A 72089-nucleotide genomic window follows, 5' to 3' on the forward strand; every position below is an offset into this window, starting at 1 on the left:
ATTTAGAGGAATAGTGCATCATTACCACAAGTCTCGATGATAGTCAGGGCACACAAACACGAATAGATGAGTTCAGAGGCGTATACCAGTAGACAAGCAGGATATGCATAGCTTACCCTATGCTTTAAGGTCATGCAACAAAGAGTAGTGCTCATGTTTAGTTGTGTTATGTCTATGAGCTGTTCTATTCTTGTCAGATGTATTCTAAAGTTACATTGTGTCTCACTGTAGTTCTATGGTAATAACATGTTTTTTCTTAATTGTTTTAGTGTGTATATGCGTTTTCGAAGGAGGGAAAGGAGGACAAAAGTTCTTTTCTTTAAGTGGCAAGTCATCAGGAACATCCAGATGGGTTGCAGTAATCCTGATGTTGCTGCATGTCATCAGCATAGGAGCAGTGTATGCATTTCGCATTCAACCATTGGAGTCAGGTGTGTTATTTTCTCGACAACCAGATGTGGTGCACATTCATGGAATTATATAAGGAAAAGATCAGGGTATGGTCAAATTCGAGTTATGTGATAGTGTTACTTTTGTAAACAGCACACGACTTGTGAGATAGCCAGAACGAACTTGCACCTCCCAGCTACGATCACAGGTATGACTGCACACCATTTCATTCTCTCTTCAAACAACTGAAAGTACTTTCAATGCAAAATCTAACTTTCCTTAACCACACTCTGAATCCTGATCTCTTACATTCTTCAGACACACTGATAGCATCTCAGCAGGGCAAAAATTTTATGGGGCAAATGTTGCAACATACTCAACAATACCAAAAGAACTGATGCCGAAACGTGGTAACCATAAACATTATGACCACTCGTATTGCTGGCCGCTGTGGCCAAGTGGTTCTAGGCGCTTCAGTCTGGAACCGCGCGACCGCTACAGTCGCAGGTTCGAATCCTGCCTCGGGCATGGATGTGTGTGATGTCCTTAGGTTAGTTAGGTTTAAGTAGTTCTAAGTTCTAGGGGACTGATGACCTTAGATGTTAAGTCCCACAGTGCTCAGAGCCATTTGATCCATTTTTGAACCGCTAGTATTGCCACATTACTGATAGCAATTATCATACTTTACTTTTCTCTCAGAAGAAGAAGCGTCCATCCTCTAGACTTATCAACACATCAAATAGCTGTCACGTGGTTAACTAGCATAAGCCAAGAAACATAGAATTAGGAAACTGTAAATTGGTATAGTTCATAAAAAATGGATATTAGGCTAATGGAACGTAATTGTAAAAAAGGCTCAGCAAGCTACAACTTCAAGATGCTAATATAGGATTGCAAAACAACTTATGTAAGTCAGCTCCCATGAGTAACAAAATTTTGCATCTTTTACAGTTATGTAGCTAGATTTATGAGATGAATGTAACGATTAAGCAGTGGTAAAATTCTGGACGATTTTTTTGAAATGTGTGGTGGGGGGGGGGGGGGGGGGCAGGGGGGGCAGGGGTGTGCTTAATGCCGCATAGCAGTATAACTTTATTGTGCAGGCATAAAATGCTACAGTTCTACCAGGTGAGCTCAGCACATTAGGTTAGGGCTGGGCTGGTGTACCAATCGATATGTGAACAAGGCATATCAGAAATGCAACAGGCCATAGAATGGAGCAAGCATTGCTGTGTTACTTAACAAGACACTGTGAGGTAATGCTATGAAACTTCACTGCCTAAGCGACACCACAAATTCAAATGTAGGCAGAAAAGAACTGAGCTCAGTGACCCAGAACTATTACTGAATTACCAAAGCGAGACAAGGAGTGTGAATTGGTCTAATGATGACAAATGCACTTATACACTTAGAGCCACTTCATAATAGGCACAGGCTTGATCCTTCAAATAGAGAGGCTTTTGCAGCTCAAGAACACATTCTTTTCTGCTGTCATTCTGCCCCTGTCGCTAGAACCAGAGAGAATAACAGTTTAGTAAGTTTCAGTGAAACCATGACAAGCTGATTGACGTGGCCAACGTGCTACTTGCTTTCTGACTTCAACCGCAAGAGACAGGCAATCTGATGCACACCACAGTTGTGGTGTGCTAATGTTGCCAACTGAGTCATCTAGCATTAGAAGACTGGTGAGCGACGAGACCTCTTCCACTACTGGGTCGTCATGGATGACCTACATCTTCACACTGACAAGATGAGGTGCATTCACATAGCCACCTAGTCAAATGATAAGCATTTACTGCAGTCTTGTTCGATTCATGGTTATTGTCCAGGGCCTAGTCTTCATGACGACATCTGGGGCCACAGTCGACAGTCTCCATCTTAGTGTTCAATAGGCTGCCTTTGAGAGTACTGAAGTGGGAACTGTACTAGGTTACCACAAAACATCTAGTTAGGCGGCCCATTCCTCGCTCCACTATTTCACAAGCACAGCACATGGCAATAGCACTGACTGGCAGCAGCAATGTTACAACTCACTGATGAGGCATCAGCACTCCTTCGGCGCATGGGCACTTGGATCCAGCCCCTGACTGCAGCTCTGAAAATACTTATACCTTTGTAGACACTGCAAAAAAAAATTATCACAAATAGTGCTGTATCACTGATGCCTCTGGGAGTGAACTGAACCTCTCACCCTTACACTATGCTTCACCACCTGATCACAATGCAATCCCAGAAAGTGGGTCCCAAAATTTGTAATGGTCTCCAGTGAACCCTACATTTTAGGAGCTGATGTTAATACTTAATTGCACATCAAGGAGGAGAGTGATTATTCTGTTAATAATTGTGAGTCATACTGCAAGATCTTGAAGATGTTATGACCTTAACTGTGTGCATGTGTGCATGTGCATGTGAAAAATTAGGGTAGTGAGGGGAGTTGAAATGAAATGGGTTTTAAGGAAACATTTGATAAATTATTTGATGGAAATGATGACACTGATTTAGCATAAGTGCATATGTGCATTAAATACAGAAGAAAAAGGAAGGGATGCTGAGAACAACTGGTTAAGAGCAGAATATTTGGGGACAGGAGAAATTAAAAACTTACAGCTAATCATAGATACTGATGTTCATGACAAGAAATTATTGGCGCTTCTCGACCGTGGGAGTAATGTATTAGCCAACTCAGAAAATTTTGTAAATAGACATAAGAACAAGAAATTATTAATTTTTCCAGTCACTGAAGTAAAAATTAAAGCTATAACAGGTGGGTTAACTAAGCCTATAATGGAAGAAATGTTGATAGGATTTGAGTTTACAATGAGCTGCTTTATTGTGAAACGTTTGGAGAAAGATATTGTGTTGTGCACAGATTTTTTGGGTGAAGTACAAAATGGTAATGAATTCTAAAAGGGGATGGTTACAATTCGAATAAGAGGGCAGAAAAGAAAGAATACAATTCAAAAGGGTATTCTGTGGCGAACACCAAATGCCCAATTTACAGGCTACAATTACCCAAGAGCAATAAATGAGCCGTTTCAATATCTATAAACATAATATGCATAAGATTGCACATAAAATTATAAACTGTTTCATGTGTTAGATCATAATTGTTTTAGTGGATGGTAATGATCGTAGCTGGATGAAAAACTGGCAGAATGATAAGAAATGAAGAGGAATAACGAGGCATGCAAATGTATATGTGGAAATAGGGTGTAAAGTGGCATAATTGTTTATGGAGATTGACAGATTGTCATTTCTGTTGGTTTGATACATAAGTTCGAATTTCTGTGCAGAGTATACACAATTTTAAGGGAAAATTTATTAGTTTATCATCTACATTTGGAAGAGATTGTATATATACAAATGTTTGTAAGTTAATACTAGGTTAACAGTAAACGTTATGTTCAAAAGTGAAAATTATTTGGGGGTAATAAGATCTGCGTACAGCAGCCTATAATTTGTTGAAACAATGACCAATGGGGAGAAATCTGCACAAAATCTTCATTTAAAAGTTATAAAAATATGTTATTTATGGTAATTGTTAACCATTATTGCTTGTTTGGTGATCGATTTGTCTAAGAGGAAAACTGTGCTTTTTAGTGTGTATTATGATCTATAAATCAAGGATATGTTGACAGTATCTTCCATCAGTTTAGATTGCTATTTAGCCTGTTTATGTATCTCTTCCACTGTAGAGCGCGTTCAGAGCCAGATCTACAAAAATTCATTCTAGCATACCATTATGGGAAACCATACCAGAGTGTTATTAGTTTAAAGGTGATTTAAATTGTAAAAACATTAAGATTATTGGTGATGTGAATGATAAAGACTAATAAAACTACACACTGATTTTGCCAAAAGCAGATAAATGATTTGCTTTGTTTTGTAGCACCTCTGGATCCCTGCCTGGGTTCTCTGGGTACCATGGTACTCAGCACGGTATTCTGATGACATAGTGTAGCTGTTGACAAAAGTATTAATGTGGTTTTGTTGAGGGTGGTGTGGGTGGAAAATTCGTGTTGTACATTCAGTGAGCATTGGACTTGGAGGATTTTACAGTATGTTACATAATGTTTGTAAACAGCGCGCCCTTGAGCTCTCTTTACAGTTTAAATCACCTTTAAACCAAACAGAAACACCCTCAGACACATTTATCTTATGAAAATTCCTAGTTTTCAAAACCAAAGGCATACTATATATGATCTATATCTTTATTAAACATCTCTCTAGTCAGAAATCTCCGATACACAATTACATCATGACTGTTGAAACTCTCAAGACTGGGAACCTTTTTAACATCAGGACAATGCACTACAACAGCAGTTATCCAAACATTGCCGTGCTGCTCATCACCACTTTTAGTCGCTGTAAAGTTAAAATCACAACCGACAAACTACGACGATCCCTGCAAAATAATTTGCGATCCAACTTAAGACGATGTAGTTTTGACACAATATCAATAACTTTGTAAACAGTACGCCGACGCATATAACGTCTATAGTAACGACTAAGCATCACGAACATAGCTGCACTGTTCCAGAACACTCCGTCAAATGATAACTTAGTCAGCACTGTGTGGCACTTATCATGGACTTAGAAAATTTTAGCTCACTGTCTGCGCGGCGTTATCCCGTACGTGCGCACTAGCTGCTGTAGAGTGAGCGCGGCATACGCGACCAGATAAGCGAGTGCAAGGACGAAGTAAGAGAGCGTAAGTGTGGAACTTAAAATACAACATAAAATCAACTTATGGAAGAAGCTGACATCGTCAAATTCCTGGGACTAATTGTGAACAAGGACTTAAGCTGGAATACACATATTGACTTCCTATCAAATAAACTCTGCAGTTTCGCATTTTCAATACAAAAATTGCTTATCATAGTTATTTTTAACCTGTTATTTGATATGGTGTGATTTTCTGGCGAACTTCAAGTAGTGTATCTCGAGTACTAAAAATTCGAAAATAAAATTGTCAGATACATGCGTACTGCACAGAAAACAGAGTCTTGCAATCCATTATTTCGGAAACTACAAATTCTAATTGTTCCCTCCATATACATTCATGAAATTTACATTCATGAAATATACATTCATGAAATTATAATATTCTTACATAGCAGACAAAAATTATTTGAGGATAATCATTCTAACCACGCATATAACACGAGAATTAGAAATAATTTTATGATACCCACGCACTAGTTGAAATTATATGCACGGACTCCACAGTGTATGATGATGATAATGTATAACAAGTTAAGGAGCAAAAACGTATTTAATATGAAGCCAGAAATTTTAAAACGAGGCTATATTAGATTCTGTGAAAGTGATGCTACTATTCAATAGAAGAATTCCTAGAGGATGAAATGGTAATTTGAGCAACAAGTAATTAAGTGTTAGATTTTGTTGTATGTGTATATAACAAAATTGTATTAATATTGTTAGGGTGCTGTTCGTTAACATCAGCTCTTCTGTATTTATGGTGAAACTTTACTGCAATTTTGACGTGCCTCCTGTACCTGAATCAAATGATTTGTATTATGCACGTTATGAGATTAATTCACAATTTCCCGTTCAGTCATCTTTCACCAACCAGAGATTTTCTTCGTGTACGAAGCGGAATGTTTTGTAGATATCTTTGGTTGAGTTATTGTTATGACAGAGAGCAGCTTGTCAACGGCGGGTGTGGCAGAAAATGAAATCGTATAGACATTGGTTTATTGTTTTCCAATGTGTTACATCTTTGTTTGTGCGGGGAACCTGTAAGTAGAATTTCACGTCATAAGATAAGTTTACTTTAGGTGTAAGTTCTCATTTTGCAATCCATTTAAAGGCTTGTTTAGTGTTATAGGTTTTCAAGTTAGGTGTCAGAAATTAAGTACCAACAACTAACATCTGAACTTAACTATTTTTCTTTCCTCTTGCGTAGATACAGAACTTTTAACTACAGCGGGAAGTGTGTTTACATCTCCAGAAATTCTCCGCGTGGTTTTATATTTGGCTGCTATTAATATTCTATGCTTAAAAATATATAACCGGTGGGTTACACAACGAAGTAATCGATTTTTAATACATTTACTCACCGCAAACCTGTTTGCAAAGACGCGTCACTGATAAGTGAATAAATTGTTTCATGTGATTTGGGCAGTTTCCGAGTTAGTCCCTAATTATCGTCGGGATTTAGTACTATATCAATCGTGGAATACTGTTAAACATTATTACTACAAAGAGTCTTCGTTGTTTCATGAGTAAACCGTGGGACCTAGTGTTACAGCATCAGTACAACTATTCAAAGGCGGTGTTTTCCATTATTTTGGCAACCTTGTAAATTCCCTTCGTACAGTTACTTTGATGATTGCTGAGGTATCTGATGTCTGGGTAAGCACTGGTTAAGGGCGCTAAGTTAAAGTAAGGTGATGTCAGGCAGGGAAATAAAGTGGTTATATTGGTGCTGCTGAATTATTTAGAGATCCAGCACGAAATTGTTTTATGACGTACCATTCGATAATCATAAACTAAATCATCAGTCAGGTAACATAATCAATAGGATTGTCTTGTGTGCCCTTAATGATCAGAGTAACTCGTTAGGAACATTTTTTCGTAGTTTGCGAACTATTTCTTTTCACTAGATATGTAGTTTTATTGGGGTGATTGAGTGAGAGTATGTAACTCCAACCTGGATAAAAATCGATTTTGTTGAATACAATATAGACTTTCTACAGTGGATAATATTATATAAAGTAATGTCACTGTAATCCTCACCTGTGTGTAGTCTTGTAGTGCTGATAGGGCACAAAAATGCTGTGAAACAGTTGTTAATGATCGTTTTAATTAGCACCGATGGTTCAGCTCAAACGTGGTTCTAACTACTTTTACTGAGGAGATGAATTGCACTAAAACCATAAGCGAATTAAAATGTGCAAAATATATTTAATTAATTGTGTGTTCCCAAAGATGGCAGTTACATTTATTGCTGAAACTATTTGCTATGCAGTTTAATTTCATCAATGATATCAGTGTGTAATTTGAAAAACATTTGTTTGCTTTATTGGTTTGTGCTTAAGACATCAACTCAAAGGTTTGTTTTGAAACCACAGACTTCACTCTGCTTATTCCCATTTGATGGAAAATGCCTCTGTTTTACCTCTTTTGTGATCTCTGGAGGCTTTTTACTGTGTGAATCGTCAAATCTTTCTCGATAAGCATAAGTTTAGCCCATGTTTAAGTGGAAGAATGTAGAGGATTGAAATTAACAGTACAGATAGTCTGCAAAAATCAGCAGAGTTCTCTAACTGGGAAGTTATCAAGAGTTGAACAGGAAGAGAAGATGCTAGTTGTGGTAGGAGGTACCCTCTGCCATACACCGTATGGTGGATTGCGGAGTATGTGGGTAGATGTAGTTGTATCCCACAGGGTTTATTCATGGGCCCTTTTTTGTTCTTAATGTATATTACTGACTTGCTGCTCTGTATTCATGAAGATGCAAAGTTAGTTCTTTTTGCCGGTGATACAAGTATAGTAATCACACCAAACAACCAAGAATTAGCTGAGGAAGTTCTGATAACATCTTTCAGAAAATTAATTGGTTGTGTGCAAATGGACTCACTAAATTTTGAGAAAAAACATTATGTACAGTCCTGCACATTAAACGGCATAACACCGTTGATAAATATAGGTGTAGCAGAGAAGTTTGATGCTAAGGCAGAATATTCGAAATTTCAGAGTGTCTACATTCATAAGAAATTGAATTGGAGAAAACACATTGATGATCTGTTGAAGCATTTGGGTTCAGCTACTTATGCTATTATTGTTAATGCAAATTTTGGTGATAGACATATCAGTAAATTAGCCTACTGTGCCTATTCACTGCTTTCATGTGGTGTCATATTTTGGGGTAATTCGTCATTAAGAGGAAAGCCATTTTTTGCACAAAAGCATGTAATCAGGAAATAACCTTCCCCAATTTAAAAATAATAGCAAATTGCTTAGATACAGCATTAGAAGAAAGAATGATCTCCATTATTCTGGGTTCACCAAAAGGGGTGAATTATGCTGCCACAAAAATCTTTGTTTGTATATTTATTTATTTATTTATTTATTTATATCCCATTAATCCAATACTGCAATACATTCGCATGGATGTAGGACGTGTCAGAATTATTACAAATAATACAATAGGAATACAGAAAAGTACCTCTTGCAAGAGGATATCTGGTATAAGACAAAATGCACATTAATAGGCATAGAAAAAATTACATTAAAAAAATGGTAGATCTTAATAGCTAAATGAAAGACACAGTAATGTTAACAGTGATTGTGAGTATTGTAATGCACAATAGCACATCAAGTTAGTAAATGAAAAAATCAACTACAGTTAACTTTACTGAAATATTCTTCTACCGAATAGTATTAGAAGTCTGATAGCCAACCAGTATTTAAAAACAAATTAAAAGAATTTCTGAATAACAACTGCTTCTACTTAATAAACGATTTACACACACACACACACACACACAGAAAGAAAACGTACTTTGAGCTGATATTTGCATTGCACACATCACTTCAAAATCTTGAACCATGTCTTGGTTGCTATCACTTCTAACTTCTCACATCATTCATGAAAGTGGTGAGATTGGACTGAGCAACAGTTGGGAATTTGTACAAGTGCTGATAACTGTTCAGTTGAGTGCCCACAAACCAAACATCATCATCTAACTTCTCACATTTTTAAATCTCGTCTTTTGCTAGCATGTAATGCAGATTTCCTATAAATCTCCCATCGGTTGGGTATTTGGTGACTTACCAGGGAATCCCTGTTTAATCTAGTGTGCCTCAAACCATCTGTCCACTTTGCCACACAAGGGGAACTCTGCTTCCAACACTACTCTTTCTGCCCATTTGCATGCTTTACCCCTGCAGTTTAATAAATCCTTCAAACAAATTTGATTGAAGTTCAAGTTTGAAACTGTTGTTATTTTACTTAACCAATATTTTCCAACCTAATTTTTTATTAATACTCCCAAACATTGAACTTTCTGTTTTACTGTTTTGTACCCTGTTACCTTAAAAAGCAGCCTATGCATAAGATATTGGACAAGTAATTTTAGATGTATAGAAATGAAAGTTATTCTGGGATTACGGAAGTGTCAGATTCCACCCGTCTGCTTTGACCCATGACGTCAATATGACGGAGATGGCTATTCTTAGCGCCTGCAATATAGCGCCTATGATGTAGCTGTGGCAACAAACACGAGAATACATATAAATAAGACAGTAATATCTCCCTCCAAAAATACAATCAAACTAACAGGGCAGCTGCAGAAAATTTGGGGTTTACGTACCACCAACAAATGTCGAGGAGTGCCTTCAAACATAACTCAACAACATCTACAAAAACAATAAACTCAAACTCCGTACTGTAATCACGTCACACACCACTACACCCTTACTTTGTGGGTCAAAGCAGATGGGTGGAATCGGATTCTTCCATTGTCCCATGTTTCCAATGCATACATATTTAAAATTACAAGTAATTCACTTCATACATTTAAATAGAAAAAGGTCAAACAAGTGAGAAATGCATAATGTTTATTTTATTATTAGCAGCTGCCAAAACAATTTGTTCAGTATGAACACCAGCGACATCAACAAGATGCTACATCCATAAAATCACGTGATCAACACTTGCTCATGGCTGTTCTTGTGGAATCTGAGCAACGTGTTCCTGTTTAGTGGTCCTCAGATGAAATAGTCCAACCAAGTTCCTAGGAAATATGTTCTTCTAGACATCCCCAGAGGCAAAGATCACATAGATTCAGATCAGGAGATGGAAGGTTTCATTAAGGAGATCTTCCCGTAGGCTTGTGACATTAGGTGTTGTCCCATCTTGCATGAAAACATTGGTTTTCACACAGTTGCGCTCTTCCAAAACATGAATCACATGCTGTTAAGAGGTTTCAATAACATGCAGTAGTCACGGTACACCTGACAGACCCTCTGGGTGTATTCTCTTCAAAGAAGAATGAACTGAGAAAAAGATGCTTGTGAGAGCTATTGCACCTATTGTATGAGAGACTTCATACAGTCACACACAGCGAGTACAATAGCTCTTTGTGCACAACATGGGATTTAACAGTACCTCTAAGTGTGACAGGCCTGTGTGTTCATTGCACTCTGTAGTGTAAAATGTACCTCCTCACTCCATGAAATATCACTTGGTCACATGTTACCAACTTCAGCCCCTACCAGGAACCAGAGCAAATTCAGAACGTTGCTGTGAGTCATGAGGTTTCAGTTGCTGCAGGGTCTGGATCTTGTATAGGTACCATTTGCAGAGAGCCAATCAGTGATACGTTTAAGAACTTTATTTTCCATTTCTTCTTTTTCTGTATGTGACATTACAATGCTAGTGACATCTGCAAAAAGAACAAAGTCTACTTGTTGAATATTAGAAGATCATTTCACTATATGATGAGCAATAGTGGTCCTAAGTCTGAGCATTGGGGAACTTGATACATGGTTTCTCCCCAGGTAGAATTATGTCCCCAAACTTTATTCACTGAATTACTAAGTACAAGTTTGTGCATTCTTTTCTTTAGATATAACATCTGTTGGCTGAGTATACCACCAGTCCCATAAAGCTTCAAATTATCTAGGAGAATACTGTGATTCACACTTTCAAGTGCCTTAGATAGGTCACAGAGAATATCAGTTGGCACTGTTTTATTATTTAATGCTGTAAAATTGGTGAGTGAACATGTCAGTTTCATTCTCAGTAGAGCAGCCCTTCTGAAACCGAAATGGTGATTGCTGAAGATATCATTCTTCCCAATTTGAGATATTATTCCAGAATACATCACCTCTTTAAAAAGTTTGAGAAATGAGGACAACAGTGAAACAGGTTGCTAGTTGTTGACATCTCTCTCGTCACATGTCTTAAAGATAGGTTTAACAATGGCATATTTCAGTTTGTCTGGAAGATTAGTGATGCATTCCATATTTTGGATAAAACCAGGCTTAATATGGGAACAAATCTTTAATATTCTATTGGAAACACCATCAAATCGAGATGAGCTTTTATTTTTGAGAGAATGTGTAAGTTTCTTGATTTCAGGAAGAGACATCAGTGATATGTTCATATGGTTGCATTTTATGAGAATTACTTTTTCAGCGCACTGCAGTGATTTTTCTCATGAACTTTTTGTCCCTGTGCTTTCTACCATATTTGAGAAATGATCATTAAATTCATTTCCTACCTCTGACTCGTCATCTATAGCCCTTCCATTCAGTTCATAGTAATGTTACCTTGTTCTGTGGCTGGTTGTCCTGGCCCTCGTTTCACTGCATTTCATATGGCCTTAATACTGTTGTCAGAATTACTGATTTCTGACATTATGTATGTGTTCTATGATTTTCCAGTAATCTTTCTTACCAATTTTGAGTAGTTTTTGTAGTGTGCAACTACTGCAGACCCCTACTTTTTTCAACGGCTACATTTCCCTTTTCTTTACACAAGATATTTTTAATCCCTCTAGTGATCCATGTTTTTTTTATATGGCTGTTTAGTGTCCTTTCTGGCTAGCTCATGTGGGAAGCTATTTTCAAATAATATGAATTTATCATGGAATGGATTAAGTCATATGTTAGCATTTGGTTCATTCGTCCTATGTCATCTGTTGTAAACTATTCTTAAAAACATTTGTTGTGGAATTATTCTGATTTCCACTGAGGAGTATCCAAATTGTAAGGCACTGTTATTTATCCTAACTGTCCATCTTGATCAGAGAAAGCATTTGTTACTGGGTAAACATCTATTTTCTTGCTTTGAGCTTTACCAAAGAAAACATTGTCAATGTTGACAGTTCATCAGCATTCATTGCAGTCAATCAGAATCACAGAATCCAATGATTTCTTTTTAAGTTTAAGTGTGGTTAGTGGTTTTTCTATTTGCTGAACGCGGCTATTGTAGAAGCTCAACCACATATTCAGTTCAAAAATTTGGAACGTTGTACCATGTTTGTTGACTTCGATTTTACCATGAAGTTACTGTTCGATTTGTTGTACAGAACTGTATTTTCCTTAATTAAGGAGAGAGTTCATTTGCAGATACGCTACTTACTTATTAGTTCTTTGGAAAACATGAACAATAATGTATTTTGTTGGCTAACAATTTCTCTTATGAATTCTAACATGTGTGCCCTGTGCAGTAAACATGAGCTCTTTTTGACTTGTGATAAGTGGAAGGTCATTCACACATACTAAATGCTTGCATGATACCTTTTTGGTATTCAGTGCCCAATATTTGTGATTTTATGAATGTATGGGTGGGAGCAAAATATTCCAGTGTCATAGATTGTCAAAAGGCATACTGTCAGATACCACTGCAGACATTGACATACTGAAGACTGCTGTCATTACACCTTTTGGCCTCTTCGAATTTTTACGTGTACCATGTGGCCTTAAAAATGTGGCTCAAACCTGGCATCGTTTCATTCATGAGGTGTTACGAGGGTTACACTACACCTTCGCCTATCTTCCCAATATACTAGTATTTTCAGTGACACAAAGTCTCCATGAGGTGCACCTTATCAGTTTTTGATAGACTATGTAGGTACTGGATAATAATTAATAAAAGTAAGTGCAACTTGCGAAGGAACCACATGACTTACATGAGTCTCACAGTTTCAGCAGACGGCATCTGCCCATTGGAAGAGAAAGTGGAACTTACACAACAAATATCTCGGCCATTGAATCTGCAACAATTACTTAAGTTCTTCGGTGTTGTAAAATTTTATTATCAGTGTCTGCCAAGAGCAGCTTACAGAGGTGCTGACAGGTCCTAATACCTAATAAACATCAGAATCTAGACTGGACACCCTGCATGCAGCAAGCCTTTGAACAGATATAGACAAGTCAGAAGCAAGCTGTTTTACTGGCTCATCCTGAGAGACATGCGAGACTAACTGTAATAGTCAATGCAAGCCAGGTAGCCATTGGAGCAGTGTTGGAAGGGTCTGCTGGACACTGACAGCAGTTAGTTTTTCTCACAGAAACTCGAGGATTTAAAATTAGTGGAGAATATCATAGTAGATTATTCTGTAGTTCACACAAGATTGGTGAGAGAGCAAAGAGAAGACTTACAACTTCAGGTTTTTCGGCAGAGCGCATCCAAAGGGTTGAGACTTCAGGAAAAAAGTCCGAAAGGTGAGGCCATTAAAATGTGGTGTGATACATCACAAGGAACATCTAGACCATTTGTGCCCGACTGTTTGCAGTCTGAGATATTTGAAAGTATACATAATTTGGCTCATCCAGGTACATGAGCAAGTATCATGTTGCTGATATAACACTTCGTTTGGCCTGGAGTGAGTCTAGATTGTCAAAGGTAGACACAGGCATGCCCTGCATGTCATCATTGTAACATGGGACATCATATGAAGAAACCAGTGGGACACTATGATGAACCATCTGGTTGTTTTGAACAAGTGCACTTCGACATCATTGGCCCACTGCTGATGTCTGAAGGTTACTGTCATATGCTAACAGCAATTGACAGATTTAACAGCTGGGCAGAAGCTGTACTGATTCAAGACATCTCAGCATAGACAGTCATTCGAAGTTTCTTGGTGACATGGGTAGCAAGATTCCGACACCAGTGCATGTCACAACTGATCAGGTTCATCAGTTTGAATCCTAATTATTTCTTGAACCGGTGAACATTTGTGGATTCCAACATCATTGTACAACAAGTTATCATCTACATCCACATCCATACTCCGCAAGCCACCTGACGGTGTGTGGCGGAGGGTACCCTGAGTACCTCTATCGGTTCTCCCTTCTATTCCAGTCTGGTATTGTACGTGGAAAGAAGGATTGTCGGTATGCTTCTGTGTGGGCTCTAATCTCTCTGATTTTATCCTCATGGTCTCTCTGCGAGATATACGTAGGAGGGAGCAATATGCTGCTTGACTCTTTGGTGAAGGTATGTTCTCGAAACTTTAACAAAAGCCCGTACCGAGCTACTGAGCGTCTCTCCTGCAGAGTCTTCCACTGGAGTTTATCTATTATCTCCGTAACGCTTCTGCAATTACTAAATGATCCTATAATGAAACGCGCTGCTCTCCGTTGGATCTTCTCTATCTCTTCTATCAACCCTATCTGGTGCGGATCCCACACTGCTGAGCAGTATTCAAGCAGTGGGCGAACAAGCGTACTGTAACCTACTTCCTTTGTTGTCGGATTGCATTTCCTTAGGATTCTTCCAATGAATCTTTGTCTGGCTTATGCTTTATCGATGATCAACTTTATATGATCATTCCATTTTAAATCACTCCGAATGCGTACTCCCAGATAATTTATGGAATTAACTGCTTCCAGTTGCTGACCTGCTATTTTGTAGCTAAATGATAAAGGACCTATCTTTCTATGTATTCGCATCACATTACACTTGTCTACATTGAGATTAAATTGCCATTCCGTGCACCATGCGTCAATTCGCTGCAGAACCTCCTGCATTTCAGTACAATTTTCCATTGTTGCAACCTCACGATACACCACAGCATCATCTGCAAAAAGCCTCAGTGAACTTCCGATGTCATCCACCAGGTCATTTATGTATATTGTGAATAGCAACGGTCCTATGACACTCCCTTGCACCACACCTGAAATCACTCTTACTTTGGAAGACTTCTCTCCATTGAGAATGACCTGCTGCGTTGTGTCATCCAGAAAGTTACAGAATCTTAGAGCAAGGGCACAACACTTACAGTGGCATTGATGTTCCATGGTGACAGTTGGTCTACATCATTGCCACTGGTGTTATTGGGTCTCTGCACTGTTTTTAAACCAGACCTAGGGGCATTCATGACAGAGCTTGTGTACGGAGGAACCTTGAGCTTTCCGGCGAATACTTCTAAGAGCGTAATAGTGAGACTGACCTACTGTATTTACTGAAGAGGGTTAAAGTGCAGCTGTCTAGCCTCCAGTCACAACCGTCAAAATGGCATTGTGACAGTCTGTCATTTGTATGCGGAAACTTAAGCAAGTGTTTGCGTGTGATTTTGCAAACTGATTCAGTAAGAGCCCTGTTGCAGCTGGACCTTATAAAGTACTGCAACATAATGCACACACAGTGGAGCTCCAGATTCATGATAAACTATACTGTTACTGTGTCAGTCAGTCGAGTGAAGTCTGCTCACTTACGGCCGAAAGACTTAAAGCAGGAAAACATACAAGACTTGCAGTGGAATACGGTGCTACAACAGATGCAAGCATCTTCCAGGAAACCAATTAAACTGAATCTGGTGGAAGATACAGCATCGGAGGAACAAGACACACAACCAGTGATTTGTCCAAGGGTGGCTCGGAAAGTCCGATAAAAGTTTCTACACACACCTGGAGCTCTACTGTACTGGAAGATGGCTATGTGGGAGAGGATGATAGACAAAATAAATAAACAGTTATGCACAGTACAGCAGTTGGCAGCAAAGACATTAATTATTTGAATGCTACTTATTCTTTGCTTTTTGTCTATGGAGCTAGAATGTTCCATTGCTGATTATTCACTTTCATGTTTTACGAGAGAGAGGTACAAGTCACAAGCACATTATAGATGATGAGAACTAGTTGTAACATTACAAAGGTCTTCTTTGTTGCTTACTGTCCACAAATATGGTAATCCATATTCCACAAGAAGAGCTGGAGCCCTTAAAACTGTGCATTCTTAAAATGGGCAAACTGAGACGTTGTTCTGTTTTAGCTCTTATGTGTGGTTTGTTCTAGATTATGATATACAAATCGTTGAATCCTCAACATCTTCTATGTACCTTCAGCCAATTAGTGAGTAGTGGTTTACTCATCTCATAACATGTGCTTATTATTCATCAGATTAATTTACAAGACACTTGTCAAAAATTAGTAACACAAGTCACTTACGTAGCTAGTGAGCTGGAGTAGCATTCTAAAGTGAATGTTTCTCTCCAGAATAAAGTTGTATTTATGAAATAATCCTAATAATCAGTGACATACTGCTCAGTTTATCTGCTCATCCTTCATGAACTCTTTCGCCTACTAACAACATTTCTGTATCTGAGTGTCATGTAGATTTTTCTTCATTAGACCTAGCTTCATATTTAAAATGTTCTTCTCTTATAGCAAGTTGAAGATTTTCACTGCATACATTGGAGAATCTGAGCTTATAATATTAATCGTTGAATGCAATCATACAATTATCTTTATTCCATATGGTATATGAATGATGAATCTGATTTTCTATGAATAATTGTGGTTTGCTGTACAAAAAGATTATCATCTCAATGAAATATACATGGTGATTCAAAACTCATTCCAGTAGACAAATAGGGTGGACCAGAACTCCACCTAAAAACTTTCAGGGATGGTAGTGTGGACCAAAACAACAACAAAAAGTCTAACAGGGACTCTAAAATGCATACCTCACAAGTTATGAGCACTAGTTTATCTTCGCTACTGTGAAAACATCTCATCTATTGAAGTGCTCATAAGTCTTAAGGCATGCACTTCAGAGCCCTTTTTTACTTGTTTTGAGGCCATACTATTACCTCTGAAAGTTTGTTGGTGGAGTTCTATTTCACCCTATTTGTCCTGGGGCACGTGACTTGAAAAAAATGGCTCTGAGCACTATGGGACTTAACATCTTAGGTCATTAGTCCCCTAGAACTTAGAACTACTTAAACCTAACTAACCTAAGGACATCACACACATCCATGCCCGAGGCAGGATTCGAACCTGCGACCGTAGCAGCCGCGCGGTTCCTGACTGAGCGCCTAGAACCGCTAGACCACCGCGGCCGGCACGTGACTTGAGTTACTGTGTATAGGGAGGGGATTGTTAAATTTCCAAGTAGTGGATGACATGGTTCATTGACATGTGCAGTACATGTTTATGATAACTTGGTTCTCTAACATCAGTATATGTGATTCATTACCAGAACTTCCCCAAAAAACAATGTCATTCAGGATTGCTGATTTAAAACAACTACAGCATGCAGTTTTGTGTGTGTACATGTCAGTGGTACCAGACAATATTTGCATAGCAATGTAAAGCTACATAAATTACTTGGTAGGTACTCAATATGTATATTCCAGTTTAAATATGTATATACATGCAGTCCTAGAAATTTGACAGATTCCACATCCTCTGTGTCCTTATTTTTGTGGCTTATTTTTATTTCCTGGCATTTTGATTGTTGGCTCCTGAATCCCACCATATGTGGTTTTAGGATGTTCAGAGTTTGTGTAGGGCTGCTTAGCTGAAACCATGTTTCTGAACCATAAAGTGTATTAATGAAGCTGTCAGGATTTTTTTTTTTTTTTTTTGTGTGTGTGTGTGTGTGTGTGTGTGTGTGTGTGTGTGTGTGTGTGTGTGTCAAGATTATTATAAGTCTGTTACGTTTGCCAACCATCGCTGGATAGACTGTGTCAAAAGTTACAAAACACACATATTTTACAGTACAAATGAAATGTAACAATACAAAAAAATTTAAAACATTAAGCATTTTAGTATAGATACATTTAATCTACTATTGACATTTGAGTTCTAACATAGTCACTAGTTTTAGAGAAAGTTCAGTAAATTCATTCATTTTCTTCACAGTGAAAAAAAATTTTTTTGAAGTAGAGCAGACATAGTTTTAAGTTTCTTCAAATTTTATCCTTGAACCTCTCCAGTGACAGAACCTGCACTTCCATGGGTAGTTTCTTGGGGAAATATTTTGGGAAACCGTATCTTGTTTTGTACAGTCAGCAGGATAGTATGTTTATGCTCTCTTTGTTGTGGGAATTGTGGTTGTGTAACTCACGCCTCTGGCTGAAGTTTAGATTTTTCTTAACTTGAAGGTAGCTCAAAAATACATAATGATTAACAAAATTGGGAATAATGGCCATTTATAATGGCCTGCAGTGTTCTTTTCTCCTATCTCCTCCTGGATGTTGTGATCGTTGTCTTCTTTCCTTTTTTTCTGTCTATATGTAGAGTGGCCCCATTGTAACAGGCCATAGCCAATGCGGCTGTGAAACAATTAATAACAAAGTATTAGGAAATACTGATCAGTTATCACGTTTCAATTTTCTCAGGATGTAAATGACTGGTGACAGTTTGTCACTCCCATGTGCATTGTGTTCTTACCAAGAGTTTGCTACCCACCATGAACCCCAGAAGTTTCACGACCCCTACACAGTTTAGGTATTTTTTGTCAGTGAGGCTGCATATCAATTCTTGCATTTTTTTCCTTCATTGGTTTTCATTTTGTTTATTGGAAACCATGATTTTGTCACATTAAACAAGGCCACTGCCTCTTCATGAGCCTTGCTGGCTTTGATGCTTTTTGAGTACAGAGTTGTCATTTGCGAATCATTTACAAAAACTAGGAACAAGAGGGCGACCCATTACTGCTCCCTGTGTCACACTGTATTCCAACTTCTATTCACATGATAGTGCTCCTTGGACTTGTATGATATTCTGTATTCCATATAAGTTTTGAGGGTTGCCAGAACATTGCCTCCAACTGCATACTCCTTAAGTTTATTTAGGAGGACATTATGAGGACTGCAGTCAAACACCTTACTAAGGCCACAAGGGTCAGTTCTAAAGATCCTTTTTCTTCAAAACTGTTCTTTATCCCAGTAACCAGATGTACTGTTGTAGATTTACAGTTCCAGAAACCATGCTGTGCAACTGAGAACAGTTAATTAATTTCTAAGTAATTTGAGATTTGATCTTTCATTGCAGTCTCAATGACTTCAGTAGAGGTTGAAATTATTAAGATTGTTTGAAGCTTACTACCACTCCTGGGTCACCCTTTTTATAAATTGTACTGCCCATGCAAGTTTCAGAAAGTCTGGAAATGCACCAGCCAGAGATGCACTTAATAATTACCATAATTAAAGATTCAGTAATATCATAAATACTTTAAGGATATTAGTGGACATCAAAATGTCAGAAGGCTTATAAGATTTTACAATAATGTCACGTAGGAGGAGGTGTAATTAGATGAATGACGAACACTAACTTCACTTAATGAAGGCTTATTCAGTACTTGCACATACAAGAGCACAGAGTGAACTGCCTCCGGCCAGAACACATACAGTGTATATACAGTTGCAGAACATTCCAGTACAATGATTCTTGACGTTTGTGGATACTTCTAGAATGTACCCGAACCGAATATAGAAATTAAAATTTTACAGTCCAGTTCAGTTTTGAACTCGCGACCCTCCATGCAACAGACCAGCATCACAATCACCACACCACGGCGACTGCGCTACTCAGCCTCTTCTGCGACAATATTTATTATTTAATTTTTTCTAATTTCCTCTAGCTCATCATGGTGCACCTTTTGTCATTTCGTACAGCAAGTCTAGGGATTGTACTTAGTGTTTCTCACAGTGTCAGTAAAATAATTGTTGAAATCATCTGGACTACACAAGCTTGAGTGAGTGGTGGATGTTTATTTTCATATTTTCATTGATCCAGGTCCCAGGCTGCCTTGCATGAGTTGTGAGCTCCTACACTGAACCTATCATTTCTTTTCTATTTGGCATCTTCTGCATCCTTTCTATATATTTTTACTTTTAAATATTTTATGTAAAATATGTCCCTTGCACTGGGATCTGTTGCTGTTTTGGAGGGATCATGTACACTGAGGTGAAAAGTCGTGGGATACCTCCTTTTGCCCATCATAGTGCAGAAACTCGATGTGGCTTGGACTCAACGAGTCATTGGAAGTCTCCTGCAGAGATGTTGAGCCATGATGCCTCTAGAACAGACCACAATTGTGAAAGTGCTGCCAGTGCAGGAATTTGTGCACAAACTGGCCTCAGTTATGTCTCAGAAATGTTCAGTGGGTTGCATGTCGGGCATTCTTGGTGCCCAAATAATTCACTTGAATCATCCATAATGGTCTTCAAACCAATTGCAAACAGTTGTGGCCCAGTGACATGTTTGGGAACATGAAGTCCACGAATGGCTGCAAATGGTTTCATGTAATTGAACATAACCATTTCCAGTCAGTTATCAGTTCAATTGGTCCAGAATACCCAGTCCATTCCATGTAAACGCATCCCACACCATTATGGTGCCACAACCAGCTTGCACTGTGCCTCATTGACAACTTGGGTCCATGGCTTTGTAGGATCTGCACCACATTTGAACTCTACCATCTTACCAATTGAAATTGGGACTCATCTGATGAGGCCATGGTTTTCCTGTTGTGTAGGCTCCAACCAATAGTCATGAGCCCAGGAGAGGCACTACAGGCAATGTCATGCTGATAGGAGTGACACTCCCATTAATCATATGGTGCCATAGCCCATAAACAACAAATTTTGTTGCACTATCCTTCTGGATACATCTGTTATATGTTCCAAATTGATTTCTGTGGTATTTTACACAGTTTATCTGTTTATCACTGGCAATTTTATGAAAAAGCCACAGTTCCCAGTCATCAAGTGAAGGCCGTTGGCCACTGCATTGTCTGTGGTGAGAGTTAATGCCTGAAATTGTCATTTTCGGTACACTCTTGACACTGTGAATCTCAGAATACTGAAATCCCTAGTGATTTCTGAAATGGGATGTCTCATGTGTCTAGCTCCAACTACCATTCCATGTTCAGACTCTCTTAATTCCTGTAGTGTGGCCATAATCTTGAATTACTCGAGTACAAATGACAGCTTCGCCAATGCTCTGCCCTTTTATACTTGCTGTATGCAATGCTACCACTATATGTACACATGCAGATCACTGTCCCATGACTTTCGTCACCTCAGTGTAAAGCAGTACAATGCATTTTAATTTGTTCAGTTCACTGGTATACCATGTTTTTTCTTCCTCCACATTTTATCTGTGTTGTGGACATGTTCACAGGAAATTTTTTGGTCTTCTGTGGCTTTATAAAATCACATTTGGTTTTGATGGTCTGGAAGAACTCTGAGAATGCATCAGTTGCTTTCATCTCCTGTAACCCTGGCTACCACACTACTGCAGATAGTGCTGTCTGAAAAGCAGTTAATGTTTCCATATTTATAAACCTTTTTGTGAGTAAATAATTATAATGCCAGGAGACATTTGGTTGATTACTAGGTCTTTTTATATAAATTTCCTGGAGCAGTGCTCTGTGGTCAGGGATCATTGGGTCAACTGCAGTCATGTCATAATCCCAAGTATTTAGGTTTGTGGTCACAGTTTCACGGCAACAAACAACACCTGTGGTTGGTAAATGATTTGCTACAGATAGTTCATAACTGGATATTATGTTCATAAAGTCTCTCTCCTTAGTACTCTTTACCAAAATGTATATTGAAATCACCACACAATGCAGTTTTTTTTTCAGTTTTTAATTAAGTAGCTAAGGCAAGATTCCATTTGGATGATAAAATTTTCATAGTTGCCATTTGGAGAATGGTGTACTGAGACAGTAATTATATTAAGATCTAATAACGTCAAAGCAGCCAGCTCTTATAATCAAAGGACCACACAGAAGCTTTTTAAATCAATTTCTTTAACACTGAATTTTCTGTTGGTATATATATATATATATATATATATATATATATATATATATATATATATATATATAAACGCATATATATATATATGGCAATATATATATATATATATATACTATCAAAGAAAGCAGTTATTCTGTACCATGCAGTTACCAAATTTGAGTATTCAATACAGTTGTAGTACTCAGGTTCTTGCACTGAAAACTGAAGGTAACATACACACAGTACTTCTGGCTTCATTTCTTCTATACAGAATGATGACACAGTTTTTTTGTAAGATATTGTACATTGGCACTGCGTATAACAATGCGAGAGAGATTCTGAGCATTATGTGATCTATTTAAAGTCAGGTACTCTTGGTGTCCGTCACAAAAGAGCTTATTTCACAGGAATATTGCCCAGTCTCCAGAATAAAAAAAAAGCTTTATCACAATATTTTTGGGCCATATAGTGCTATCCATTATTTTATCTCTAAGCTTAAAGTCATCATAACTTTGAAACTGATATTAAGCCCCTTCGTTTCAAGACTTTCAGCTATAAAGTTATGGCTAATGGCTAGGGAAGGTCTTACGCAGGAAGCTAATGGCAATTTCAGGAGTTGTGCCACTTTTGACTGTGCTCACATGTAGCCATGTCCTTTTTCCACATACAGCATTCCCTGTTTGTCTGCTCTACCAACTATTGTTGTGGTGCTACTTTTTGATTTGTCACTTGCAGATACAAAAGAATTATAAGGTAGTGAGCCTGCATCCTTTTTTGGTGCGTAGTAGTTACTTTTGTATGAATGATTATGGTCTTCAGCCAAAGTCTCAATATATTTTGCCCTTAGTAGTCACCAAGGTTTTTGCTTCACTGCCAAAATATACATTTCTTCTCCATTTCCTGTGTACTTCTTGAAAAGGTGCCTCTGCATTTTTTGCAGAGTTTTTGTCTGAGGACTTTCCAACATTGTTAGGGCTATTTAGATTGTGACACTGATCTGTTCATTTTGTTTGATTGTTTGCTATTTGCATCTGATGCATATGTCACTGTAACAGTTTATATACTTGAAGTTATTCATACATATTAAGTCACTGCACCCATTTATTTCAATTTTGTAACATTGTTTCCTACTTACCCTTGAACCACAATCTTCTGCAGAATTTTGTTGTTGGCTATCTATTAAATGTTTAGGGAAATCATGTACAATATGTAACAAACTGTTATCTTCACCTTGTTTGTCTGGAGAGCTCTGATGCACAAGCTTCATTTGTTTAGTGTTTATGCTTTGGTTGTGCAAGTTTATTTTGTGGGTAAATCAATAAACACAGACTGAAAGTAGAGTATTCAGGCACTCTTGGTGTTGTTCTTCATTCTAAAAGATATTTTGGTATGTTGTAGGATATAATTAACCTCTGCCTTCCATAATGTAGGAATGACATAGGCCACTGTAGGGCACTACCCTCAGTTGCATGTTTCTCTAGTTAGTGTGGTTTATTGAATTAAAGGCCATTGTGGAGTGACAGAAGTTGTTGTTGTTGTTTAGTGAGGTACTTATCAGTAAACTAATTTATGACATATAGGTAGTATTTTTTCTTTGCTCTAAATCAAACTGATAGTTCAAAATAATCTCATGTCTTACAGTAAAATTTTGTACCTGGATACCAGCTGCTCTCTCAGCTCAGTGTTGGCTAAATGGGGACGAACTGAGCCTGGAAAACACAAATGGAACAAGTGCTGCTCTCTCAGACACTATTGATAAGACTATTTTTTTTAAAGAGTGACTTCATTTCTGCATAATTTTATACATCTGGGATAAAACTTTGTTTGAAAGATTGATTTATTAATGCAATTGGAGAACAGCTTACTCTTTTATACATTGATTTGATTACCTTTGTGGATGTCCAGTCACCACCTGCAGATTTTTTTTAATGATAGTATATTGTTTTCTTTGTCGAAACATGTCTAAATTTTGTGACACACACTTAAGGTTTGGTATCAGAATTGTCTTTTTTTTTAAATCAGTAATACTGGAAGACACTACAGCCATATGAAAACATAAGTTGTATATGTTTGACAGTATATTTGATTATTCAGTAACAAGTAATTGAATGTGCTCTAGGAATAGTAAGAATATTACTTCAGCCCTGTTGAAATGTTTGCTATGAATTTGATGTTGGAGTGTGGCTTTATATGTTTGCAGTCATGTTGATTTGAATTGTGCCGTAATGTTGATATGTGTGTTTACTTTCAGCCAGTGCTCAGTGTTGGCTAAATGGGGACGAACTGAGCCTGGAAAACACAAATGGAACAAGTGCTTCCCTGAGACGGAAAGAAGGGCTTCTGACGTGCCCTGGTCCAGGTGACCCTAGTCATTATACGGAGTGCTGTTGGGATTCACGTTATCAGTGCTGCCCTGTCCAGTCAGCAGCCTCAATGGATGATCAGTGAGTGATAATATGCTAATATTTCTGTGTGTTAGTAGTAGTAGTAGTAGTAGTAGTAGTAGTAGTAGTAGTGTGTGTGTGTGTGTGTGTGTGTGTGTGTGTGTGTGTGTGTGTGTCTAAATTGACATAGTACGGCACTGGTCATCTTCATTTTCAGATTTATTATTTCATCTTTGCATGGTCTTGAAGAAATGAAAAGGCTCTGACTAAAACATGCTTGGTGTGGATTATTGATTATATCTGTGCTTTTCAGAACTGATGGTGTATTCATTGCTATCAGTATCAACATTTTGCAAAGAGTGGCTCAGAGCAGATACATGGAATTGAAAATATAGTACAATGATTTTTTTTTCCCTCATAATATTGTGATCTTCTGAAAGCTGGTTGGGAACAAGAATAGTATGTAAAATAAGTATACAGGGAAACTCATAAGGTCATGCCACGTTTTGGGGGGGGGGGGGGGGCACACTTTATTTAATGTTAATAAACAGTGAAAAGAGTAATGGTGAGAAGTAACCATCCACCATATAGTTCAAGTGTTGAGTGACAGACAGCCTCAGAAATCATAGCAAAACCATTGGATAGTGTCCTTGTGTTTTTTTTATTTTTTAATTTTTAGTAGAAAAATGTAATTTGTTAAGATTACAATTTTGGATATGTTGTCTAGTCAGGAAAAGATGTCTGCAAGTAATTTAAATGTTCTTTCAGATTTGTGTACTGGGAGATTCTGAAGTATACAGTACTATGAAAAGAGTGAGTGGCATATTTGAGCAAATTATCATTTTAACAAGTAATAGCCTGGTTTTACCATTATACACAAAAGGTGGATATCTTCTTCTCTTTCCTGGCCTTATCAGTAGATTACATTAGATGTACTTTTCGATCCAATTGATCCATAATGAGGTGGTCCTCTGGGATGTATGACTTGGAAGAAAACAAGAATACACCAAAAATATTTACAAAATAAGAACAGATATGCTATTGTACCTCCCACAGATCCCAAAATGAAATTTCCCTTGTCGATGTGGAATTGGTAAAAAAAAGGGCATATTTCCATGTAAAAGGATATAAAACTTGTCACAAAATAATAAATATTCATTACACTTAGGTGCATATGATAATTCTTACTCTTGTAGACCCATATCATCTATTTAAAACAAAACAAAAAATAAAAACATTTTACAGTACTTACTTACAATGATGACATTACTGTGTAAATTTGTAAAGAAGACAGATTGTATCCAATATTCACATCATGTGATGTTGTTATTAACACACATGTATCAGTTGGTTCTGCTCATAAATTCATCAAAGGAGTAGGAGCAGCTGGCCACCAATAAATCCTTTAGGCTCTTCTCAAACTGAACTTAACTATTCGTTAAACTTTTTATGGCTGCTGGCATATTATGGAAAATATGAACTACTTCTGAGTAGTGGACACTTTGCTAAACCAAAGTGACTGACTTTAAATCTTTGTGAAAGTTATTCTTATTTCTAGTATTGATTACATGAACTGAGCTGTTAGTTTGAAAAATGATATATTTTAATAACAAATTTAATTAAGAAATAAATGTATTGGGAAGCAGTAGTTAGCAATAGTTAGTTCTTTAAACTACCCTCTGCTGGACGTTCTTGAGTTCACCCCATAAATAATTCATGTTGCACGTTTTTAGCGAGGAGTACTTTAGCTTAGCTTAATAATGTACCTCATAAAATAATCTCATATGACGTTATGGAATGAAAGTAAGCATAATACACGAGCCTCTTTATTTTTGTATCGCTTACATCTGATAACATTTGCATAGCAATTAGAGATTTGTTTAGGTAGTTCTGCAGTTCAGTGGTATGCTCCTCCTAGTTAAATTTATTATCAAGCTGTAATCCCAAGAATTTAACACTGTCAACTTCTTATCTCTGCTTGTCATTATATTTTAAGCACATACTGGCAGTAAACCTTTTACAAGTTCTGAACTGCATATAGTATGTTTTTTCAAGGTTTAATGACAGATAATTGGCTAGAGCCATTTATTGATGTCCAGCAAAATTTCATTATCCGACCTTTCTTAGGCTATACATGATTTACTATATATTGCAACATTTGTATCATCTCCAAACAGAAAAGTAAGGGTCCTAATATGTTAATCTGGATTTGGCAATGATAGTGGTAGATAGTGGCCAGATGACTTTCCTGTTGTCACTCCTCCCGGGGACGGTATTTGTGTGTCTCATCTGTCTTCGTGTAGTGTTAACCCATGTGAAAGTATGAATCAGTTTTCAGAATATGTGCAAATCCTGTATCTGAGGCAGGATGTTGGTAGCAGCACAATATTCACCGAGTTGGATATGGGGAACAGCCTAAAAATCGCATCCAAGCTGGCTGGCACACTATCCCTCATAGCTAATCCACTGGGAAGATTTGATCTGGAGCCAGCACACCTTCCCAAATCCTGGAAGTGGCATGACAATGTGCACAGCTATCCTGGTGGTTTATGCAAAGCCCACCCTTACATCCCAAGTCCACCATAGTTTGTCAGAGATTTCATCATACTGCTATAGTTTGTGATGGCTATTTAATTGTGGTTAAAAGGGCAACTCGTTCACAAAGTGCAACCATTTGCTCATTCCCAGAGTTGTGCTTCAATTATTCTGAGACATATTTGGCACAGGCATTTTCCAATGTTCACTAGGGAAGAGAAAATATAGACGTTAAAGATGACATATATATCTCCCATACTCTGAAGCAAAAAAGTTGTATGAAGTCCTGCAGCCACTGATGTTCTTTACATAATTTTTGTTGACACTAATAACTGTCTGTCCCAAAGACAAACATCTAAACAGATGGCCTGTGAGACGAAATATTATCTGCATGTCCAAGTGCTTATGTAGTAGAGCCTCTATTTAAAAAACTGATGGTTCCCAAAGGAAGTTGTGTGAAGAAACAAAAATAGAGAAAAGCAATCAGTCACTAGGAAATTTCAAATCGGTGCACACTCCATTGCAGAGTGAAAATTCATTTTGGAAACAATCCTCTAAGCTGTAGCTAAACCATTTCTGTGCAGAACATTTCTTTCAGAAGCGTTAATCCCACTAGGTAGGTAGGAGAACTTTGGTGAAGTTTGGAAGGTACAAGTACTTCAGGTGGAAATAAAGCTGTTCATGGAGGTTTGTGAGTCTTCTTTGGATAGCTCATATGATAGAGCACTTGCCCCCAAAAGGCAACGAGCCCCCATGTTTGAACCCCAGTTCACCACACACTTCTAATATGCTAGGAAGTTTCAGGTCCATACAAGTTGTCAGAAACAAACTGTGGTGCTCAATGTAGTCTTTCTACACTCGCCATTGGTAGCTCACAAATGGGGCGCCGGGGGAGGGGGGGGGGGGGGGGGAGAGGGAGATAATTTCTTAATGTTTTAAGTTCATGGTACTCATTATAAATGAGAATCTATCTTGAAAGCTTCACATTGAGAATTTTATACAGAAACTGAATTCTGCTTTCACATTGGGATACCCTGCATAATTACTTTCCAGTGTAAAAGGTTGTTGTTATTGCGTACTTTTACTGTTTTCTTGTATGTTCTAATTGGGGCAGTAGCGCATCTCTGGAAGATGTTCTTAGCCCAAACAAGGGCTTTCGGAACTATTTATGTTGTCAGTTTATAGGCATTCTGAAGGCCACGTTATAGAATTTTAAAAGTGGCATCCTGGTGATTATAAACTGCATCATATGATTTGTAGTTCATAAAATGAAGTAATTGAAAACAAACTACAGCACTCACTCATGAACACCCCCCCCCCCCCCCCCCCCCCCCCACACACACACACACACACACACACACACACACACACACACACAGTGCTGACAACAAAAGTGAAGTCCCAGAGGAATGGTCAGATGTCAGTGTAACTTTGCACATGTATACACCGTTGGTGGGTGTGTTGTTACCAGGCCTAATAGGGTATATAAGGGAGGTGAAAAGTGTTAGATACTGAGTGATCACTGCGAAGGACATGGAGACGCCAATTGTGAGAGAACATTATTGACACCTGGCAGCTTTTGAAAGGTGCCTCATTGTGAATTTGCCCAGCTAGTCAAATCGTGCAATATACAGATTTTTGAGGCATTGAAGTGCGACAGTTGGACTGTATGGGAACGTGAGCGCAGGCATACTCATCATTAAGGTTCTGGTCAACCACGTATTACCACTACAAGGGAGGATAGCTGTATCAGGCTGCAGGGCTGCCACACAAATTTGTTAGTGATACTGTGTTAAACAGCGACAGTGAATGTGACAACTGTGCACTACTCTCGTACAGTTCTCGGACTGTAGTACACCATACAAAACAGTTATTTACCCATTCTATTTAACCCATTAGAAGGGAGTTCTCATTGACAAATTATTTTATTTTCAAACTGTCACACGGTGTATGATTTCTCCTGCAATGCTATCATAATAGATCCATCCAGAGACGTCAGCTAAGAGACTGCGTAAAATATCTATCAAATCCCGATGTTCTCACCAGCCTTCTGCATTGTTTGTTATGATTTGTGGTATCTTCTGTCTGGCTTATTCCTGGGAGCAGTGGCTGGTGCTGAGGTCTCTCTGCATGTGCCCCGATGCCACCCATAGCCCAACAAACACCTCAAACAAAATGTGCACAAAACAGACATCTAAAATATGTAAATGAAAGATGAGTTCACAGAATAACATCAAATTACATGAATGAATGCCAGAGCAACATCATAAAACTACACATTTACTCATTCCTATATATCATCAAGGGAGCAGAAATTTTAGCGTGATACATTCACACACATTTCAAGGTTTTCAGTCTCAAAATTTCTGCACCCTATCAGTGCACCAAGTTCATTGTAATAACCCCTACACATCTTCTTGCTATCAAACAGCTTCCTCTCCAGATGTAAATGCACTCCAGTCGTGGCTTGACGTGTTCTTCATCTCAAAATCTCGTGAGTCTTACTGTCACGGTATCGAAAAGTTAGTCCAGCTTTGGCAGACTGTTGCAAATAGTGAAGGATAATATATTATTGATGGTTAAGGTCTCTGTAATGTGTGTCTATTGTGTTTATTAAACTTATCGAAAAATGCTATGACCTTACGCACAAATTTAGTATTTGAAGAAACTGCTGTGCCCTTATCGGGGAAGTGTATTCACCACATCCACAACTCAGAGAACTTTGTGCAACATCTCGAACAAGTATATATCATGGAATCTGATACAATGGTCAGTTTTGATGTGATCTCCCTGTTTACCAAAGTTCCATTGGAAGGCTCACTGGAACTGATTGCAAAGAAATTTGATGATGCTCAAATGGAACTCTTTGGGCATATATTCATGATATAAACTTATATTCTGTATAGGGGCCAATATTATGGACAGGCAAGAGTGAAATGGTCAGCCCCATCTCCAGGGGCTGCCGAACCATTCATGGAGAAATATAAGGAAGAAGCATAATATATGGCTATATACAAACCCACAAGGTTCTCTAGGTGTGTAGGTGATATCTTTGTGATCTGTCCTCATATTAGGGAGAGTATTAGTGAGTTTTTGGAACATCGTAACTCATACCACCCAAATATTAGTCAGCTGCCATTTCTGGATGTATTGGTCAAAAAGAGAGCAGATGGGTCATTACCTATTGTTTGGTCACAGTATGTATCACAAACCAGCACAAGTTAGTAGCGGTCATCATCTAGTGCAGAAGAATGGATTTCTAAAGACATTGGTCCACAGGGCACATATCTCATCAGACTAAGACAGTTTGGCACCAGAAATAGAGCACCTATGCTTATGCTTCTGCAAAAATGGATACATGGTCAAACAGATTCATAAGGCCTTTCAACCAACAATTCTGTCATATGACAGAAGAAGAGCAAGGTGGAGCAAAGACTATGGCTTACTGCATGATCTGTTTCTGTCAAGATCAACAGGATTCTCAAGAAGCATACCATCATGTGCGTGTCCTGTCCTACCAAAATAAGAGGACTACTGGGAAATGTGGGTGATGACCTTGGTTTATGAAAACCAAGAATTTATAATAAACCGTGCCAATGTGGTGTGTCGTAAATTGGCCAAACTAGAACAGTGGATGTCAGATGCCAAAGACATCAGCTACACACTCGGCTGAGAAAGGCAACTAAATCAGCCATTGCTGAGCATTGACTGGAACTTAATCATACCATGGTCCATGAAGAAACAAGGGTTGTGCCACAGACCCCCAGATGCTAGAACATTGTTTTAAGAGTGTCATTAGTGGTAAAGGTGGCAAAAGCTTCACTAATAATGGCATGGGCTAGCAACTCAGCAAAGTCTGGGATCCTGCATTGGAGTTGCTAAAACACAATGGTTGCAATATCAGAACTCAACAAAAAGATAATCTGAGAATTTGGACATGAAGAATGAATCCCAAACAGTGAACAGGATACACCAGATCGCTGTCAGGTGAACCGGACCAAAACCAGAAAGCCAACTTGAGGCCAGGTACACCTCACTGAAGACAGAAAATTTCAAGACATTACTAGTGGGAATGGACTGCAGATGGTGTGCCTAGACCTGACCATGGAAGGGGGGGGGGGGGGGGGGGAGAGCAGTAGGTATCAGGTGCTTATAATTAAATGGACAGTCTTATGGCTGCTGCAGTGAGGAATGTGTACATCACAGGGCACTGAAACACTGGAGGTATGTTCATTAATAAGTGCATTCATGGAGTATGCTGAAAAAAAAAGAATAGTTCTCTTTCTATCACCAGGTGAAAAATATGGCTCTGTAAGCAGTCAGAATGTGGAATGTTTCTTTGTTTTGACATCAGTATGCTGTTTGTCACTTGGCGAAAGGTGTTGATTTCTTTTTGGAAGTGACTGTTGGTGTAAAGTGTTAAAAAGATTGAAGTTTTCTGTGTGAAGTTCAGTGGCTATGGAGAAGAAAGATTGTACAGTGTTGGTAAAGTTATTTTATCAGAACAGCAGCAATAGCAGCGCTGCACTGCAAGAGTATTGCTGACAGAAAAAGTGGCAAAGAGGCCCGAAGTCAATAAATGGGCTAAATAATATGACAAAGAAATTTAGAGGAACAGGCAGTGAGGCAGGGAGAGGAAGACAGCCCATTCCCATGGCAGTTGTTCATGAAGTTGCTGTAGCTACATCCAGCCAAGCCGCACATGCTTCAGATTCTGCAGCCAGTAGTCAAGCTGTGCCACAGGAATTGTTTCTTCCCTTGTCAACTTTTCAAATGATTTTGCAGCACATGCTGGTATTCCTACAAGACACAGAATAGTCAACAGATAAAGGCCCAAGATAGGCTGCAATGCTGTGATTATGACCTTTGGTTTTCGGCACTCATGGAAATGCATGACATGTGACAAGGGAATTTTCTTTGGACGGGCAAAGCATTTTTTACTCTGCGTAGTGTCGTGAATGCACAGAACTAACATGTGGTGTTCTCCCACCATATGTTGTTTAGGAACATCCACTGCACCCAACGTATGTGACTGTTTGGTGTGGATTCACAAACTCCTTCATCCTTTGTCAGCTTTTCTTCTAGCTGCTGACAGCTCACAGGCCTGTTGGATGTACAGTGACATCTGCATGTTATAAGGACATACTTCTGTAACACTTATTCCAGCTTGCAAGAATGCAACTGTGTCCACACCACTATTTTTACTCAAGATTGGATGACACCACATGTCAATTGGCAGGTGAAAGATTTACTTCGAGCAGCCTTCGGTAATGACTGCACGTCCTAAACCCATGTGACTTCTGGTTGTGGCGGTTTCTGAAAGATTGTGTCTGTCAGGGATGTATCCAGACTCTTCCCGATCTGAAGGATAGCATACAATGACATATCATTCTGATTACTATGCTGTGAACAACTGTCGACCATGGCGTGTTACGGATGCAGCATGTTGCTGAGTTGGGAGGCCATACTGAATACATGTAACTTGTCACTGTATCCTAATAAATGAGCCACAATGACCATTATCACATGTTTGATCATTCCTCACCTTTCCCTGCACCCGCACCACACTATGACCGCTTAGTGTGCCATATTTTCATCTGGTGGCAGGAAGTGGAACTATTATGTTTTTCAGGATGTTGGACAAGAGCACCAATTAATGAACATACCTATGATGTTTCAGTGTCCTGCAGCACTTGGAATACCATAAGTTTAAATATAACCACCTGGTTTAAATATTCAACCTGTTCCACCTGATGAGCCATCTCGGGTAGAGCCTGATGAAGGCAACGAGTCACGTCAAAATATTGTGTGTGGATGACACTGATATTCGGTAAAATGACCGACACTCCAAGATTTCAACTTCCTCCTTAATGAGACACATGGTGGTAGCAGCAGTATCATTATAGACTGTACTCTCTCCCCCAAAAGCATTGACCTTGCCGTCGGTGGGGTGGCTTTCGTGTCTCAGTGATAAAGATCCCCTCTGCAGGTTCGGGGGTTAGAATAGATCCGCGGTACTCCTGCCTGTCGTAAGAGGTGACTAAAAGGAGTCCCTCCCCCTCAAGGGGGTAGTTAGCGCCTGCGTCCGGAGACGGACGGATTCACGACCTATATCTGCGTTAATTTAGTTTTTCACTTCTTCTGGTTTCTTCCTTCCTTTGGTTGGTTCCTTTTTTTTGTTTTTCTCCATCTCACTGTCTTACTTACTCTTCTCCTTGCCTTCTTCTCCTTGCCTTCTTCTCCTTGCCTTCTTCTCCTTGCCTTCTTCTCCTTGCCTTCTTCTCCTTGCCCTCTTCTCCTTGCCCTCTTCTCCTTGCCCTCTTCTCCTTGCCCTCTTCTCCTTGCCCTCTTCTCCTTGCCCTCTTCTCCTTGCCCTCTTCTCCTTGCCCTCTTCTCCTTGCCCTCTTCTCCTTGCCCTCTTCTCCTTGCCCTCTTCTCCTTGCCCTCTTCTCCTCGCCCTCTTCTCCTCGCCCTCTTCTCCTCGCCCTCTTCTCCTCGCCCTCTTCTCCTCGCCCTCTTCTCCTCGCCCTCTTCTCCTCGCCCTCTTCTCCTCGCCCTCTTCTCCTCGCCCTCTTCTCCTCGCCCTCTTCTCCTCGCCCTCTTCTCCTCGCCCTCTTCTCCTCGCCCTCTTCTCCTCGCCCTCTTCTCCTCGCCCTCTTCTCCTCGCCCTCTTCTCCTCGCCCTCTTCTCCTCGCCCTCTGTCCTTTCTTTCCCTCTCTCCTTTCTTTTTCCTCTTCTTCCTTCCTCCCTGTGCGTGCCTGAAGGCCGACCCACACGTTCGCACGCATAGCCGGTGATGGGGTAATGCTAATTCCCCGCCCTGGGTAGACAAGTAAGGCATGCACGTACCCCCTGGTAAAGGCCAGGCCCAGGGAGGGGTGATTGCCTGAGCGGACACCTTCCGACCATGCCGATTGGTCCCTCCGTCCATTTCTCGGGAGGTGTGACCTGAGGTGTGAACAATCACCTAAGGTGGGAGTGCCCTCTGAGAGGGTCCCCACAAGGAAGGAGCGCACCATCGGAGATGCTGGCAATCGTGGGGATTCTTCCGCAATTTATTTATCTTCTTCTTCTCTCTCGACTTCTGCCCACAAACGGAAACTTGACCAGCCACCAGTGACAAAAGTACTACAGCCTGCCCCACCGTTCCTCGTAGTTTCTCGATCTGAGTACGGAAAGGATTTTTCCTCTGTCAATCCTTTCATTATCCAGAAGGGCGTAGATGCCATAGCCGGATCTGTCAAGTCTTGTACCAGGTTGCGTAATGGTACCTTGTTACTAGAAACTAAGAGCACCTTTCAGGCACAAAAACTGCTTCGGGCCACACTCCTGTACACGTTCCCTGTCCGGGTGGAGGCTCACCGCACTTTGAATTCGTCTCGTGGTCTGGTATATACTAGATCATTCGACGGATTGACTGACGAGGAGATTCAGTCTTTCCTCGCTGAGCAGGGCGTGACGGCTGTCCATAGGGTCATGAAAAAGGTCAACAATGACCTTGTACCGACCCGGACACTTTTCTTGACCTTTGATAGTGTTCAGCTGCCGTCGCGCATCAAAGCGGGCTACGAGGTTATTTCTGTTCGCCCCTATGTCCCGAACCTACGCGCTGCTACCAGTGTCAGCCTTTTATTCACACTCGCCAGTCTTGTTCCAATGCGGCTACATGTGTGACTTGTGACAGGGATGCCCATGAGGGTGACTGTCCACCTCCGTCTCCTCGTTATGTGAACTGTCACGGTGACCATGCAGCGTCCTCCCACGACTGTCCCATCTACAAGGAAGAACGCTGTATCCAAGAAATTCGGGTCAAAGAGAAAGTCTCCACATCGGCTGCTCGCAAGCTATTCGCTAGTAGGAAGCCCACGTTGCTCCCAGCGGGGAAGTACAGTACTGTCCTCGCCTCTCCTCGAACTACCAGGGAGGTGGCGACGCAGACATGCGATCTGACCTTCAGCACTACGGTCGTCTGTTCGGCCAGTGCTAAGATTGCCCGGTCGATGTCTCCTCTTCCTCCCATCGCCCCTCCGACACAAGCACCTTTATCAGCTTCTGCCAGGACGAAGAGCCAGAAGTCAGAAACACCTGCCTTCAAGAAGGAACCGTCTCATGCAGACCTTCTACGTACCTCGAACCCTCAGCCATCGACCAATCCTTCCACAAAACGACCTTCCAAGAAGGCTCATAGGAAGCACAGTTCTCCTTCCCCACCACGCCGCATTTCTCCTCCTGCGCCAACCAGCGGTTGCCGCCCCAGGCCGTCATCCATTTCGCCTGGCCGCACCGCTGGTAGCCGAACATCTGGCCGTTCACCAGCAGAGGAAGCTCCCCCTCCCGGCCATCTTCACAAGATGGCCGAATGAACCTATAGAACAAATGGACGATGACTGTCCGCCTCCTGCTAGCGGCGGCAGTGCTCGTTCGAAGCTGGGCCCTCAGCGGCCTTCGAGATGACCCCTTCTTGCATCTTCTTCTTCTCACGATGGCACTTATTCACTGGAATATTCGCAGCATTCGTTCAAGCCGAGAGGACTTGAAATTGCTGCTCCGCTCGCACCGTCCGCTCGTCGTAACCCTCCAGGAAACGAAGCTACGCCCATGCGATCAAATTGCCTTGGCACACTACACCTCTGAGCGTTTTGACTTACCCCCTGTGGCAGGTATTCCGGCTCATGGAGGGGTTATGTTGCTGGTCCGGGATGATATCTACTATGATCCCATCACATTGCACACCAGCCTGCAGGCAGTTGCCATCCACATTACTCTCCCCACTTTTACATTTTCCATCTGTACCGTTTACACTCCATCGTCATCTGCCGTTACCAGGGCAGACGTGCTGCAAATTATTGCTCAGCTCCCTGCACCATTTTTGTTAACTGGAGACTTCAATGCTCACCATCCTCTTTGGGGCTCTCCAGCATCCTGTCCGAGGGGCTCCTTGTTAGCAGACGTTTTCAACCAACTCAATCTTGTCTGCCTCAATAGTGGCGCCCCTACTTTCCTTTCAGACACCTCTCACACCTATTCCCATTTAGACCTCTCTTTATGTACTACCCAACGTGCATGCCGGTTTGAGTGGTATGCGCTTTCTGATACATATTCGAGCGACCACTTCCCGCGTGTTATCCATCTCCTGCATCATACCCCCTGTACGTGCTCAACTAGTTGGAACATCTGCAAAGCAGACTGGGGGCTCTTCTCTTCCAGGGTGACCTTTCAGGATCAAACCTTCACAAGCTGCGATAGTCAGGCCGCACACCTCATGGAAGTCATACTCACTGCTGCTGAATATTCCATCCCTCACACTACTTCTTCTCCACGCCGCGTACCGGTCCCCTGGTGGACTGCAGCATGTAGAGACGCCTTACGTGCTCGTCGACGTGCTTTACGCACCTTTAAACGCCACCCTACAGTGGCGAATTGTATCAATTATAAATGATTACGTGCGCAGTGTCGTCGTATTTTTAAAGAAAGCAAGAAAGCCAGCTGGGCTGCTTTCACAAGCACCTTCAACAGTTTTACTCCTTCTTCTGTTGTCTGGGGTAGCCTGCGCCGGCTATCTGGCTCTAAGGTCCACTCACCAGTTCCTGGCTTGACGGTCGCGAATGACGTCCTTGTGGCCCCTGAGGTGGTCTCCAATGCCTTCGGCCGCTTTTTGGCAGAGGTATCGAGCTCCACTCATTACCCCCCTGCCTTCCTCCCCCGAAAACAGGCAGAGGAGGCTCAGCTACCTAATTTCCACTCCTCGAATTGTGAAAACTACAATGCCCCATTCACCATGCAGGAACTCGAAAATGCACTTGCCCGGTCACGGTCCTCCACTCTGGGGCCTGATTCTATTCATATTCAGATGCTGAAGAACCTTTCTCCTGCGGGTAAAGGTTTCCTTCTTCGTACTTACAATCGCATCTGGATTGAGGGACATGTTCCCGCATGCTTGCGCGAGTCTATTGTTGTACCGATTCCTAAGCCGGGGAAGGACAAGCTTTTGCCTTCCAGTTATCGACCCATCTCGCTTACCAGCTGTGTCTGTAAGGTGATGGAGCGAATGGATAACTCTCGTTTGGTTTGGCTGCTCGAATCTCGACACCTACTTACCAATGTACAATGTGGATTTCGTAGGCGCCGCTCTGCTGTTGACCATCTGGTTACCTTGTCGACCTTCATTATGAAGCGCCCGACTGCGGCTTTGTTCTTTGATTTGGAGATGGCTTACGACACCTGTTGGAGGGCGGGAATTCTCCGCACCATGCATACATGGGGCTTTCGCGGTCACCTCCCTCTTTTTATTCGTTCCTTTTTAATGGATCGACAGTTCAGGGTATGTGTGGGTTCTGTCCTGTCAGACACCTTTCTCCAGGAGAACGGGGTGCCACAGGGCTCCGTTTTGAGCGTCACTCTCTTCGGCATAGCGATCAATCCAATAATGGATTGCCTCCCAGATGATATATCAGGCTCCCTTTTCGTGGACGATTTTACCATCTATTGCAGCGCGCAGCACCCATGTTTCCTGGAGCGCTGTCTTCAGCATTCTCTTGACTGTCTTTACTCCTGGAGTGTCGCCAATGGCTTCCGTTTTTCTGCCGAGAAAACGGTCTGTATTAACTTCTGGCACTACAAAGAGTTTCTCCCACCATCCTTACGACTCGGCCCCGTTGCTCTCCCATTCGTGGAGACAACAAAATTTTTAGGTCTTCCATTTGAAAGGAAATTTAGTTGGTATCCATATGTGTCCTATTTGGCTGCCCGTTGTACCCGTTCTCTAAATGTCCTCCGTGTTCTCAGTGGCACGTCGTGGGGAGCGGATCGAACCGTCCTACTTTGCCTATATCAGTCGATCATCTGCTCCAAGCTGGATTATGGGTGCTTTGTATACTCCTCTGCACGGTCATCCATCTTACGCCGCCTCAACTCCATACAACATCGGGGTTTACGGCTTGCGATCGGAGCGTTTTATACTAGTCCCGTCGAGAGTCTTCATGCTGAAGCCGGTGAATTGCCACTCACCTACTGGCGCGATATACTGCTTTGTCGTTACGCCTGTCGGCTTCTGTCAATACCCGACCACCCATTGTATCGTTCCTTTTTTGACGACTCTCTTGACCGTCAGTACGGGTTGTATGTCTCTGCCCTGCTACCCCCTGGAGTTCGCTTTCGTCACCTCCTTCAACACCTTGATTTTTCACTCCCTGCAACCTTTAGAGTGGGCGAGAGCCACATGCCACCTTGGCTCCAGGCTCAGGTTCGCGTTCACCTTGACCTCCGCTCGCTCCCAAAGGAGGTTACCCCCGGTTCAGTATACCACTCCCGTTTTGTCGAACTTCGTTCGAAGTTCATTAATATGACCTTCATTTATACAGATGGCTGTAAGACCAATGACGGGGTCAGGTGTTCTTTTATTGTCGGGGCACAAAGTTTCAAATACCGGCTACATGGCCATTGTTCGGTCTTCACAGCTGAGCTCTTTGCCCTCTACCAGGCTGTTCTTTACGTCTGCCGCCACCGACATTCTGCTTATGTCATCTGCTCCGATTAAGTGAGCGCCATCCAAAGCCTCAGTGATCCGTATCCGGTTCACCCTTTCGTGCACCGGATCCAACGCTCTCTTCAGCAGCTGGTGAACGACGGGTCTCCAGTTAGCTCTTTATGTGGGTTCCTGGCCATGTCGGTATCCCTGGGAACGTTGCTGCAGATGCCGCGGCCAAGGCTGCGGTCCTCCAGCCTCGGACGGCTTCTTGTTATGTTCCTTCATCAGATTGTAGCACGGTCATTTGTCGGCGCATTTTATCGCTGTGGCATGCCGATTGGGCTGCACTTAGGGACAACAAGCTTCGGGCCTTGAAACCTCTTCCCGCAGCTTGGACGTCGTCTTCACGTCCTTCTCGGTGGGAGGAGGTCGTTTTGGCCCGGCTATGAATTGGACACTGCCAGTTCAGCCATCGCCATCTGCTGACGTCAGCGCCGGTGCCGTTCTGTCCATGTGGGCAATTGCTGACGGTCCGCCACATTTTAACGTCCTGTCCGGATTTTACTACGCTGCGTCTTGATCTTGGCCTGCCATGTACTCTGGATGCCATTTTAGCAGATGACCCAGGGGCTGCTGCTCGCGTTCTTCGTTTTATCAACTTGACACACCTGTCTAAGGACGTTTGATTATGCTGTAGTTTTTTAATCCTATGCCTGTTAATACGTCTTTTATAGTGTTGTCCCTTTTAGTAGATGTTTTAACGTTGTGCCTCGCGGTACATTCCTAAATTAGTCAGGGCGCTAATGACCATTGTAGTTGTGCGCCCTAAAACCACAAAAAAAAAAGTGATAAAGATAGCCACACTATACGTGCAACCACGTCAGAGGAGTATCTATTGAGGGACCAGACAAATATATAGTTCCTGAACAGGGGCAGCAGCCTTTTCAATAGTTGCAGGGGCAACAGTCTGGATGATTGACTGATCTGGCATTGTAACACCATCCAAAATGACATTACCATGCTGGTACTGAGAACGGCTGAAAGGAAGGGGAAAACTACTCCGTAATTTTTCCTGAGGGCATGCAGCTGTACTATATGGTTAACTGATGATGTCATCTTCCTGGGTAAAATATTCCGCAGGTAAAATAGTCCCCTCACTCAAACCTCCAGGGAGGACTACTCGGGAAGATGATATCAGGAGAAGCAAAACTGGCATTCTGTGGATTGGAGCATGGAATGTCAGATCCCTTAATCAGGCAGGCAGGTCAGAAAATTTAAAAAGGGAAATGGATAGGTTCAAGTTACAGTGGGAATTAGTGAAGTTCGGTTGCAGGAGGAACAGGACATCTGGTGAGGCGAATACAGGATTATAAAGTCAAATAGAGGTAATTCAGAAGTAGGTTTAATAGTGAATAAGAAAATGGGAATGTGGGTAAGCTACTATGAACTGCATAGTGAACTCATCACAGCCAAGATACACTAAGCCCACACGTACCACAGTAGTACAAGTTTATATGCCAGCTAGCTCCATGGATGATGAAGAGATTGAAGAAATGGATGTAGAGATAAAAAAAAAAAAATTATGCAGATAGTTAAGGGAGACAAAAATTTGTGATACGAGACTGGAATTCAATAGTAGGACAACGAAAAGAAGCAAATATAGTAGGTGAATATTGACTGGGGGAAAGGAATGAAAGAGGAAGCCAATTAGTAGAATTTTACACAGGGCATAATTTAATCATCACTGACACTTTAAGAACTGTGATATACTTGTGGAAGAGACCTGGAGACACCAGGTTTCATACTGGTTATATAATAGTAAGACAGCGATTTCAGAACCAGATATTAAATTGTAAAACTTTTCCGGGGGTAGATGTAGAGTCTGAGCACAATTTATTGCTTATGAACTGTAGGTTAAAACTGAAAAAATTGCAAAAAGATAGGAAATTAATGAGATGGGACCTGGATAATTTGAAAGAACCAGAGCTTGTTGAGAGTTTGAGGGTGCATTGGGCAAGGGTTGACTAGAACAGGGGAAAGGAATACAGTAAAAGATGGATAGGTAACTTTTAGAGATAAAGTAGTGAAAACAGCAGAGAATCAAATAGATAAAAAAAAAAGACAAGACCAGGCAGAAATCCTTGGATAACACAGGAGATATTGAATTTAATTGAGAAAAGAAGCAAACACAAAAATGCAGCAAATGAAGTTGGCGAAAGGGAATACAAACATCTAAAAAATGAGGTTGACAGGAAATGCAAAATGGCTAAACAGGTATGGCCAGAGGACATATGTAATGATTTAGAAGCATATTTCACCAGAGGAAAGATAGATACTGTCTACAGAAAAATTAGTTTTTGGAGAAAAGAGAAGCAGCAGTATGAATATCAAGAGCTGAGATAGAAAACCAGTACTAAGAAAAGCAGGGAAAGCTGAAAGGTGAAAGGAGTATATAGACAGTCTATACAAGGGAGATGAACTTGAAGGGAATATTATAGAAATGGAAGACACAGATGAAGATGGGATGGGAGATATGATACTGCGAGAAGAATTTGACACAATACTGAAAGACCCAAGTCAAAACAAGCCCCCAGGAATAGACGACTTTCTGTCTTGGGAGTACCAGTTGTACCAAACTTTTTCATATGTTCAGATAACTTACGGGTTTGCTGCTGGGTGACATCATCGACCACCGCCGATATTTCGATAGGAGCATACCCTGCCATTCTCAAGGCACAACTGCAAGGAGGTAGCAATGTGCAAGGGAATTTAATACCTCCATTCACAGGGGAGAAACAAGGAAGATACCAAACACAGAACAAGTAACCACAAAGTCAACACACAACCAAAGATAACCAACATCAGAAATATCGATAGTGACTATTAATCAACAGGTGAGGAAGCACTAATTCTGTCACTCTGTTTTTTGATGAGAGACAGATCCGGATTCAAAGCAGCATTTAAAGAAAATCCACCATCTCTGTTTATAAGGTTGCTTGATATTTGATTTCAACAGCTTCCTTAATAACACTATCTCAATAGGTGGACGTGCAATCCAGAATCTCCGTGTTGTTGTATTCCATAGGATGACCGGTGTCAAGGCAATGTTCTGCAGTAGCGGATTTGCTCGGCTGTTGTAAGTGTGTGCAACCCTTATGTTAAATACACTGGTCTTCCACAGTCTGACCAACGTATAACATGCCACAACTGCAAGGAATACGATAGACACCAGCCTTACGCAAACCAAGATCATCTTTTTATGGATGCCAACAGGGCCATAATTTTATAAGGTGGTCGAAAACCACAATATGGCCAATCCTATTGGAAATGCTTCCTGCGTAAGGCAAAAGGGCTGTAGACTTGGGTGCCACTTCGTTGCTATCATCACTCACATGTTGCACAGAAGGCTGGTAGCACAATGCACGATTGACCTGCCTCTCACTGTAACCATTCTGATGAAAGGTGACTTTGAGATGTGATGCTCAGCTGCCAAACTTTTAGGGTCTGACATAATGTGGGTCCTGTGAACCAAGGTACGAAGTACTCCTTCACACTGAGCTGGATGGTGACAACTATCAGCTCCCAGATACAAGTCAGTGTGAGTAGGCTTCCTATTAACAGAATGTTCTAATGTACGATGTCTTCCTTCTGACCAACACATCGAGGGAGGGAAGGCATCCATTGTTTTCCATCCCCATAGTGACCTGAATATTCGGGTGGATTGAATTCAGGTGTTCCAAAAACTGGTTTAAATTCCCACTACCATGAGGCCAAACAACAAAAGTATCATCTACATATCTGAAAAAAACATGTCGGTTTCAAGCTCGCTGACTCCATTGCACGTTCCTCAAAGTCATCCATAAACAAATTGGCCACAATAGGTGACAACGGGTTTCCCATTGCAACTCCATCAGTCTGTTCATAGTACTGACCATTGAATAAAAAGTAAGTGGAAGTCAGCACATGTTGAAACAAATTTGTTAACTCAACACCAAACTTAACCTCAATTAGTTGCGATGAATCAGACAGGAATGCAAGTGAAAAGAGAAACCCCATCAAAACTGACTAAAATATCAGTCATTCAAATGTAATCCCTCCAATCAACGTAAGAAACTTGTAGAGTTCACATCTCGAAGACACCTTTCGTCAGAATGGTTATATTGAGAGCCAGATCAAACGTGTGTTGCGCTATCAGCCTTCTGTGCAACAGGTGAGTGACAATAGCAATGACATGGCACCTAAGTCTACAGCCCTTTTGCCTTATGCAGGAAGCATTTCCAATAGGATTGGCCGTATTTTGCCAAAATATGATGTGAAATGTGTTTTTTGATCACCTTCTAAGATTATGGCCCTGTTGGCGTCCATAAAAGATGATCTTCGTTTGCGTAAGGCTGGTGTCTATCGTATTCCCTTGCAGTTGTGGCATGTCATATATTGGTCAGACAATCAGGACTGTGAAAGACTGGTGTATTGAACATAAGCGTCACACATGCTTACAACAGCCAAGCAAATCAGCTATTGCAGAACATTGCCTTGACACTGGTCATCCTATTGAATACAACACGGAGATTCTGGCTTGCACGCCCAGCTATTGGGATAGTGTTATTAAGGAAGCTGTTGAAATCAAACTATCAAGCAACCTTATAAACAGATATGGTGGATTTTCTTTAAATGCTGCTTGGAATCCGGATCTCTCTCTCATCAAAAAACAGAGGGACAGATTTCGTGCTACCTCACCTGTTGATTAATAGTCACTATCGATATTTCTGATGTTAGTTATATTTGATTGTGTGTTGACTCTGCAGTTACTTGTTCTGTGATTGGAATCTTCCTTGTTTCTCCTCTGTGAATGGAGGTATTAAATTCCCTTGCACAATGCTTCCTCCTTCAGTTGTGCCTTGAGAATGGCAGGGTGTGCTCCTGTCGAATTATCAGCAGTGGGAGACGACGTCACCCGGCAGCAAACCCGTAAGTTATTTGAACATTCAATTCGCCGGGAAAAGTTAAGGTCTTTCCATATGGTTTTGCAAGATGTATGAGACAGACCAAATATCCTCAGACTTCAAGAAACATGTAATAATTGCAATTTCAAAGAAACCTGTTGCTGACAGGTGTGAAAATTGCAGAACTATCAATTTAATAAGTCATGATTGCAAAATACTAACATGAATTCTTAACAGAAGAGTGGAAAGACTGGTGGAAGCTGATCTCGGGGAAAAGCAATTTTCATTTCTGAGAAATGTAGAAACGTGCAAGGCAGTACTGACCCTATGACTTATCTTACAACATAGATCAAGGAGAGGCAAACATGCATTTATAGCATTTGTAGAGAAAGCTTTTGACTGGAATACTCTCTTTGAAATTCAGGCGGTGGCAGGAGTAAAATACTGGGAGCCAAGGGCTATTGACAACTTGTGTAGAAACCAGACAGCAGCTATGTTGAGGAGCATTAAAGGGAAACAGTCTGTACACTGAGCAAGCTGTAAAGGAAACCAAATAAATATTTGGAGTTGGAATTAAAGTTCAGGGAGAAGAGATAAAAATCTTAAGGTTTGCTGATGACGTAGTTCTGTCAGAGACAGCAAAAGACTTGGAAGAGCAGTTGAACAGAATGGGTAGCGTCTTGAATGGAAGGTGTAAGATGAACACCTACAAAATCAAGACAAGGATAATGGAATGTAGTCGAATTAAATCAGGTGGTGCTGAGGCAATTTGATTATGAAATAAGACACTTAAAGGAGTAGATGGGTTATGCTGTTCAGGGAGCAAAGTAACCGATGATGCCCAAAGTAGAGAGGATATAAAATATAAACTGGCAATGGAAAGAAAAACATTTCTGAAGAATAGAAATTTGTTTACATCAAATACAGATTTGATTGTTAGGAAGTCATTTCTGAAAGTATTTTTATGGAGTGTATCCAAGCGCAGAAGTGAAACATGGATGATAAACAGTTTAGACAAGAAGTCCCTTTGAAATGTGGTACTAGAGAAGAATGCTGAAGATTAGATGGGTATATCACGTATCTAATGATATGGTACTGAATAGAATTGGGGAGACAAATTTGTCGGATTACTTGACTAAAAGCAGGGGTTGGCTGATAAGACGCATTCTGAGACATCAAGGGATCACTAATCTAGTATTGAAGGAAGTGTGGGAGGTAAAAATTGTAGAGTAGACCAAGAGATGACTACTGTAAGCAGATTGAGAAGGCTGTAGATTGCACTAGTTATTCAGAGATGAAGAAACTTGCACAGGCTAGAGCAGCATGGAGAGCTGCATCAGACAAGTCTTTGGACTGAAGGCCCAACTACTACTACTACTACTACTACTACTACTATATAAAGCCAAGTAGTTGTTTAATGTTGTTACCAAAGATCTCAAAAGTTTCGACCAATATACTTGCGCGTGAAGCATGAAATATTAATTTATTACTTCTTTACTGCTAACTGTATTTGTGATACATTTTTCAGACCGTATTCATGTATACCACTGGATGTACCAGCAAAATTATATCATTTTACAACACACAGTTCAGTAGATACATTGTCATAAACGTTGAGCTGCATCAAAATGAAACTGCTGGGAAAAATTCTCTAGAGATACGTGTATAAATGAGTGTGAAATATGTTAAATATATTTGGTATGTGCGCATGCAGACAAAGCCATGGATGTGAAAACGTCATCCTAAACCCTGGAATGATTTCAACGAAATTTGGTACACATATTAGTTACGATCTGGAAAGAAATATTGTAAGGGTCAGTACCACTAGCTCCTATTAGGATCAGGAGATGGACAGACAGAAGGGTGCAGGAGAATATGAGCACAGGTTGGAGGGGGAGGAGGAGATGGAGTAGAGGGGGGGAGGGGGGAGTTTGGAATGTATATCCAATTTCTCTATATATAGGATGAGTCAAAAAGGACTTTTAAATTTTGGGATGATAATACAAATTTATTGAGATAACTTACCAAATCAGTAGATGTCATTTTGTTGCAAACACCCTCAAGTATGATTCACGTACTGCATCAGTACCCCACTCCACCACCAGGAGTGCCAGTGTAGTGCACAGTTAAAATGGTTACTTTCACTGGTGCAGAGCATGCTCACTTTTTGTTTTGGTTTCATGAAATGAACTCTGCAACAACTGTTTGTCATAAGTTTTGCACTCAATATGCTAAAGAACATCCAAGCAGGCCTACAATTTCCTCTTGGTACAAGAACTTTGTTGAGATGGGTTGTTCATTGCCACATGATAAATCACCTTCAGTCCACAAAAATCAATGCGATGTGCATCTCACGAGACTTGCATTCCACAAAATACTGTTTGGTGAGTACTCGTAGATGTTTACACTTGTAACCATACAGATTCACAATGGCACAGCACATTAGTGATGCAGATAAGTTTGCTCATGGGGAATTCTGTGCGGAAATGTTTCATTGGATAGAGGTCGATAAGGGCATGGTGAACATCCATAGCTGCAGACTGTGGGGCAATGAAAATCCACATGCAACCCTGGAACACAATCATGACAGCCCCAAAGTTAATGTGTTTTGTGCCGTTAGCAAACTGAAAGTGTACGACCCTCATTTCTTCATGGTGAAAACTGTCATTGGTATTGTGTATCTGTATATGCTTGAAATTCTTTTTATTTCATGGAACAATGATGATAACAGAGATGGGATGGTTTACTACCGACAAGTTGGTGCACCGCCTCATTTCCTCATGGAAGTTCAAGGTTTCCTTGATAATTGCTTCCAGGTCGGTGGATTGATCGTGAAGGGTCAATCGCTTGGCCACCTCACTTCCCAGACATGACAACAATGGAATTCTTCCTCTGGGGTTTCATTAAAGACCATGTGTATGTTCCTCCCCTACCAAACAGTTTAGCTGTCCTGAAAAATCAAATCTATTCTACCATTGCGCAAGTTCTGCCCGATTTTCTGCAATGACTGAGCAAAGAAATTGATTACTAGTGGGATGTTTGCCACATCACAAATGGTATTCACATTAAACCAACTTAACACTTTTATGTGAAACTTGAGGTTATTTGCTACAAAATGACACATCTACCAATTCTGTAAGTTATCTCAATAAATTTCTATATCATTACAAAATTGTAAAAGTCCGTCTTTACTCACCCTGTATTTAGCAGTTGCGAAGCATTCCCAGGCTTGCTAGTTACTAATAAATCTGTTGTTGTTGTTGTCTTCAGTCCTAAGACTGGTTTGATGCAGCTCCCCATGCTACCCTATCCTGTGCAAGCTTCATCATCTCCCAGTACCTACTGCAACCTACAACCTTCTGAATGTGCTTAGTGTATTCATTTCTTGCTCTCCCTCTACAATTTTTACCCTCCACATCACCCTCCAATACTAAATTGGTGATCCCTTTATGCCTCAGAACATGTCCTACCAACCAATCCCTTCTTCTAGTCAAGTTGTGCCACAAACTCCTCTTCTCCCCAGTTCTATTCAATACCTCCTTATTAGTTATGCGATCTACCCATGTAATCTTCAGCATTCTTCTATAGCACCACATACTAATAAATCTAACACAACTAATGCACCAATGTGCTATACTAGATGCTATTAAATTCCAAAATCTATTTTACGCAGTTTCTCAACCGTTGATTGCTTATAATAATCTACATTCAAATAATCTATAAGCAACACATTGGAGACCAAGCCCAAGCATAGCTCTGGCCACAGTACTGTATTAAAAAGATGGTGCCCGAGTATATTGCTCAGGTCACAATTTTCTCGGTGTGGAAACAGCCTGTCACTTGAAGACTGGACTCTCTTCATATGGGAACAATGAATGGACGTATTGCAACATGTTCCTTGGCAGCTGCTGCTTTCTGTTTTCAAATTTCTAGAATTATTTTGAAAGAAATCGTAGCGAACATAACTGCTGTGATGAATGGCTGAGTTGAGTCAATATGTGATCAAGTTGGTGTAATTGGTGCATGTGTTCATTAGGTTTCACAGTTTGCCATAATTCTGTTACAAATGTGTCACCTTTGTAGAGTGATATAGGAATTTTGTAAACACAAGAGGAAGAAATTGCTCAATAACTCTCCTCACACTATGCTTTTTTGAAGGATAACTGTACTTTCTGTCATCATTATTTTGAAATTTGTAATCTATTAAAGAACTAAAGTAAATATGAAAACTAAATCTTGTAGCTTGGTCTCTTTAGGGTTTCATACCTCAGACAGTAAAAACAAAATCCTCGTATGATCACTTTGTTGTTTGTCTGTCTGACCGTTAAGATCCCTTTTTCATAGGAACAGGTTGATGTATCAACTTGAAATTTATGTCCTATATTAATGTGCGATCACTTGCTGGTGTAAAACATTTATGCTTCTACCTCAGTGCAATCAAAACAAAAGGCCATTTGTGTCACATTTGGTATCTTGCCAGCATTGATAGTGATAACTTGCAAAAATTTATGAAAGTCTTGTTCCAGGTATGGATTAACTATCTTTGTACATAATTACATATGTGCCAGTAACGCTTTAAATAATGGCATAAATTGCCAGTTTTTTAGGTCTGACATTCTTCTAAGTGGGCGATCTCCAAAGTTTTAAGCACTCACCTCAAAAAATTCAGCAAGCATTTGGAACTGGCAGTGTGTTTGTTCCAGTATAGTGGGTTTCAATTTCCAGTAGTAGTTACAATAAGTACACTGTTCACAATGAAAACTGGTATTTTGGTTATGTCTCTAAGTTGTCTGAAAAGAGTTCTCAATGTAGCTGTTGTTTCATTCCCAATGTCATTAAAATTGAAACCTTCTTGCCACAGACATAAACTTCAACATTTGGTAGAAGTATTTCATCACTGACTGCTGTATTTTCACACAGCATATCTTCTGTCATCTCTACATTCATATTTCATTGTTTGACTAGCATAACATGACATGTTAGTTCGTTCCCTATTTTTGAATGGGTCTGTTCGAAAACCTATTTTGTTTAATGCAAGTCTGTCCAAGATACTGTGATCTTCATTTGAATGGCTACCAAATGGCACTTCAGTTTCCCTCCTATCAGCATGCATTTGCCAATAACCTCTTGTATAAACATTATGTCTTCATGTCAGCGGCAGTTAATTTCATGATGCCACTTTAGCTGGTTGGTATTACTTGGTCTTGTGGCCTCTGGATGTGGATAACGAGGGTTCCAATTAGCATATACATTGTGTAAAGTACCACAACTTCTTCTCTCATTGTCTAATGCTTTCAAATGGGTAATAGCTTGTAATAATTCATCAAATTTGTTAAAGATCCTTGATGCTAGACTTTCCCAGACATTCCAACGAAGACGCTTTGTTAAGATTACAGTTAAATCCACAACATTAATAGGGTCATCCAAGTACATATTAGTCTCCCAATATTTCTAAAGATAATGTTCCATGGAACCTTCACTTAAATTGTCATTGCTGAGCACAAAAACTTCTTAATACTCCATTGTTTTCCCCTAGACCAATGCTGTTTCTAAGTCGACAAAAAGTAGTATCTTTCAGCAACACAGTTTTCACCATGTGTGGGCACAAGCACACATTTCACAGACAAATATCAATCTTATCTGCCTCTGTGGGAAGACACGAATAAGCAACTTTAAATTGATTAACAAAATGAGATTGAATGAAGATGTTCATTCAGATCAAACTCTTTAAGTTGCCCATTGCTGGTAACATTGTCGATTATGATATTTGAATAGTGATTTCTGGTATAGTTCCCTCACACAACTGAATTAATCTCTTCACCTATCAGACTTCAGTCAGTATCAGTTTTACAATTTTGTCTGGCCCTTATGATTAGATCCAGCACTTTAACTGTACTTTCCAGATCAGAACGATGTTGTTATAAATCGGAAACTAATTTAGAAACTGCATTTTCATTTTCTTCACATGACTTTTGTCTGTTACAAAAGGTATCCCGTAATTTTTAATTTATTTCAGAAATCTGATAACCCCTTGTTGCTCTGTCTTTAATAAACTTCTTGTTGCTGCAAGTTTAGTTAGGATTGAACCTCAATTAATGCGGATTTTACCTGCGTACAATGTTCCTTAATCTCTAGGGTAAAATGAGAATGCTTTACATCCACTGGTTCTTGAAACTCACTTTTAAACTAGCAGACTGTTGCCTCCACTCCATAAAGCATTCTTCATTTCTTTTAATTTGCATGTGTTTGCTTCCAGGTTACTGTTCAATCTGCTGGTGGTGTTACCTAATTTATTGTTCACTTGTTATAAGTACTAAAGAATTAGATAATTGCTATAAATGTTTATAATAGTATTCATTATAGCATCTGGAATCAGAACACTGGAATTTGGATTTATGTTCTCCATTGTAATTGAATTTGAGGTTTCATTATTGTTACCTATTTCATGTACTGCATGCCCATTATCTGCTCTAATTTCTTGACTACTTTTGCCCTGTTCAACAAATTAACACATCCATCTCCCATTTTTGATACTGTTTTTTCACATACCCAAATGCACAAAATCACAGAAATATTAAAATAGTTTATAGGTTATGCAACAAAGCCCACAGTTCCTATTTTTTCAGTCTATCCAACATTTTAACAGATGGCGCTGCAATGCATTGCTGTAAATTGTAATTTACTCTCATCACAAAACATAACTACTTCATTAAAAACACAACACCCTTAGATGTTATCCTGATTCCCAGACTGAAAAGAGGCTTAAAAAGGAATTATTTTGAGAATATTGAAAAAAGAGATGAAATGAAAATGACATTGGGCACTACGTGGCATATCTTTGCATAACTATAGGAACTTCCTCTCTCATTGGGTGAAATGTTCAGACAAGTGCTTTAGGTTCACTGGATGCTGTTTTGATGGTGGTGGTGCAGTTCTGTAAAGTTTATGTGAAATATGAAATACGTAATTTAATTGTTCTCAAAGGAAAATTCTCATTTTTTCATTCCCTTGTATTTTCACTGGTACTGGAAGTCAGGCTGCTATCATTTCAACAGTGAACCAAAGTTAATAACTTATTTTTGGAGTATTAAATGAAATCTTGGTCTTATTAGCTCTGTGTCATGGGAAGCCACACAGTTAGTACACCGAAATCAGTAGAGCTAAATCGAATCATAACCTGTATATCATCAAAAATACTGGATATGTTCACACTATTATTGTTACTGGCAAAAGCATTTGTGACACTGCTGATAGTACAAAAGCAGCTGTTGCTGAAACCAGCAAGGAAATGATTAACATATGAAGGAATGAACTAACAACTGTGTGTTAATGATTTATTTTGCTCAAGAATCTAAGACATACTGATATAATGGGACACTGCTATAGCAACATACATATTAAAATTGCAAAGGCCTGATGTGGAAATCGGTCTTGAATAATGCTTCTTGGCCCTGCAAATCCAAGAGCATACTATCCAGACAACATTTTAAAAGATTATTGGTGTATAATGTAATCAACAATATAATAGTTCTGCTTTTGGTATTTATGTATCTGATTCCCAGGGGTAAATTAATTTGCATAAGAAAAATGGCATTCAATTAGTGATGTGAAAAAACCTTAAAGAAGTTAACAGGTAAAACTTGTCAGCAATTAAAAGCCACAGTTGAGTGTAATTATAAGTTCTCTCTCTCTCTCTCTCTCTCTCTCTCTCTCTCTCTCTCTCTCTCTCTCTCTCTCTCATTCTTGGGGAACATTCAACTGCTTCACTTATTTCAGTGTTGTTATATTATATTAATGTATTTATGTTAATCACAGTAAGCTACATCTGTTTATTAACTATATCAGCTAAACGTTGTGTAATATTTAAATGAGAAATTGTGTGTGTTGACTACTGGAAATGACTAATCTATATATCACTGGGAAATTTGTTTTTGTGTTCTGCATGCCTGTATTGCTTTATTCCAGTCTTAATTATTTTCTCACCCATCAGTAAGATACAAACTGCAACACTAAGGCTTATGATGGCTCCTTCGGACACTTCCTGAGTTCACTTCTTTCTTGCCATTTAAATTGTTTGTTAATACTAATAAACTTTTGTCCCCTAAAACACACTGACTTTCAAAGAAATTAAACTGAAATTGCTTATGCAGTAGGTATTTTTCAAATATTTTGGAAGATATCTTCAGTTAATTTTTGTAGTAATGTTTTGTTACAGCCAGCATAAAAACAGGTTACTCAAATAATATTTCGTGGAGCACCAAGTGTCAGTGAAGCCTATTTCAGTTCTCATGAAAAACAAGATTATGCTTAAGTGTAATTTTTGTCCAACTGGTCTAATGTGGTGGTCATGTGAAAGATATTTATTGACAGTAACAGCAAAACACGAAGGATGTCAGTATTTCCAAAAGTGTCAATAAATATTCTTCAATTGAATATCCCATCAGTTCAGTAAGAGGCTGCTCTATTAGTTGGACACTTATTTACATATTAAATAACATTTTGTTAGCAATGAAAATCAATGGGTTATTTCATATCACACCAAAAACAGTGTGACTACCTCAAGAGAAATTTTTACTTGGGATGATTCCACACACTCACCTCAAAGACAAAATTTGAAGTATAGTTAAAAGCACCCGCGGAAAGGCACCTGATGTTTGAGAGATTTGCCATGTAATGTCAATTTTATGTAAATTTTACCTTTGACATAAGACAGACATGAATAAATATTACTTTTTAATATATAAAAAACAGCTTCGTATTAAGTACAGAAACATATGCATGCTCAATCTCATAACACCACCAGGTATTCGCCAATGTTGCTCCTAGCCTTTCGAAACAAATTATCATTTCCACCAGTTGTTGCAGGACAGAGGAAAGTACCTATACTGGAGTATAGGTCACCTGGGGAAGAGAGGCACGAAATGGAACCAAGAGTGAGCAACTAACTTGGTGTTCATCTATTCCTTACTCACAACAACTTGTAGTATTTACTTTGAGTAAAATTCGCCATATTTTCTTGCCTCCTCTTTACACTTGAACTATAGTGCGGTCCTGAAAGCAATTTTTAACACTCTTAACTAGTGCATGCCATAATTGAATGACACCTGGATAAACATTGAAATTAGCTTTCATGTTTAAAGTGGTTTAGTACTGCCTTCTAGCAGGGATATCTTTGCTAACATTACCATACATTATATCTTTCATATTTGTCTACAAATTCCCTGCTGTACCCAAGTCACCCACCCAGCCTCTCATTTTCTCTCCATCTATTCAAGGCAATTCCCCTCCCATTGTCTTTTCAGTCTGCGTATGTACCTTGTAGTTTCTTTCTGTTTCTTCAAACTTGCCACAGCCATGTGTCTTTCCTCGTTTCTCCAGAGCATTACTTACCCTACCCCACTTACTCCAATCACCCACTTTCTTTAACCCTTCCTCTACACTAATGCACTATCCCTCCACTTTTGTGTCACTCCTCATATCCACCTACTCCCACCTCCAACCAGCTAACCCCACTTTCAACCAACATGCACTTGCCACATATAGTCAAACCTTTACACTTCCAACTAACTGTGTATCCCATTTCCAACCAATATGCCCCTGCCACCTTCAACCAATCCAACCTTCAACCAATCCATTTTTCCCTAACTACTTCTATCCTCCACTCCCGCCACCCTAACTCTCCCCCACTCCCGCCACCCTACTAACTCTCCCCCACACCCGCCATGATAACTCTCCCATCCCACTACTCTCACAAGCCTTCTTCTTCGCCCCCACCACTTGAACTAACCTGTCCCCCCCCCCCCCCCACCACCACTTGCACCAGCCCATTCTCAACCCTCCCCTCGCAAAAACCTGCTTCACACCTAATGCCCACTTGCAAAAACCTGTATCACCCTCCACTCTTGTGAAACTACTCCAAGGTTCCGTAGAGGTACACTGCTGGACACCCCTCACTGCTTCAGCCCCACCTTACTGCCATACATGTTTTGTGACTTCAACACGTCCTTACTGCCAAACCCCTTCAACAATGGTCCCTTCTATAGTTAGGCCGCCATACCCTTCCCTCCCAGTTCTCCCTGTGCCTCTCTCTCAACCAGCCTTGAGGCCTCCCACACCAAGTCACCATTTTCACAGTTTGCTCCCTCTTCGTTGCTCCCCCCATCTCCCCATCGCCCCCCCCCGTCACCTTGTCGCTGCCCCCCCCCCCCCTCCGGTCTCCTCGTTGCTCCCCCCCCCCCCTCCCGTCCTCCACACCTACCTCTCCCTGCCCAGTGCACCTTCCCCATCCCACTTTTTCTCATAACACACCTCACACATTTCCTATTTCTTCTGCCACTGACTTTGCTTCTACCACTTTCTTTCCATCTCCCCCTGTACTTTTCTGTATTGACACTCATTGTTAGTTGGTATTTATTGTCAATTGAATTGTCTGATCATACTGTTGCTGGTGCCGCAGGCTTGTGAAGGTTGTTGGTGTTGCTGTCATATCCTCCTGCCTACTCCTGACCGTGGGTACTATTGTCTGCTGCTTCTGGAGCCGGTGCCCTCTCTACAATGCCTGTCGCATCAACTACACACATGGCACCAGTATAGCATATGGTGTGTTTTTGGTTACTGCTTCAAAATTAACATTTACTCTATGTTGTGATTAATTCCTATTGGGATTTGGCAGTATTGTTTCTTATGTATTAAGTTTTAATTCAAAGTGACATATTGTGGTGTTTATAAAATCACAGTTATTTCCAATTTGGTTTCCTTGCTATAATTAACTTTTCTCCCTCTCTCTTTGCAGCCAAAGATGATGATGTAGCAAATGGAATAATGCCTCCAGAAGAAAAAAGCAATCAGCATCACTATACTCCAAATGCTGTAAACATCAAACAATTTGAAAATGTCTAGATCTCAGTGATTAATGTTTTAAAGTTCCTAGTTGGTAATATGCAGATTTTTTTATTTTTATTCTTTTTTTTTTTTTGTCTTGGTGTTGCACAGAAGTAACCTGTAAGATACATACAGGTCCTTGCAAATGACCACAATGATATTATAGTAATTTGAATGCATGAGAGAGATTCACTTCTGAACCAAAGAAAAATCAAAAAACACTGCATAGTCTGTATAATAGCATTTATAACTAATTTATAACTATGTGCAACTTTGGCAGCAGTGGCATTATTTTTGCGTGTTTTAAAGTGATATAATTTTAGGAAGCAATTCTATTCTAGACACCTTACAAGAAATGCTGTAATGGTATAATTATGCTTGTGTATTAGATGGGTGTGGCATGCTGAACACACACTGGATAATCTCTACAAATGTCAGTGACATGTATATGTGAATTCTGTTTCTGTGAGTGGTAGACTGATTGCTTATAGTAGGACCACACAAACAGTTTGAAGCTTGATAGCTCTCGGTTTGTGTACCATGCTCATTGTGTGCCATTTCTTCTATCAGTAAAATTATGTTAATGTAGCAGTTTTGACCTCTGTCCTATTGATCTTATTGTTCAACTTGAACAGAAAAATGTCACATTGTTGTGTAAGGGAAGTGTGTAAACTTTCAGCAACCACATGAAACTGGAAGAGAATGGGATGACAAAAGAATGGGAAATGTTGTACAGAAACAGATGTTTTCAGTCTTGTGAATTAGTAATTAGGGTAGTGTACTTTCTTTAACTGATGATATACTGAAAAGTCAAAACTACATTTTGTAAATAAGCTATTGCAATTAGCTTCTACGTATGTCTAGAAACTTCATTGTGAGTCTACGTGGTATGAAAATTTTCACTTGGGTTGTTCGTTAAATGTATGGAATTAACTTGACAGTTGTTCTCATGTGGTTGTACTAGATACTGGAATTAGCACTGTTTTTAGTGAATGTATATTGCTAAGTAGTATTTTGGATAAGGCTGCTCTGACACAGCCTTTGGTGTCTAGTGCCTTATATTTTATGCCATCACTAAGAGCTTCTTAACTGAAGTGTCTTCAAATCTATCAGAATGCTAAGACTGTAATTTCTCTGCTCAGCCATAAAAAAGTCCAGTCCACAATTATAACAGACCACTTTTGTACATTTAGTTAAAATTTGCTTTCTAGGAAACTTTCTGTCAAATACGCACATTCACAGGATTAGTTTGTTTGATGGAAGAAATTGTTAGTTTCTGGAATAACTATATTCTCTCTTGCTGCAAGCTTTCATGCTGTGGGCTATAACAACAGATAGTATAATAATAATAATAATAATAATAATAATAATAATAATAATAATAATACTTTAGCATCATCACCACAATCTTACGTCTAGCCATGCTATATGTTTTGTTACTTCTTCTTGTACATAAGTTACCATTTTTGGAGCTTTATGGTAATTAATTCTATTGGTGAAGTTGACAGAAAGTAGACCGAACAAAATAATGCATGAGTACTGACAAGAAAAACCTCTGTGCCATATATTATATTTTAAAAAGTGATAAAAGGACGTAGTTGCATCACAGTTTTTATCTTCACGAGTGTCTGTTATCTTTGTCATTGATGCAAGTATAGATGTAAATTCTCAAAGAGCAACTGACCTACTTTGATTTATTATTTCTTTATGTGTGTTTCTCCATTTGTGTTTGATACTCCCATATCAGAACAGAGGTAGACATCTGGAACTCATTATTTCAGGGTTTTCATGTGCGGCAACAACTATTCGTAAAGAAAGATTTTGCAAGGAAACAAACTGTTATCAGTTAAATTGATTAATTGAAGACTTGCTGTGAGGAAAGTAATTAATTTCAACTCCCCTCCCTCCCTCCCTCCCGTCATCATTCTCGGCCATATCTGGACCATGAATAAATATCTACAGATAGGAACAGTGGAGAGTGTGTTGGATCATGTTGAAGTTAAAGCTTTTCATAGTAATATTCTAGTTCTCTACTATGAAAATAGACTCATTGACTCTCAGAATATCTTTGATAAGTTAGGACAAGGTAGTGTTCATGGTTAATCACAATAATTGTGTGTAATAGCAGAAAGAAAAATAATTTTACATTAACTCAAACTCATAAGTTTGCATACACAATATTTCAGAAGACATTTGTTAATTAAATTTGAGGGCTTCCTGTGTGTGTTGTGATTTGCCATCCAGCCAAAATGTCTCATGCAGTACCGTCTGGGCCAAATATTTTAAGAAATTATTAACATGTATCTATTTAGATCATACTGATAAGTTCAACTATTGTAAAGATAGTTGTACTATCCACTTATTATTTAGTTGTCGTAAGTTCAATAATTTTTCCATATTATGGTCTGGTTGATTTCCATTATAGTTAGATGCATTTGTTTGAATTAACTCTACACACATGGGAGAAAGCAGCCTCATGCCTGTATAATTAGAGGATTTAGTAGAATTTTTAATTGTTTACGTATATGTGTGTTGTTAAAACAGGACATTGAGAAAGTAGGTATGAGTGAGAAAGTAGGTATGATGTAATGGAGTACTGTTAACGAAATTCAACTGCACCCCCCCCCCCCCCTCCCTCCCTACTGATTCTAAAATTATTTTCAATATCATTGCTTTTGTGTGGGTGGAGTTGCTGTGGGGAAAAAGAATAATAAAGCACAATGTGCCTGTGCATTACCTCAATGGAAACTATCATTCCGATTTTTGTTACATGTAAAACATTACGCATAATTTTATATGCTTCATTGACAGAGCATCCCCAGATTAGTACATTTGGATTTTGTTGACGCTGAGGAGAAATGAGAGAATAAAGCAGTATGTTGAGCAGTGATGAATAAATTTGCTGTGTGGGTATAGTGTGAAAATACTATCATGCAACACACTCGGCTGCCACCAGCCGTTTCTCCTACAAGTTGCCAGGTGATTTCTTTCTGTTATATCAGAAGATATTTCATATTCTATTTTCTATATAGGTACCATCAGACCAAATAAATGTTGCATATTAAGTTTAAGATGAAAGACCAAGTACTAACAAAAAATTTCAGTTCTCACAATAATGAATAAAAATAAATAAGTATCAATGTTTTGTTGTACTGACAATAAATTTGTTCAACTGAGTGCTGCACAAAATGAGTTGAAGCCATTCTATTAGGTGGACACAACAAATTACATTTATTTTTATTCATTATTGTGAGAACTGACATTTTTCGTTAGTACTTGGTCTTTCATCTTAAACTTAATATGCAACATTTATTTGGTCTGAATAGAAAACAGAATATGAAATATCTTCTGATATAACAGGAAGAAGTCACCTGGCAGCTTGTAGGAAAAACAGCCTTTTGTGTGTGTGTGTGTGTGTGTGTGTGTGTGTGTGTGTGGAGGGGGGGGGGGGGGGGGGGGGGGGGGGGGAATTAACATTAGGATGTTGCCTCATTCAGTATTGTGTATTAAGATTTGTATTGATTTCCTCATTTGTAAACAGTATTCTATGTAGAGATGTGAGTTAGTTGAAAGGGCTAGTTAAATTAAGCAGAGTATAAGAAACAGATGGCTTTGCCTTTTTCAGAGAATGAATTTTGTATCATTTTTGTTACACATATATTGCTCAAGAAAGTGTTTCCAGTGCAGTATTAATTATGTAATTGAATTTCCTTTTTAAGCAAAATATGAGTAAAGATAACTACTCATGATATATTGAATGTATTGAGCTTTAATTACCAGTACATCCAAGTAGTGTAGTTGTGTAGTACATGTGTGTGCTTGGAAGAAAAACCTAAGTTTATGATTTGAGCTATGTGGTTCCAAATCTTGACAGATTTTGGTTATGTGCATATCTAATGCTACTCTATTAAATGAGTAGATGTCTTTACTCATCCCATTGTTTGTATTCCACTAGGATTTTCCAATATCATGTTAGTTAATTTCCTTTTTGTCAGCTACAGTAAATTGAAACAAGCAAAATTATACTGTGATATATCCATACTTCAAATTTTGTATGTCAGTAATACTCAAGTGACTTTCTTAGTCAGTGTACATATTAATTGCCAGTAATTGCAGCAATCTTTACCGTTGTATACTAATACCTTCTCTCTAACAACTAGCTCAGAACTACACATTTTGCTCATATCCTGTACCATATGGGAGGTCACTACTTGTGCAATTTTTGTTTCTTAACATTATATTCTTACTCATTTATTTAAGGAATGATTTTTCATGGCATGTGGCTCAAATAATTCAGTGGAGAAATAATAATAATAATAATAATAATAATAATAATAATAATAATATTTGCCTTTATATGTATATATTCAACAGGCAAACATTTTTATATGCTTCAAGATGTATGTTTTTATATTCCAAGTAATCACCTTGGAGAGCTTTTCAGGCAACTGTAGTGCTTTGTGAATTGCTGTAAGAAATAGAGCTAATCTGTAGTTGCCATATAAAATTAGGTGCCAGTTTCCTGTGATCTGGCATATTAAATTGCAAAAGGGCATCAGTGAGACATAATTTTCTTCATCATGAATCCATTCCGTACAAGTTGTATGAATTGTACTGTGGATTTTTATGATGAAGTGTGAAATATTGCAGTGAAAGTGCATCTGCAATATGTAGCATATATTAGAATTATTTTGATAATATAGATTTAGGGTCTGTCACGAACTAAAATTTTTCACATTCTCACAGACTTTTGATGATTATAAGCCTTTTTGGAAGTAGTTAAGAATCACCAAGACTTATTGTTGTTTCTAGTGTTGTGTATAATTTCATTGTGTAAGTTCTGGTGAAATTATTATGATTCAATTTTTAAATGTGAAAGTAACTTCTCAAGCTGTTTTATTAGGTGAAATACAAAGTTTTTCACATGAGTTCTGCAAATTCTACTTTCAAAGTAACTGTTGCACTGTTTATCACAGCAGTTAAGAACTTTGAGGTTCTGCTAATGTTGAATGTTTGGATACTATAGAAATGTTTACAAAATCAAACAATCAAACTCCAGGTTCGAATATCAACAATGTAAGGAAAAGATAGATTGCTGCATACTAAATCAAACGATGTCATCTTTAGATGACACGTCAAGTTGCAGACAGGCACAGTTAAAAGACTTACACATTATCTTTTGGCAGCAGTGTTCGTCAGAAAAAAAAGAGAAAGACATACATTTTCATTCACACAAGTGGGCACACCTCCTGCACACATGAGCGCCAGCTCCGGCTGCTTGGACCAGTACATTCTAGTTTTAGCTGCCAGAGATGGCGCTCGCATGCATGTGCATGTGCGTGCATTTTTCTTTCTCTTTCTTTTTCTTTTGAAAGATGTAGTGTAATTGTCTTTTAATTGTACCTGTTTGCAACTTAAAGAAATGTGTTCTGTTAGTTATCTAGTAGGCTTTGTGGGTTACAACTATGCATATACAACTAGTTTTTCCTGTTTTTAAATACAAAATGCAGTTCTTCCATATAGTATATAACATAGTGTCTAGTCAATTATACTGTTGAGCACAATGTGATATGAATGTTACCAAAACTGGTAGTAGCAGTATTATTTCATCAACCTTCATATTGTGTAATACCAAAGTTGTAATTTTATAAACTTTAATTTTTTTATCATTTTTAATTTTGCCAGTTATTTGTGATAGTAATGGGAGTTACTGTGTTTATATAGTCTGAGTTTTTGAAATATTTTTTTGTTCTTTAAGACTTACTGGTATTACTGTGCAGTATTGTTCGCAACAATTGGCACAACAATGCTTTGCTTGTAGGCTGTGAACCAGTTATGGCTTTGTATGATCGAGGAAGCTGATAACACAGAAGTGTTTTTGCATGTAAAATGAATGTTATTTTTAACTCACTTTAATTAATTGTAAAATAATGCTAAAGATTCTATTGAATTGTAAGATAGTTGATAGAGCGACTTTTGAACTCAGCATGCTGAAGTTCATCCATACGAGAATAATAAAAATTAGGATAGAATCTCTGCTAATGGTATAAACAATGGATTTTGCATATCAGCTTGAAATCAATAAATGGAGTAAACTTTGCATTTTGAATGCAAGTTTTGAAATTTGATTTGAAAACTTAGAAATAAGATGGGGCAGAGGCACTAGTTGCAAAATAGACTATGTGACTGTAATCCAAATTTTTTTGATATTTGCTGCAATAATTATTCCCAGTGTGTTCTTCTCATTGTTTCCTGTGCCATGTTGGAAGCATATCACATGCTCTACACCAAGAGTTTTTAAGGGCATTAAGTTACATATTTTTTTATTTTTTGAATGTTAATGGTTTCTCTTTTATACATACATGCTCACAAAGTTCATGCTCGTGATCAGGCAAGAATTAATCTAAAAATTCATCTGACAAGGGGCTGTCATTAATTATACCTTTACTCAAATTTTGCATAGCAATAATCTTAGTTTTTTGTACAGAATATTTTGCATACATTTGACATTGTTCAAGCGGTCTCTCTCATTACTTGTCATATGCTTCTAAGTGCCACTGTGTAAGAAAGGATGTTAACAGCTTATTCGAATCATATTGATATTCCAAATTCATATATGTTTTTTAAAAAATATATGTGAAGTACTGTAGCAAATCAAGTAACTGATAGGACTGCATCTTAGGCAGAAGGCAAAAAGATTTCTGAAGTTTGGACTGACTGACTGTATGTAGCTCATATTTCTGTAGTACTTTGCTAGGTATTGAGATGAGTTATGTTTAAGGAGTCTTGTACCGTCCATATTTGTTTCTTTGTTTTACCATACTGCTGCAAAATTTCCACCATTTCTCATATATTTTCTTATATTTGTATTATGTGTCATGGAGTTTCTGAAGAATGCTGTGAAAAATGATACTCAGTGATTTTATAATCTGTATTTCTGTAGGTGTGTGTACATGATTGGAAGGAATTATTAAACTCCAATAAGAAAAGTAAAATTTAGTTATGTTTTTGTTTTTACCTGCCACAAAGTGATACTTTAAAATACATTTATGGAATTGCTTAAATTTTTGTTTCTCGTTACAGTGAATAATTGTAAAGGCATTCAAACAGAAACAGAGAAAATAGAGATGTTAAAAAAACCTATTATAGAGACAACAAAGAAAAACATCAAAAATAATCCTGAAAATCAAAAGAACCTTTGAAAAATCATAGCTTAAGAAAATACAAGAAAATTTCACCAAAAAATATTAGAACTTTATCAAACTTTTAAACATGTACTTAAAGGGTATCAGGCACTAAGTACTTGTTTCAAAGATGCAAAGTAATAAAAATGAAAATTGTGAAATATTAGCAACATTTTTGACAGGCTCTTTAAGTCCAGTTCAAACAGTCAAATTGGAATTTGCAGCAATACCACAAAATCTGGATGAAGATTTCCCACCAACAGAAGCTCATGAAGCCACTAAAACCAACAAAGCAAGTGGCAAAGACTCCATTGCAATTACTTTTGAGAAAATTTCAAAATCTGAAAAGATTCTAGGTGAGTGGAAAATAACATTAATCCAACCACTACGCAACAAAGGAGACAAACAAGTCAGCAATTAGAGGAGCGTCACTTCTGTCAGTGGCATACAAAATATTATCTCAAATTCTCCTGCACAGAGCTGAAGCTTTAAACAAATAGCTGGTCGAATGTCAGTGAGGTTTTCGAATGTGGAAAATGCTGCACAGAATGGAGTATAATTTAAAAATCAATAATTTGCCACAGACTGTTAACCAGCAGACCTGTCGCAGTACCATTAATGGATTTCAAGAAAGTATTTGATTCAATGGACAGAGAAACAATAGATAAAATCATTAGCAAATTTGGTGTTAAAGCGAAATTAGCAAAAATAATTTGTAAAACTCCAACAAGTGTGATATCTAACATTAAATTCATGGTTGAAGTACCTCTGTTGTTTGTTACTATTTTACTGTGCTCCAGAAAAGTATTGCAAGGATCTGGAATTTAGGTTAACTGCCTGGATTTTGCAGAGGTTTTTGCAAGCCTTTCAGAAAATATGACGAGCAATTATTCACATAAATCTTCTGCAAAAAATAGCAAATAGAACTGGTCTCGAAATGTCAGCTAAAAACAATGCCATATTGGGAGTAGACAACAATCCATTAGAACTACTGATAGCCTTGGGAAAGCCAGCCCTGACAAAATTCTACCACCTGCTGAGCAAGATGTACAGGCGAAATACCCTCAGACTTCAAGAAGAATATAACAATTCCAATCCCAAAGAAAGCAAGTGTTGACAGATGTGAAAATTACCAAACTATCAGTTTAATAAGTCACAGTTGCAAAATACTAACGCGAATTCTTTACAGACGAATGGAAAAACTAGTAGAAGCCGACCTCGGGGAAGATCAGTTTGGATTCCGTAGAAATGTTGAAGCACGTGAGGCAATACTGACCCTACGACTCATCTTATAAAATAGATTAAGAAAAGGCAAACCTACATTTCTAGCATTTGTAGACTTAGAGAAAGCTTTTAACAATGTTGACTGGAATATTCTCTCTCACATTCTGAAGGTGGCAGGGGTAAAATACAGGGAGTGAAAGGCTATTTACAATTTTTACAGAAACCAGATGGCAGTTATGTTGAGGAGCATTAAAGGGAAACAGTGGTTGAGAGGAAGTGAAACAGGGTTGTAGCCAATCCCCTACATTATTCAGTCTGTACACTGAGCAAGCTGTAAAGGAAACCAAAGAAAAATTTAGAGTAGGAATTAAAATCCATGGAGAAGAAATGAAAACTTTGAGGTTCGTCTGTGACATTGTAATTCTGTTAAGCAGAAAAGGACCTGGAAGAGCAGTTGAACAGAATGGACAGTGTCTTGAAAGATGAACACCAACAAAAGCAAAACGACGATAACGGAATGTAGTCGAATTAAAACAGGTGACGCTGAGGGAATTAGATTCGGAAATAAGACGCCTAAAGTAGTAAATGAGTTTTGCTATTTGGGGAGCAAAATCACTGATGATCGTCAAACAAGAGAGGATATAAAATGTAGATTGGCAATGGCAAGGAAATCGTTTCTAAAAAAGAGAAATTTGTTAACGTCAAGTATAGATTTAAATGTCAGGAAATCGTTTCTGGAAGTATTTTTGTGGAGTGAAGCCATGTATGGAAGTGAAATATGGATGTAAGTAGTTTAGACAAGAAGAGAATAGAAGCTTTCAAAATGTGGTGCTACAGAAGAATGCTGAAGATTAGATGGGTACACCACACAACTAATGAGGAGGTATTGAATAGAATTTGGGAGAAGAGAAATTTGTGACACAACTTGACTAGAAGAAGGAATTGGTTGGCAGGACATGTCCTGAGGCATCAAGGGGTCAACAATTTAGTATTTGAGGTCAGTGTGGAGGGTAAAAATCGTAGTGGGAGACCAAGAGATGAATACACTAAGCAGATTCAGAAGGATGTACGTTGCAGTAGGTACTGGGAGATGAAGCAGCTTGTACAGGATAGAGTAGCATGGGGAGCTGCATCAAATCAGTGTCTGGACTGAAGACAACAACAACATAAAAAGTGCAGCAAAGTTCATGGAAACACAAATGGATAAAATAGAGTGAGTAAGTAAATCTAAGTTACTTGGAGAAACAATACAACAGAACTAGAAAAATTTGCAATATAGATAAAAGCAAAGAAAAGAGGAAGAGCATACAGTTTCAGAAAGTATATTTACAACAACAAAAGCATATGTGTTATTTTTACACTGTAGCACATTGGTATGTCCAGAATCTGTATATGGATTTGGCTGCCTAACAATAAAGTATAAGCTGGGCTGAAGTACTTGAAGGAAGAATTATTAGAAATATAATGAGTGGAATACGAACTACAGATGGTTGGACAATGAAAAGTAATGAGGAGATCTACAAACATGTAGAAGATTAATATTTTGTGGACACCTCTACCAAATGAATGAGAACAGATTAACATAACAAATATTCCTATATATCTGGCTGAAGAAATTGACAGTAACATGACTTATGGATATAAGGTAAGGAAAGAACTAGAAACATCATCAAAGATTCGAGAAAAAAAATATATATATATATATATATATATATATATATATATATATATATATATATATATATATATATATATATATCTTTTTAAGAATTAAATACTTAATGTAGATGGCTTTCAAAGCAGATGAGATTGGAAACAATCTGGACAGAAGAAAAGCAAAGTCAACAGTGGGAGAAAATGAGGGAGCAGCGGATAAATAGGAAACAACAGAAAGATAGAAGAAGAATTGAAGTTGTTACGTATCCTAGCTTGTCAATATGAAAATAATAATAATAATAATAAACCCCGTGGAGGCCTGGGAAAAGACTAGGCCTCCGGTATGTTCTGCCAGTCGTAAAAGGCGACGAAAAGAACAAACCACTAATAGGGCTAAACCCCCTTTTAGTGTGATTAGTTGGTTCAGGACAGAACTAATGAAGCCTTGGACAAGCGCTGCCGTGGTCGGGGACGACACTTGAACTCTATGCCTGTCCACAATGGTAACGACACTGCTAGCCACATGGAAAATGATTTAAATCCAAATAGAGGTGTTTTGCAGGATATGCTTCCTGCAACCACTCTAGAAGGAAAACAAAGACAGAGGATGAGATGGTCAGATGAAGTTAATCGACACCTCATGTTCTGTTATTAGCAAGCAACAAACTTAGGAACCAACACAACTGGATACAGATCACAAGTATACACAAAATTTATTACCAGATACGCAGAATTAAAATTTTTAACAGAACGACGACTAGCTGATCAGATCGTGTAATAATCAAAACTAACAGGATACCCCAGTCAGAGTTAGAAAACATCAAACAACAAGTACAACAAATATTGGAACAAAATAATGTGCAATCAGAAGAAGAAAATACAGTAATAGACTCAAAAATCCCAGAGCAAACAAACCAAGAACAACACACATCAATTAAACAAACAGAGGAAAACGAAATCTTAAAACAGGCACAAATAGAACACAAAGTGACACACATGTTAGATATAGAAGAAACATTTCAGCTGACATATATAGAATACAAAGACACAAATACAGACATTAGACCTTTCTTGCATAGACCACCAAATAACCCACAAGTCGAAACAACTATCAACACAATCATACACAACAAAATAAATGAAAACACAACTATGGAAGAGTTGCAACTACTGGTTTATATAGGAGCACTCACTACACTAAATATACACACTAGGCACGGATCAAAAGCAACCAACACACAGAAGAAACCCACAGAACCAGCATGGCAATACAGGCTACAGATCAGAATAGAAAAACTGAGGAAAGACATCGGACAGCTAACACAATTTATAAGAAACGAAATATCAGACAAAAAACGAAAAAAGTTAGGTAAAATCTCACAACGATAGAGCAATTAGATGAAAAGAAGCAGAAATTACAAGCATTGGCAAAACAACTTATGAGATACAAAAAAAGTGAAAATAGAAGGAAACAAAACCAAACATTCAACACAAACCAAAAGAAATTTTACCAGAGAATAGATAACACACACATTAAAATAGACAATCCACCAAACATAACAGACATGGAACACTTCTGGAGCAACATATGGTCAAACCCGGTACAACATAACAGGCATACACGGTAGATACAAGCAGAGACACATACAAGATGATACCACAAATGCCTGAAGTGATAATTTTGCAACACTAAGTCACCCGAGCAATTAATTCTACGCACGATTGGAAAGCCCCTGGAAAAGATAAAATAGCAAATTTCTGGCTAAAGTAGTTCACCTCAACACGTTCACATCTAACTAAATTATTTAACAGTTACATTGCAGACCCATACATATTCCCTGATACACTCACACATGGAATAACTTATCTGAAACCTAAAGTTCAAGCAGACACAGCAAACCCAGATAAATATCGCCCCTTAACATGCCTACCAACAATATACAAAATATTAACTTCAGTAATTACACAGAAATTAATGACACATACAACACAGAACAAAATTATAAATGAAGAACAAAAAGGCTGTTGCAAAGGAGCACGAGGATGTAAAGAGCGACTGATAATAGATGCAGAGGTGACATATCAAGCTAAAATTAAACAAAGGTCGCTACACTACGCATACATTGATTACCAAAAAGCTTTTGATAGTGTACCCCACTCATGGTTACTACAAATATTGGACATATACAAAGTAGATCCTAAATTGATTCAGTTCCTAAACATAGTAATGAAAAATTAGAAAACCACACTCAATATCCAAAAAAGTTCAAATAATATCACATCACAGCCAATACAGATTAAGTGTGGTATATATCAAGGAGACTTATTAAGTCCTTTCTGGTTCTGCCTTGCCCTGAACTCACTACCCAACGTGCTAAATAATACAAATTATGGATATAATATCATTGAAACATACCAATACAAAATCACACATTAGCTATATATGGATGATCTAAAACTACTGGCAGCAACAACTCAACCAATTACTAAAGATAACAGACGTATTCAGCAATGATATAAATATGGCTTTTGGAACAGAGAAATGTAAGAAAAATAGCATAGTCAAGCGAAAACACACTAAACAAGAAGATTACATATTGGATAACCACAGCGAATGCATAGAAGCAATGGAAAAAACAGATGTTTATAAATATGTAGGATACAGACAAAAAATAGGAATAGATAATACAAATATTAAAGAACTACTAAAAGAAAAATATAGACAAAGACTAACAAAAATACTGAAAACAGAATTGACAGCAAGAAACAAGACAAAAGCTATAAATACTTATGCTATACCAATATTGACCTTCTCATTTGGAGTAGTGAAATGGAGTAACAGACCTAGAAGCACTCAATACACTTACACGATCACAATGCCACAAATATAGAATACATCACATACATTCAGCAACAGAAAGAGTCACATTAAGCAGAAAGGAAGGAGGAAGGGGATTTATGGACATAAAAAACCTACATTATGGACAGGTAGACAATTTAAGAAAATTCTTTTTAGAATGAGCAGGAACTAGCAAAATACACAAAGCAATCACTCATATAAATACATTGGCTACACCATTGCAATTTCATAACCACTTCTACAACCCTTTAGATCACATAACATCAACAGATACGAAGAAAGTAAATTGGAAAAAGAAAACACTACATGGCGAGCACCCGTATCATCTAACACAGTCACACATCGATCAAGACGCATCCAACACATGGCTAAGAAAAGGCAATATATACAGTGAGACAGAAGGATTCATGATTGCAATACATGATCAAACAATAAACACCAGATAATACAGCAAGCACATTATTAAAGATCCCAATACCACAACAGATAAATGCAGACTTTGCAAGCAACAAATAGAAGCAGTAGAACACATCACAAGCGGATGTACAGTACTAGCAAATACAGAATACACCAGAAGACATGACAATGTAGCAAAAATAATACATCAACAACTTGTCATACAACTTAAACTAATAAAACAACATATTCCCACATACAGGTATGCACCACAAAATGTACTGGAGAATGATGAATACAAATTATACTGGAACAGAACCATTATAACAGATAAAACAACACCACATAACAAACCTGACATCATACTCACCAATAAAAAGAAGAAATTAACACAACTAATCGAAATATCCATACCCAATACAACAAATATACAGAAGAAAACAGGAGAACAAATTGAAAAATACATCCAACTGGCTGAGGAAGTCAAGGACATGTGGCATCAGGATAAAGTAGACATTACACCAATTGTACTGTCAACTACAGGAGTCATACCACGCAATATCTGCCAGTACATCAACGCAATACAGCTACATCCAAATGTATATATACAACTACAGAAATCTGTAATTATTGATACATGTTCAATTACCCAAAAGTTCCTAAATGCAATGTAACATATACCGTACAGTTAAAAGGAAGTGACGCTTGATCAAGGTCCGCGTCACTTTCCATATTTAAACAGACTTAATGTCTGAGAAAGTAAAGAAATAATAATAATAATAATAATAATAATAATAATAATAATAATAATAATATGTCCTGAGGCATCAAGGGATCAACAATTTAGTATTTGAGGGCAGTGTGGAGGGTAAAAATCGTAGTGGGAGACCAGAAATAATAATAATAATAATAATAATAATAATGATAATGTTTAGTGCTATTATATAAGAAGATGTTAAAACTGGCACTTGCATTCAACTCACTAACAAAAGCCATATTTATGGATATCGTGTTCCTTCTAGTAAGTTACAGTGGTTGACAATACAGGTGATTCAGCAAGATGCGGTCGGTTATGGATGCTGCACAGTTTCTATGCTATTTGATTGTTTATTTTGGTTGATGGGAAACACACATCCTACAGTACTTGCATTTTTGCGTAATATGTCAAGCATTTTTCCCGTTTCTTTTATCAAAAAATGCACACCAGCTACATAAGATAAGAATGTGGCTCTAGAGAGCTTGTTCTGGTCACAGACAGTTTTAGCTGCACTCAGCACACAGTGGCACAGAAGATTTGATTGGGAAGGGGAGGCAGAAGAGGAGATAGACCATTAAGAGGTGGTGTGAGTGCTGGATGAAGTAAGTTAGTGTAATGGGTAGGGGTGGACAATGATATGGGGCAGTGGCTAGTAAAAATTAAAGCCAGGAAGATCATTGGATGGAAGGATATGATGCAAGGACAATTCCAGTCTTTGTATATAAGAACTATCCATTTGTCAAATATCAGGTTTCCATAAAATATTTATTCTAGCTATGCACTCATGATTTGGGCCACTCCTGTTTCTTAATCTTGTATGGAAATAGTTTGAAATTGTCAGTGTGCCTCTTAAGCTACCTTACACCTATGCACCTAGTTACCATATACCTATGCTTGCCCCACACACAAGTAGAGGCACGCATCAAGGTACATGCCTCTTTATTAACACATGTGCATAAGTGATTCCATTCACACCTAGAGAGAAACATGCATGCTACTCCAGTGATCAAGCTGCAGCTAAAGATTAAATGTTCCTGTGTGACTTGCCAGGGGGTACTGGGTTTGCTTATCAGTCAGTCAGGTGTACGGACGATGTGCACCAGTGAGGCAGCAGCATAACCATTCCCTCTAAAGGCAAGCTGATGACCACCTAAATTACCTATAATGCTTATTGGGAGGGACAAAAACTTTCCAAAGTCTTAACATTTACATTGAAAAGGTCAGGAATAAGCAAACATGTCTATTTGACTCATCTCACAAAATGGGCAATCATAATGATGAATTATAAATACAATCACCCCAGGGGACACTGCATTATCACAGGCAACTTCAGTGTCACATGGTTAGGGTTTACATGCCTCAGTGATGCTGAGGGTTAAGCAGGGTCACCTAAACCAGGCAGGTCTGAGCAGAGAGGCCTGGCAAAGAGTGCCCCGCAACCTAGGGAAAAGAGAGCTGTGTTTTTCCCAGGATCTTCACCTACAATGGTTGGATATGGGTATGGCAATTCTGGGTTTCCCAAGCTGGGACTAGCCAGTGGCTCCATATCTCTTCTGGGAAATCTTCACAGACTACTGCTTGGCGCAGTGGTGAAAAGTTGTGTCTCTCTAAGAATGGAGGCTTTGTTTTACCATCTAGACCACGAGGAAGGTAGACACCTGTACGTGCTGATGGGGAGAGTGGCTGTCGACAGTGTCCACCATACAACCTCTGGGCCCTGCCTTCCCCCAGTTGTATAAGGTTCGTTTATAGATGCAGGGCTCTTGCTGGGTCAACATCTGTTTCTCCAGCAGCTTGTGGGTTCCCTATGGAGCAACCTCAATTCTTCACATCTACTCATGATGGGACGGCTGTACTGTCCAATAGTTCCTACACCCACATAACAAAGACAGCTTGTCTGGTCAGTTTGCCCAAATAGTAGTCTTAGAATTATAGTAGCAGAGCACTGGTTGTCATAATACTTTGATCAAGAGAGCAGATGGAACATTTGAAAAGGTCTGCCTTTTTTATATTTACCAGGCATTTGAGTGTTGTGCTAGCTTGTTAAAAAGTGTTAAATGGCTTTGTAATGGAACAATTCTAGGTGAAACTGCCATGTCACACCTAGTACCTAAGCTTCTGGGAGACTAGGCTGTACGTGAGTACCGAGTTGCATAAGACCCGTAGTTTCTGTAAAAGCATGGTGTCCTGCTGCGATATAGTGTAGATGGACCCTAAGGAGCTACATGAAGAATGGAATAACATGGGTGTCACATAAGTGCAGAACTATTGGAGGAGAATAAATGGCACATTTTTTCTAACTCCATTCCAGAATTACATGAACGTATTCTTGCAGGCTATATATCCATCTTATAGTTTGACCATTTGTTCCCAGCCCAATAATATGCTTCAAATGTCAAAGATTTCATCATAGCACTATGGCATGTAATAGGAGGACTACATGTGTAAATTGAAGAGGTTCAGCTCACAAATCGGATAGTGTTTGTACACCCCCTCCAAAATGTATAAACGGAACCAGAGATAACCCAGTAAGGAGCAAGGAGTGCAGAATTTATAGCAAGGAAAGGAAATTTCAGTAGGTAAAAGATGCGAGACGCATACCCTATGGTGAAGTTAAAAAAGCTTTCCAAGCTGTGCAACCTTTGGTGTTGCTACCTCTTTTTTTTCATTGGCCCTTAAGAAGCCAGCCACCAAGTGTGATGTATCCAGAGAAGTCCAGACCACAAATTCAAATAAAAGTTCATGCTCTTGTCAATGTACTTGTGGCAAAAATATCACACTTGCCCCAAAACCACTCAGAAACCACCAATAATAGACTTGGAACCTCTGCCACGTACCAACGCATACCTTCAGACACCCACTAAACTATCCTATCTGTCCGTGCTACCAAATACTCCTATTAGGAAGAAAAAAGTTACACAATAAGTTCTTCAAAATTGAAGAAAGTGGCAGCAAAACCATTGGATTGATGAGCACACTCTCACTCCAATGGTAATTTTATGATCGATGCTACAGATATCCACAAGAAGAAACCAGAGAGTTGGGTACTGTCTAATGTTCCGCCTGATCTCTTGGGTAAACCACCACAACTGAGGGACAGGGAGAAGGACAAGAACAACCACCACTAATTAGTGGCTCTGACAGAGACTTCTGTATTGCATGCAACTTAAACAGATACCAATTGGATTTGGAAGAATTACAGATAGTGACCCAGGAAAGATCATTCTGCATCTGCATACAAGAAACTCTTTTTAAAGTCACTGACACACTGGCCCTTACTGTGCCCATACAAGCAGTTGCAGCAGAATTTATCACTCCAGTTAAGATCACAGTGTATTCCCTGTATCTTCCACCTCATGATGTCCTGAGTGTAGATGTACAGGTCTTCAGGGAACTCCTCCACCAATCATTCCTCATGGGTGATTTGAAAGCACACTGTGTGCTATGGAGCTCAGCTATCATATGCTCTATGAGTTGAATTATGGGACACCTTGTTCAGTTAGAGAATATTAGGGTGGTTTGATAAGTCTGGTAAATGTTTATGAAAGGAGGGAACATTTGTGTTCTGCCTTCATGGTTAGTAAGCTTGATTATTACAAGAATTTCAACAATGTATAGCATACAGTTCATTGTTGACAGCTGTCTGAATTGGCGAGTGTGTCAGTTGCAATTGCATATGGATAAAACTGAGCTTTGTGCTGTAACCAAACATTTTCATTTAAAGGGTTAGACTGCCACACAAATCAAAACAGAACTGGATGAAGTTCATGTGGACTCTGCACCATCATTGAGGATAGGGATTAATCAATTTAAATGTGGCCAGACAAGCACTGAAGACTAAGCGTGCTCTGACCACCCAATATTTGGTTATCACAAAGGAAACCATTGACA

The 72089-nt window shown here is 39.0% G+C and overlaps 1 protein-coding gene across 1 annotated transcript; it reads left to right on the top strand.

The window, feature by feature from the left end:
- The first annotated feature begins 6020 nt into the window (after positions 1 to 6020).
- LOC126298886 (uncharacterized) lies at positions 6021 to 57553 on the top strand. The gene is made up of 4 exons (XM_049990419.1): positions 6021 to 6152; positions 24163 to 24355; positions 53697 to 53839; positions 54033 to 57553. The coding sequence occupies exons 1-4, from the start codon at positions 6086 to 6088 to the stop codon at positions 54137 to 54139; spliced, it is 510 nt and encodes a 169-aa protein (XP_049846376.1). The 5' UTR covers positions 6021 to 6085; the 3' UTR covers positions 54140 to 57553.
- Positions 57554 to 72089: the final 14536 nt, after the last annotated feature.

Source organism: Schistocerca gregaria, chromosome X, assembly GCF_023897955.1.
Source record: "Schistocerca gregaria isolate iqSchGreg1 chromosome X, iqSchGreg1.2, whole genome shotgun sequence".
NCBI classification, from domain to species: domain Eukaryota; kingdom Metazoa; phylum Arthropoda; class Insecta; order Orthoptera; family Acrididae; genus Schistocerca; species Schistocerca gregaria.

What these genes read in the sequence shown, in the direction of transcription:
- LOC126298886 (XM_049990419.1), top strand. Translation starts at nt 6,086, where the DNA reads ATGAAATCGTATAGACATTGGTTTATTGTTTTCCAATGTGTTACATCT. An exon ending in TTTGTTTGTGCGGGGAACCT is followed by an intron (nt 6,153 to 24,162) that starts GTAAGTAGAATT and finishes GTTTACTTTCAG; the next exon opens with CCAGTGCTCAGTGTTGGCTA. An exon ending in TGGCACCAGTATAGCATATG is followed by an intron (nt 53,840 to 54,032) that starts GTGTGTTTTTGG and finishes CTCTCTTTGCAG; the next exon opens with CCAAAGATGATGATGTAGCA.